This window comes from Rutidosis leptorrhynchoides, chromosome 1, assembly GCF_046630445.1.
Source record: "Rutidosis leptorrhynchoides isolate AG116_Rl617_1_P2 chromosome 1, CSIRO_AGI_Rlap_v1, whole genome shotgun sequence".
In the NCBI taxonomy this organism is placed as follows: domain Eukaryota; kingdom Viridiplantae; phylum Streptophyta; class Magnoliopsida; order Asterales; family Asteraceae; genus Rutidosis; species Rutidosis leptorrhynchoides.
In genome coordinates, this window is record NC_092333.1 from 30357227 (window position 1) to 30429315 (window position 72089).

General features: G+C 34.9%; 3 protein-coding genes across 3 annotated transcripts; 1 reads left to right on the forward strand and 2 right to left on the reverse strand.

Moving 5' to 3' along the window:
* Positions 1–34602: 34602 nt before the first annotated feature.
* Positions 34603–35310, reverse strand: LOC139854387 (uncharacterized). Its single transcript, XM_071843717.1, has 2 exons — positions 35151–35310; positions 34603–35015 (listed from the first exon to the last, which is right to left on the reverse strand). The coding sequence occupies exons 1-2, from the start codon at positions 35308–35310 to the stop codon at positions 34603–34605; spliced, it is 573 nt and encodes a 190-aa protein (XP_071699818.1).
* Positions 35311–37529: 2219 nt separating this feature from the next.
* Positions 37530–43930, forward strand: LOC139854442 (transcription factor E2FC-like). The gene is made up of 13 exons (XM_071843762.1): positions 37530–37643; positions 38336–38510; positions 38601–38651; positions 38778–38863; positions 41320–41408; positions 41490–41544; positions 41733–41785; positions 42113–42163; positions 42422–42470; positions 42564–42629; positions 42778–42854; positions 43224–43356; positions 43779–43930. The coding sequence occupies exons 1-13, from the start codon at positions 37530–37532 to the stop codon at positions 43851–43853; spliced, it is 1074 nt and encodes a 357-aa protein (XP_071699863.1). The 3' UTR covers positions 43854–43930.
* A 507-nt stretch (positions 43931–44437) lies between these two features.
* Positions 44438–48681, reverse strand: LOC139858323 (putative HVA22-like protein g). The gene is made up of 7 exons (XM_071847184.1): positions 48442–48681; positions 47209–47249; positions 47018–47116; positions 46884–46940; positions 46398–46461; positions 46056–46265; positions 44438–44930 (listed from the first exon to the last, which is right to left on the reverse strand). The coding sequence occupies exons 2-7, from the start codon at positions 47238–47240 to the stop codon at positions 44523–44525; spliced, it is 870 nt and encodes a 289-aa protein (XP_071703285.1). The 5' UTR covers positions 47241–47249; positions 48442–48681; the 3' UTR covers positions 44438–44522.
* Between the last annotated feature and the right edge of the window lie 23408 nt (positions 48682–72089).

Consider the following 72089-nt stretch of genomic DNA (forward strand, 5'->3'; position numbering starts at 1 on the left):
GGAAGGACTAAGGGTGAAAAGTTAAGATTAAGGACTTCCCTAACTAGAGTTGTGGTGGGGAGGGTAGAAAGTGTCAATAGGCCAAAGTTATTTTAATAAAAAGAATCAAAATGCTGGAATTTGTTATTAGTGCAAGAAAAATTACAGAAAACCTTCCTGGAGCCTTGAGAGTGTCGACTTTTGCAAGAGGGAAGAGGAGGATTCCTCAATTGTTGAAATTTAACCCATGCAAGCTTGAATTAGTGAAATCTAACACACCTTAATCACTCTAGCAAGCTTTAATCTTCCAATTTCACTCTCTTTGTGCACAATTAGGGTTCTTAAACTCTAAAAGACAAGGTATGGATTTTGTGTCTAATTATTGCTTGCATTGTATGTTAATGATGAGATTATGCTTAAGAAAGTTGCTATTTGTTGAGTTGTGCACAATTGTTTGAGTTAGAATGGATTTGTTGATGATTTTGGAAGTAATTACATGTATGAACTTGCATTATAGATGTATGGCATGATTATGGTGAGAATGATGATGTTCTAGTTAGATTTCTAGTCATGCACACCAAGTGTTTGTTAAAATGTCTCAAAGAGATGATTATGTGTTCTAGCTAGAAATTGTGATGAAGGATGTTCATGTATGAACTATGGTTATTGTTGTAGGTTATAGAAATTGATAATTTGACAAGTTAATGGTGTTAGTAATGAAATTGAATTACTATGCACATTTGATGTTTAATGAAAGGATTAAAGGAAAAGTTGCATGATAAAGCTAAAAGTGATGAGTTAGTAATGTACATGATTAAAAGGTGATGTTTGATTGGTAACATGCTTGTTTTAGAAAAGATGAGTTCAAGGTTAGAAAGTATGTGTGTATGTATGTATGTTGTGATTAGGGGGTTAAGTGTATGAGTAAGTATAAATGATGTAATGATCCAAGAAAGTTATGATTTTGATTTAGTTATGTGATTAATGAGATTAGCTCATATATAGGTGCTAATCAAGGAAAAGAGGTCACAAGTGATCAAGGAAATCCATTTAAACAAGGTGAGTTTATAGGGGGTAATATGGGCGGGTCAAGAGTGGCTTAGTGTTCTCGGATTGCATCCGTGCAAGAGAGTAACGACTAAGTGCACTAGTTATGTAGCTTAGATAGAACTATTGGGTTAGCTCAATAGTCGTATCTATGGTTGATGTTTAGCTTAGGCAAGGTTATCACATTGCTAGTAATCTTGCCTATGGTTCGTGTTAGCTTAGACACTTTGGGTGTCTACGTATGAGATGATGATAGCTTAGGCATATTTAGTATGTCTATGGTTAGCTTAGACATGATTACTAGGTTCGGCCTAGTAGGTCATGTCTATGGTATGAATGATCGGATCCGAAAGTATGCAAGCAACCTAAGGGTTGAAGGATAAGTGTTTCGATTATGCCCAAATGATTTATGTTTATGTTTTATGTTTATTGCTTTCCTATAACTCACTAAGTGTAAAAGCTTACCCCCATGATGTTTTATGTTTTAGGTGCTAAGGTTCATCGTGAAGGTAAGGAGCCCGTGTGAAGTGCTAGAGGAGCATTGGCATTAGCGTAAGTGGTATTGCAAGTCCCTTTTGTAATCACGCTCTATGGTTACCGCTTATCAAACGCCATGTATTTGAAGTGTCATGTTTGTCATTATTGAATTTGGGACCAAATGATGGTCTTGTTTCATGAAAACACGTTTGATGTCTAAATGTTGTTATTAGATGGTATACGATGTTAGAAACTGATTTCAGATGTTTGGGTATGAATAATGTTGTTTTATATGTGTTTGAGAATGATGGAATGTGCAAAAGTTGGTTTATATACAATGTTGCAGGTCAGGCACCCGGAACAGGGTTATGTCGCGCCGCGGCAAAGGGGTCCGCGCCGCGGCAATGCACTGATGTTCAAAACAGAACCAGGGTTAAGGAGTCTAAAATTTTATGTGTTGTGTCGCGCCGCGACAAGGCTTGCCGCGCCGCGGCATAAGCCTTGTCCGGCCAGTGACTTGAATTTAAAAAAAAAAAAAAAAAAAAAAAAAAAAAAATTTTACTCGATTCAAGGCGTTAAAAGTTGGTATCAGAGCTGTGGTTTAAGGGACTTGGATAATCCACGATAGGGATTATCTAGGCTTAAACCATTGTTGTGAAAGGATAAGCGGTTTAGGACTTGCATAAGTGTTATAGTCGTATAGTTGTGCCATGCTCCATAGGGTAGAGTCATCGACTAGACCCGTAGTATAATGATTGGTTTATGAAAGGAGTTTGATACTCGTTAGCCATGATGTTATAGTGGACTTAATGTGTAATGAATGGTGTAATAACAACAGGCCATTGTTATTACTTCATTTTAGTACACATGAACGCCTACTATAGTTATGGTGAAACGAGTTAGGAATTCTTTCGAATGGTTTGATTTTGTTGAATAATGGTGTTACCGGTATTTGAACTAATGGGTTGATTGTGATTTTCAGTATGGCTATTGTATCACCAAACCGAGGTCAAGATGAGGATGATGAGTACGTCCGCACCCCATCCACGGAGTCTATAGAAGACTCTCACAACGAATCGGAAGAAGTTAACATGCCAAATGACATTTCGGGGCAAATAGGGCAAGCCTTGATACGTTATACTCCAACTTTGTTAGAGAAGATTAAGACGTTGATCAATGATCAATTAGATGAGAAGTTAGAGACTTTTGTTGCTAATAACCCTACCTTAAGAGGTGAAGGGGGAAGTGGAGTAAGGCAAGAAGAGGTAGAAGCCCCTAAGAGAAAGGATGACCGTTTTGAATATAAGAACTTCGCAAATTGCCATCCTCCCGAGTTTCATGGTAAGGTTGACCCTATTGTTAGTCAAAGATGGATTGATGAGATTGAAGAAACTTTCATGTTGTGTGAATGCCCCGAACATTTGAAGGTAATTTATGCGGCTCATCAAATGAAGGGTAGTGGTTACGAGTGGTGGAATTTCATAGTTAAATCTCATGGGCGAGACGTGGCTACAAGTTTCTCATGGGACAAGTTCCGTGAAATGTTTATGACTCAATTTGCTCCACCCGCCGAGGTTAGTAGGTTGAAATCCGAGTTTATGAATATAGAGCATGGAAGTAAGTCGGTGACCGAGTTTAATGCCGAGTTTAATGACAAGTCTCGTTTTTGTCCGGACTTTGTGTCAAGTCCCAAGTTGATGATGGATCATTATCATGAAAAGTTGAATCCCGAAATAAGTGAGTTTATCGATAAGAGTACTTATAAGACTTTAGCCGAGATGATGAATCGAGCACTTGTTAGAGAACACGAACTTAGGAAGAAGGCGGCGTTTAAGCGAAAGTTAGATCAAGACTCTAAGGCGATGCAAAATGTTAGTCCGAAAAAGGGTAAGTTTGGTTCCGAATCCCCGCACAAGTCAAAAGGGGGTTTTGTGTCGGGTAAAAGCGGTGGGAAAGAAACCAAGTTGTGTGCTAGGTGTGGTAAGAATCATACGGGTGAATGTAAAGCGGGTACTACCGATTGTTACTCTTGCGGTAAGCCGGGACATAGGGCCGCCGAATGTCCTAAGAAAGGTAAGCAATGTTATTATTGTTTTGAGAAGGGTCATTTTCAAGCCGAATGTCCGGAATACAAGAAGGATTTGGCTAGTGGTAATGTTAAGAAGGAGGTTAAGACGGAACCGAAGACTAGTGATAGCCGACCAAGGGCCCGAGCTCATCAGATTACCGCACTCGAAGCGAAGGAGTCCCAAAATGTGGTGTCAGGTACCTTTATTGTAAACTCTTTACCTGCGCATGTTTTGTTTGATTCCGGTGCTACGCGGTCGTTTGTATCATATTCTTTTTGTAAGCATTTTAATATGACCCCAAGTATGTTAGAACACCCATTAGAGGTTGAAATAGCGGATAATAAGACTGTGATGGTGTATAGTATCATTAAGGGGTGTGAAATTATTTTGGATGATGAAAAGTTTGTCATTGATTTAATACCCATGCATATGGGGGAATTTCAAGTAATAGTGGGCATGGATTGGCTAGACGACAATGAAGGAATAATTTTGTGTCGTAAGAAAATTGTGTTAGTTCAATCACCTAGTGGGAAGGTTATATGGATTTATGGGGAAAGAGCTAGGCGTGCTATTCCTATATGCACGTATGCTAAGGCTAAAAGGTTTTTGTCTCACGGGTGTTGTGCGTTTTTGGCACATGTTGTGGATAATTCGAAAAAGATTGTTGATTTAGATGATGTACCGATAGTTAACGAGTTTCCGGATGTGTTTCCAAGTGAATTGCCCGGTGTACCTCCCGAGCGTGAGGTAGAGTTTAGAATAGATTTGATACCCGGGGCCACGCCAATTGCCAAAGCTCCATATCGATTAGCCCCATCGGAAATGAGAGAAATGATGACTCAATTGCAAGATTTGATAGATAAAGGTTTTATACGTCCTAGTAGCTCACCTTGGGGAGCTCCGGTTTTATTTGTGAAAAAGAAGGATGGAACTATGAGAATGTGTATTGATTATCGAGAATTGAATAAAGTCACGATTAAGAATAAGTATCCGTTGCCAAGGATAGACGACTTGTTTGATCAATTACAAGGTGCAAGTTTCTTTTCAAAGATAGATTTAAGGTCGGGTTACCATCAATTGAAAGTGAGGGAAGAAGACGTCCCTAAAACGGCTTTTCGAACGAGGTATGGTCATTATGAGTTTGTGGTTATGCCGTTTGGGTTAACGAATGCACCGGCCGCATTTATGGATTTGATGAATAGAGTTTGTCGACCGATGCTTGATAGGTTCGTAATTGTATTTATTGATGATATTTTGGTATATTCTAGGAGTGAAGAGGAACATGCGGTACATCTAAGACAAGTATTAGAGACTTTAAGAAGAGAAAGATTGTTTGCTAAGTTCTCTAAGTGTGAGTTTTGGCTTCGTGAAGTTCAATTTTTGGGTCATGTCATTAACAAGAAGGGTATTTGTGTTGATCCGGTTAAAATAGAGGCAATTATGAGATGGGAACCACCTACGAATCCTACCGAGGTTAGGAGTTTTCTAGGCTTAGCGGGGTATTATCGACGGTTTATACAAGATTTCTCAAGAATAGCCACCCCACTCACTAAGTTGACTCGGAAAAGTGTGCCATGGAAATGGGAAGAAAAGCAGGAACAAGCGTTTCAACTCCTTAAGGAGAAGCTTGTTCAAGCTCCTATATTGGTTTTACCGGAAGGAAATGAGAACATGACGGTTTATTGTGATGCTTCTAAGAAAGGCTTAGGGTGTGTATTGATGCAAAATGGGAAGGTCATAGCATACGCTTCCCGACAATTGAAGGAACACGAGAAACGTTATCCCACACATGATCTAGAATTGACGGCCGTAGTTTTTGCTTTAAAGATTTGGCGTCATTATCTTTATGGTGTTAAGTTTTCCATTTATACCGATCATAAGAACTTAAAGTATTTGTTTGATCAAAGGGATTTGAATGATAGGCAAAGGAGGGGTCTTGATTTAGTGAAAGATTATGATTGTGAGATCTTATATCACCCCGGAAAAGCGAACGTGGTGGCGGATGCTCTTAGTAGGAAGTCGAGTCATCAACCGATTAAGATAACAAGTTTGGCTATGGTAATAGCACCTCAAATATTTGATGATATTCGTGATGCACAAGGTGAAGCATTATCGCCCGAGAACGTGAGAAAGGAAAGGATCAAGGGGCAAGTTAATGATTTTATAGTGGATTCTCGTGGTGTAAGGCTTAGATATGGGAGAATTTGGGTACCTTTGCAAAGTGGTGTTAGAAGTGAGCTCCTTGACTTAGCTCACAAGTCTAAGTATTCGATTCACCCCGGTGCTACGAAGATGTATAGAGATTTAAGGAAAGACTATTGGTGGCCAGGAATGAAAAGGGATATAGTTAAGTATGTGCACAAGTGTCTTACTTGTCTTCAAGTGAAGGCCGATCATCAAATGCCTTACGGTAAGATGCAACCTTTAGAGGTACCGGTTTGGAAATGGGAGCATATTACGATGGATTTGGTGACTAAGTTACCTAAGACCCCTAGACAACACGATGCGATTTGGGTTATTGTTGATAGATTGACTAAGAGTGCATTGTTTTTGGCAATAAGAGAAGCTTCGTCCTCGGAAGCAATGTCTAAGTTATATATGAAAGAAGTTGTTGCAAGGCATGGAGTGCCGGTTTCCATAGTTTCGGATCGAGACACTCGATTCACATCTCGATATTGGAGGAGATTTCAAGAGGAAATGGGTACTAAGTTACACATAAGTACCGCGTTTCACCCGCAAACGGATGGTCAAAGTGAAAGGACTATACAAACTCTTGAAGATATGTTAAGAGCATGTATCATCGATTTTGGTGGGAGTTGGGATACTCATTTACCTTTAGTTGAATTTTCATATAACAATACTTATCACTCTACGATTGGAATGGCACCATATGAGATGTTGTATGGAAGGAGGTGTAGAACCCCGATTTGTTGGGGCGAGGTAGGTCAACGAGAATTGGGAAGCACGGAAATAGTGCAACAAACCACCGAGATGATTGATCAAATTCGTGAAAGAATGAAGGCGGCACAAGATCGACAAAAGTCATATGTTGATAAGAGGAGAAAGCCGATAGAATTTCAAGTAGGTGATAAAGTGATGCTAAAAGTTTCTCCATGGAAAGGCATTATCCGTTTTAGAAAGAGGGGAAAATTGGGTCCAAGGTTCGTGGGACCATTTGAGATAGTGGCGAGAGTTGGGAAGGTAGCCTACCGTTTGGCTTTACCCGATGAATTGAGTAATATACATAACACGTTTCACGTGTCGCAATTGAGAAAGTGTTTGGCGGATGATTCAACCTATGTTCCTTTGAATGAAATTGAGGTCGATAATAAGTTAAGATATGCGGAGAAGCCGATAAAGATTTTGGATCAAAAGGTTAAGCACTTGAGAAATAAATCGGTTATATTGTTGAAGGTATTATGGCAATTTAGAAAAGGTTCCGAATGTACATGGGAACCCGAAGAATGGCTCTTGAAGTATTATCCGTCGTTGCATCAAGAATGGTTCGCGAGGACGCGAACGATCCAAGAGGGGGAGAGTTGTAACATCCCAAATATTTAAGGTATTATTTTATGTAAATTTTTATTGCCAAGAAATTATATGGTAAAAGTCATTTTATGTTAATGGATGAAAGTTAAGTTTATTGGTTAAGTTAGGAAGGACTAAGGGTGAAAAGTTAAGATTAAGGACTTCCCTAACTAGAGTTGTGGTGGGGAGGGTAGAAAGTGTCAATAGGCCAAAGTTATTTTAATAAAAAGAATCAAAATGCTGGAATTTGTTATTAGTGCAAGAAAAATTACAGAAAACCTTCCTGGAGCCTTGAGAGTGTCGACTTTTGCAAGAGGGAAGAGGAGGATTCCTCAATTGTTGAAATTTAACCCATGCAAGCTTGAATTAGTGAAATCTAACACACCTTAATCACTCTAGCAAGCTTTAATCTTCCAATTTCACTCTCTTTGTGCACAATTAGGGTTCTTAAACTCTAAAAGACAAGGTATGGATTTTGTGTCTAATTATTGCTTGCATTGTATGTTAATGATGAGATTATGCTTAAGAAAGTTGCTATTTGTTGAGTTGTGCACAATTGTTTGAGTTAGAATGGATTTGTTGATGATTTTGGAAGTAATTACATGTATGAACTTGCATTATAGATGTATGGCATGATTATGGTGAGAATGATGATGTTCTAGTTAGATTTCTAGTCATGCACACCAAGTGTTTGTTAAAATGTCTCAAAGAGATGATTATGTGTTCTAGCTAGAAATTGTGATGAAGGATGTTCATGTATGAACTATGGTTATTGTTGTAGGTTATAGAAATTGATAATTTGACAAGTTAATGATGTTAGTAATGAAATTGAATTACTATGCACATTTGATGTTTAATGAAAGGATTAAAGGAAAAGTTGCATGATAAAGCTAAAAGTGATGAGTTAGTAATGTACATGATTAAAAGGTGATGTTTGATTGGTAACATGCTTGTTTTAGAAAAGATGAGTTCAAGGTTAGAAAGTATGTGTGTATGTATGTATGTTGTGATTAGGGGGTTAAGTGTATGAGTAAGTATAAATGATGTAATGATCCAAGAAAGTTATGATTTTGATTTAGTTATGTGATTAATGAGATTAGCTCATATATAGGTGCTAATCAAGGAAAAGAGGTCACAAGTGATCAAGGAAATCCATTTAAACAAGGTGAGTTTATAGGGGGTAATATGGGCGGGTCAAGAGTGGCTTAGTGTTCTCGGATTGCATCCGTGCAAGAGAGTAACGACTAAGTGCACTAGTTATGTAGCTTAGATAGAACTATTGGGTTAGCTCAATAGTCGTATCTATGGTTGATGTTTAGCTTAGGCAAGGTTATCACATTGCTAGTAATCTTGCCTATGGTTCGTGTTAGCTTAGACACTTTGGGTGTCTACGTATGAGATGATGATAGCTTAGGCATATTTAGTATGTCTATGGTTAGCTTAGACATGATTACTAGGTTCAGCCTAGTAGGTCATGTCTATGGTATGAATGATCGGATCCGAAAGTATGCAAGCAACCTAAGGGTTGAAGGATAAGTGTTTCGATTATGCCCAAATGATTTATGTTTATGTTTTATGTTTATTGCTTTCCTATAACTCACTAAGTGTAAAAGCTTACCCCCATGATGTTTTATGTTTTAGGTGCTAAGGTTCATCGTGAAGGTAAGGAGCCCGTGTGAAGTGCTAGAGGAGCATTGGCATTAGCGTAAGTGGTATTGCAAGTCCCTTTTGTAATCACGCTCTATGGTTACCGCTTATCAAACGCCATGTATTTGAAGTGTCATGTTTGTCATTATTGAATTTGGGACCAAATGATGGTCTTGTTTCATGAAAACACGTTTGATGTCTAAATGTTGTTATTAGATGGTATACGATGTTAGAAACTAATTTCAGATGTTTGGGTATGAATAATGTTGTTTTATATGTGTTTGAGAATGATGGAATGTGCAAAAGTTGGTTTATATACAATGTTGCAGGTCAGGCACCCGGAACAGGGTTATGTCGCGCCGCGGCAAAGGGGTCCGCGCCGCGGCAATGCACTGATGTTCAAAACAGAACCAGGGTTAAGGAGTCTAAAATTTTATGTGTTGTGTCGCGCCGCGACAAGGCTTGCCGCGCCGCGGCATAAGCCTTGTCCGGCCAGTGACTTGAATTTAAAAAAAAAAAAAAAAAAAAAAAAAAAATTTTACTCGATTCAAGGCGTTAAAAGATCTAGGACTTCGACACCTATCGTCCGCCAAATAGTTACTACTACCGTTGGTGATACGGACCAAGACCTAGAACCAATTAGGTCACCCTCACCCATCTCCGTATCACATTCAATAATAACAGTAAGCCCTACGCTAAATGAAGCGCAAGTTTCGGTAGGCAAGAGATCTAAACGCACGGATGGTAAAAAGGCCACTAAGCCCATCCAATCTAAACAGGACTTAATAATAAATCCTACAAAGCAAAGTGCTTCGGCATCTAAGGAAGTAAAGTCTTCCTCTGCAGTAAAGTCTGCGTTGACTCAATCGATTGAGAAAACTCAATCATTGAAGTCCAGAACGGCTGAAGGGGAGCCGAAAAGTCTTGAAAAGGCACCCTGCATATCGGCTAGAAATCCTCCTGTGCCTCAACGTACAACAGGGTCTCGAGGTCCGGCTTATCTTGATGAGGAAGATCTACCACGTCCCATGGAAACGAGTTAACATGACAATCCTTCGGGATGTTTATCAGACTTCCGGCAGACTGATCCCTTGATTCATGAAAGTGATTCATTGGATCAAACCACTTCTCTTCCGGATTCTGAATCTCAGGGTCTGGAGGAAAAGTCTTTAACTGAAAGAAATTTACCACCTCATGGTATATCAATGATTTCAGGAGTCGAAGATAGCAATATCTCTACGAGAGCTAAACCAACGGGTAGTTCTGCTACTTTGTCAGAGTCCCATGAGACCAAAGTCATAGAGGCGGATGCTTCGAAAGAAACTTCATCGGTGACAACTCCGGTTGTTACCCAACCTCCATCAGAAGGGGATATCACGAATCTGACTAGTAGTATGTACAGCCCTACATATAAGAATAATACCGCACAATCATCCTTACCTACCCTCATGGCAACTCATACACTTCCATCGACATCGCCTTCAACAGATGTTGTTGATGCTGCTTTTGTTCATGGTTACACTGTTGTTTCACCAACTGGGTCACCTTCTCGGATTTCAAATAGATATGGATTACAGTATCTCTCTGACAATGAAGTGGAGGAGCTCTATCTTGCTGAGTTCGCTAAATGGACTGATCTTGATGAAATTCGCGAGACTATGATGATTTATCTTGAGCAAGCAAGGATAGTGTATCCTTTCTCTCCATGCAAGTCACCTGGACCAATTCACATGCCTGATCATGATGATTTCGATCCCGACAATCTTCATGAGGGGGAGAATAGACAAAGTGGTCATCGGTCCAGTGGTTATGAAGCTGGTACATCTAGTCAACAGAAGAATAAAGATGTTGTTGATATATCTGATTCTGGTAGTGATGAAATTGAGAAAATCCAGTGTGAAAGTTTTCTAGATGAATCAGAAAGTCAGAGAGAGGGTGACTCAGGGATGTTAATTATTATGGATACAGCTGATCAATCAGAGAATAAGTCATCTCAAGAGAACAATCAAAACTTTGACAACATTGAAGATATTTTGAAGGGGTCATCAAGTGTCGCCAATGAATTTAATGATCATCAATTTGTTAACTTGATTTCTCCAACTGATGAATTTGGAATTCACTTCGAAAAGGAGATTTTCTCTAATGGCAAAGAAGATACTACAACTCCTCCTGATTTGAATGTTCCATTTCAAACTGCAGAGATTGTTCTTGAGCGTGATGCTGATTACCAACTAAGTGAGGATGAAGAGAAAAAGATTCTTCGTTCACCATTCATTGAACAACAAGCGTATAGAATCTATGGTGATTCTGATCTCATCCTTTCTGCATCAAATGAGTGTTCTGGGTGCATGGAAATATCATAAGAAGCCTGAATATGTAACGAGTGGAATTTCCAATGTTTATTTATTAATAATTATTATTATTAATACGTGTGATTAAACGAATGTATGTTATTACATTTACATGTTACTATGATTGCCCGTACTTGACTTTTAAGTGCCCGAAACGTCTTTGTGACACCCGGAACTTTCACGAATAATATTTTTAGATATTATTTACATTCATGATTAAATTTATTAATCATTTTAATTAACTAAGGCTATTAGTTAGTTACTTGGGCTTTAATTGGTTTAACTTGTGATTTATTTGAACTTGAGCTTTGTTAGTGTAATGGACTCATGTTATTGGACTTCCAAGCCCACCCTACATTTTAAGTGGACTTAGTTAGCCCACTAACACTTGTAAGTATCAATTAGAAGAAAACTAGTTAGTTAACTTAGTAAAGAATCAAGTTACTTGTTCATTCCCATGCAAACACCCATTTTATCCAACTTTTGTAAGCTTTTCATGCTAGTAACCATAGAACAACTTCCCCCTCCTCCTTTTGGGCTGCTGCAGCCGTGACCATTCATGGGCACAAAGGGGTTCAAATTTTTTTTTACATTACTTGTTAACTTGCTAAGACTTCTCTCATTCAAACACACATTCATTTGCTTTCATCTTTTCACTCTTTCTCTCTCACTTTTCTCTCTAAACCTTGTAAGTAACAAGCTTTTTTTTCTCTCTTCTTTCTTGGCCAAAACCGATTTCTAGCACCCTTAAATCATCATCATTCTTTGATTGTTATAATCTTTTGTTACTTGTGTTGATTACTAGTTGTTATTATCTTTATTTACTTGCATGTTTTCAAGAATCAAACTTCTTAGTTTAATTCTTCTTTTATCTTGAATCTTCAAGAACATACAAGACATAAACTCTCTAGTTTATGATCTCCACTAAATACTTGTTCAAAGTTTATAAAGTTCAAGGTTGAAAGACATACTTGAAGTTCATGAAGTAAACTTTAAAATTTACTTTCTAAAGATCAAACCTTGGTTTGAATCTTTAAAGTATGAACAACCATGAACCTTTTCTTGTTTATTTAAGTTTACTTCTTCAATTTATGCACTTTAATTTCATGTAGTTAGTTTATATGGTCAAGTACTACAAGTTAGTCTTGATCTCATATCTCTTGAACAAATTAAGTTAACTTTGAAAGTTCAAGAACACACAAATAAGTTTTCTTTAAATATAACTTTGGATCTAGACTTTTGAGTCTTGGATCTTCAAGATTAAACTAAGAACTATGTTCTACTACTTATGATCTTGATTAGTTAGTTTACTTTCAAGTTTTTAACTTGTTATTAGCTTTAAAGTCCATGTATGTGTTAGATCTAAGACTTTGATGCAACTTTGGTTCATCAAACTTCATACAACTCTTAAGTGAGTTGTGCTTCATGTCTTAGACTTGCACATGGGTTATGATGGCCAAGACTTGGTTAAGATGATGTAGATACATCAATGAGTTGTACACTTGAAGCTATATGCATCAAGGATGAGAACCATGATGAACATCAAGCACCAAGACCACCGGAACCCTTTTAAACTCACTGTTCTGTCCAAAAGCTACTGGTCTGGTGATTCTGTAACAGACCAGTAGACCTGGGCTGTTATAACCATGATTTTTAGATAGAACTTTTCGAGTAGATAACTTTTCATATAGGACTCGTCTTAATCCGAGTTACGGTTTAGGATTTATGGCCCTCCGATCGTTACTTTGTCCTTTAACGTTGTGCAGAAATTTCTGACCTACTCGCACTTAGACCGTCGCCACGGTCAAACCAAGACGAGTTTGCTTCTGTAAATTTTACCACACTTAAGGGACTCATATACGGAGCCATGGCCACTGGTCTCACCTTAATTCAGTAAGGTTAGAGGCCGTGGTGACTGACTGAAGTCAGACTTTGTTTTAAACTACTTTCATAAACGAAACCTACTTTACGCCTTTTGTTTAATGATGATTGAGGATGACCCTTAAGACCTTAATTACATACTTTTAAACCTATTAAGGCGATTTACTTACTTAGTAATATTTGACTTAGTTTGAGGACTTCGGACCATTTACTTGCACACCTTTCCCGACTACTACTTTACCGCTACATATCATTGTGAGTTATAGCATTCCCTTTTTACTTTAACTTATTTTGGGAACTGAGAATACATGTAGATTTTATGTTTTACATACTAGGCACGAGTACTTAAACTTATATATGTGTGGGTTATACAACGGCATAAACATTCCCTTTAGCTCGGTAACGTTTAATCATTGGTTTTTGAACCGTGAACGCGAATCTTAGATATGGATCCATAGGGTTTGACATCCCCACTCGGGCTAGTAGCGCTAGCATTTAACGAGTGTTTAATACTTCGTAAACATACGCACTTGCCAAGTGTACTTTCAGGGGGTATAAACGTTAAGTTAGTTACCAAGTGCCCACGGTTAACATATACTTTATCATACTGTTTTGAAACGCTCTTTGTAGCACTGAAATCTCGTGGCCTACCTTACATACTATTATACTTAAACTATAGCTCACCAACCTTTGTGTTGACATTTTTAAGCATGTATTTCTCAGGTGCTTGAGGTTACTTCCACTGTCTTACTTGTTGTGCTGTAGACACCCGCTGCTTAGAGTTGTCCACGCATGAACTACTTTACTTTGCATTCAAACATTCGTACTTTTGAACTATGACCTGTAACAACCATTGTGGTCACATACACTTATTATTTACTTCTACTTAGTGAAGCATGCTTTTGAAATGTAAAACATTTGATGTCGGTTATGACATCACTTTTTTATCGTGAATGCAACTTCTTTAATTACAGCATATAGTACTTAACCTTGTAATGATCCTGTTGTTGATGATTCGTACACGATGGTTTTGTACGAGGCATCACATTTGGTATCAGAGCATTGGTTGTAGGGAATTAGGTTGCATTAGTGAGTCTAAGACCGACCCGAGTAGGATTCACTAATAGGACTAATCTACAGCTTGCTAGTTTACTTGTTTCCGCTGAATTTACTGCATGCTACTGCTTACTTTTTTCCACTATATGCCGTATGCTACTACATGATTTCACTACTGCATGATGCTACTTGCTTTCGATTGCATGCTACTTTCATACGAATTACTATTATTGCCATGCTAGTTACCGTTATACATGATTTAAACTGTTGGCCTATTATTTGCTTGCTTTATGACATACTAACATGGAAAATTTATTTTTCCTTGTTCAGATGTCGGATGTTCCACCTGCTGGCATTTCGGGCAGTACAGACTCAGACCCCGTCGCCCTACCTACTACTACACCTGCTACTGCTACTGCCGATACACCGGCCCCGACACCCACTAGTGATCCCGGCGCTTCCACTTCCGGAGCTGGTACTAGTGCACCTGCCCCAGTGTCTGCTCCCGGACCCTCGAGGTCACAGCCCCGCATTGGTAGTATTGAGATCCCCGCGGAGTTCGGGGAAGGGCCGTTTCGTAACCACATACGCACGCCTTGCCGACGCACTCCCGACGGACGTTTAGTCGTGATTCCGCTAGGCAGACACAGACAGATTTTGGCCGCCTTCGGACGCTTCGGATTACCAGCTCAGCCACCAGTGTCACCACCACACGATTCGGATGACTCGTCATCCGCCGATTCTTCATCATCAGACGACTCCAGCGATGATGAGGATCCTGCTGATAGACCTATTCAGGCACCCTCCACCCCGCCGAAGAAGCGGTACCGTTTCGACGGCACCGTCATTCCAGGGGTGAATGGAGGTCGTGCTTTTACTAACGCTTTTGGCCATCGTCGTAGGGTTACTGCTCGTAAACGAGTTATGCCATACCCTGCCGACCCACAGATACGTAAGGTTCCCCGTTACGTATTGACTATTCCTGGAACCGTACCACCTAGGTTTAGATACGGACCACTTACATCTAGGGACGTACCGTCTACATCCGAAGCCGGACCATCTACATCAGCACCACCGGCACCACCCGCACCACCCGCCCCACCTGCACCGCCTGCCCCACCAGCTCCCTCTAACGAGGAACTGGTGAGGGAGATTGAGACTCTCCGTGCTCGAGTCACTGAGCTCGAGGAGCAGTTGGCTCGAGGAGCAGTTCACCCGCCTTCACTGTAGGACTTTGTATTTAGATTTCATGATGTAATCTAGTTATAGTTTCATGTATTTCATATGTATTATACGAACTTATTCAGATGTATGAAACTTATTATTATTAATGAATGGAACTTTGCGTTATTTAATTCTTGCACGATGTTCTATTTACATTGTTGTACGATGATTCTGTGGTATTTGTACCTAGATGCATTATTTAATAACATGTGATGTTTTGATTCCATGTTGGTCACTATATACTGTATTACTACTACTTGCATACTGGATTTTGACTTGAGTCAAAATTTTTGTTTAGAATACCATGGCTAACGGAAGATCCACACCTACCGCCGCCCAGATTGAGGACATGATCAACGAACTGGTCACTGCAGCCCTAGCAGAAAGAAATCTCGAAGCTCCACCGCCACCACCACCGGTTATTCCACCCGTTCGAAATGGGTGTACATACAAGGAATTCCAGAGCTGCAAACCGCATAACTTCAGCGGCACCGAGGGACCAGTTGGTCTCATCAGATGGTTCGAGAAACTTGAATCAGTATTCCGAGTTAGCAACTGTTCGGAGGATAATAAAACCAAGTTTGCTTCTTGCACGCTATCTGACGGCGCGCTGACGTAGTGGAACACGTTAGCTCAAGCGAAAGGTATCGATGAGGCGTATGCTATGCCATGGGAGGAATTCAAGGCGGCTATGATTGATGAGTATTGTCCAAGAACCAAAATTCAGAAGATGGAAAATGAATTCATGCAGTTGAACGCCATAGGGAACGACCTTAACAGTTACAATCGTAGGTTTTTGGAGTTGGCTCTTATGTGTCCAACCATGGTCACCCCCGAATTCAAGCGCATGGAGAAATACTTCTCGGGACTTCCTAAGTCCATCAAGGGTAATGTCACCTCATCCAAGCCACCGAATGTTCCCGAAGCAATGCGCATGGTGCATACTCTCATGAATCATATTCTTATTGATGAGCCGGAGAAGGCTAAGTTTGAAGCCGGTAGTAGTGAAAAGAGGAAATGGGACAACAACCACAACAACAATAACAGGGGGAGAAACTACGATCAGACCCCAGCCAAGAGACACAACAACGGTGGAAACCCTAATCCCAACAACAACACCAACACCAACCCGAACTACAAAGGTGTAAAGACCCGTCCTAATCCATCCGGACAAAGTCCACATCGATTACAAACGATTCACAATATTTGGTTACATCGTGAGGTACTTGACCTCTATATGATACATTTTACAAACATTGCATTCGTTTTGAAAAGACAAACTTCCTTACATCGAAAATTGACGATATTCATACCATTTCATAATATATCTAATTATAATTATCTTAATAATAATCTTGATGAACTTGACGACTCGAATGCAACGTCTTTTGAAATATGTCATGAATGACTCCAAGTAATATCTTTAAAGTGAGCAAACGCACAGCGGAAGATTTCTTTCATACCTGAGAATAAACATGCTTTAAAGTGTCAACCAAAAGGTTGGTGAGTTCATTGGTTTAACATAAATAATCATTTCCATCATTTTAATAGACCACAAGATTTTCATTTCTCATAAACATACGTCCCATACATAGAGACAAAAATATCATTCATATGGATTGAACACCTGGTAACCGACATTCACAATATACATATAAGAATATCCCCATCATTCCGGGATCCTCCTTCGGACATGATATAAATTTCGAAGTACTAAAGCATCCGGTACTTTGGATGGGGCTTGTTGGGCCCGATAGATCTATCTTTAGAGTTCGCGTCAATTAGGGTGTCTGTTCCCTAATTCTTAGATTACCAGACTTAATAAAAAGGGCGATATTCGGTTTAATAATCCAACCATAGAATGTAATTTTACGTACTTGTGTCTATTTCCGTAAAACAGTTATAAAAGCAGCGCATGTATTCTCAGTTCCAAAAATATATATTGCAAAAGCATTTAAAAAGGGAATAATGGAACTCACACATATAAATATTGTAAAACAGTTAATAAAGCATTTGCATGTATTCTCAGCCCAAAAATGTAGAGAGTAAAAAGGGCAAATGAAACTCACCTAATGTATTTTGTAGTAAAAATACATAGAACGATATTGAACAAATATAGGATTGGCCTCGGATTCACGAACCTATATCAATTGTATATCTATTAAAACATATAATCGTAACCGAACAAGCTTAGGTATTATTATTAATTGTTATTTTAGTAACTTGTATGTTTCATTAATAACCATTTTAACTATATTTATTTTATATACTTTAGATAAATAATTAGTATTTATGATGAAGATATTATTGTTGTTATGTGATATGTACCATTTATATTATTATATAGCTATTTATTTGATAAAATAATATAACTAATAATACATAACAATTTGTATCTTTTTATGATAATAATAATAATAATACTAAAAATAAGTAAATTTAGTAATGATACTGATATTAATAGTTTTTGATAATAATACTAATAGTAAAAATAATGTTAGTAATAATAATCTTAATATTAATATTAATGATGATAATAACTACAATAATAATACTTATGATAATAATATTATTGATAACCGTATTAATAATAATAATCATAATAGTACTACTAATATCAACCTTAATGATAATACTAATAATGATATAAATACTGAATAATAATTACTATAAAAATAACAATATTGCGGTTAATGATAGTTATGATATTGTCTTTAGTGATTACATAATAATATTACTCATAATAATATAAATAATGATACTTATAAATGTAACTATGAAAATAATAATAATAATAATAATAATAATCCTATTATTAATAGCATTCAATAATACTAATACTAATAATAACAATAATTGTAATACTTAATAATAACAATAATTGTAATACTAATGAATTTTAAAAAAAAATGAAACTACCTTGAAAACTAGCTCGCAAAAAGAATTGCCCAGTACGGGACTCGAACTCAAGACCTCTCGGTTAAACACATAACTCTCTAACCATTTCTCCATCTTAGCTTTTCTGTTTAACTTCATATCCTAAATCTATATAATCCTTTCTTTTTCTGCGACCAACATAATAATCATCTTCATCACAAACATCTCGGCCCAATCTGAATTCACCCAAGGTCGTTGGGTTTTATAACCCATCAAACAAGAATATAATTTGCAGGTTAACTGCATCGAACCAGGAACAAAAACCCTTAATCATCATTCGTAACATAAAATCACATCACCATCATCTTAAACTATAACCCTAATTATAATACCCTCATTATCATAATCATAATCATAATTATCCTTCATTATCGTAAATGGTTCAACTTCTAATATCATCATCATTTACTATCATTACTCCCGTCGCCACTATAATTTTCCCTCTCCATTACCATTCATCGAAAGAAAGAAAGAATTAACGATGGTGTTTGTTGACAGAATTCGATGGTTACTATGTTTGGTTTATGCTTGTGAGTCGACAGAAACATTTGAGGATGGGATCTTCGAATAGCAGCTCAACAAAAGCATTTGGACCTTAGCCCACTGCAGTTTCCCAAGTCCAATAACATATAATCGGCCCAAAATGGATTAGAATATGGTGGCCCAAGTGGTACCTCATAAAAGTAATCGACCTAATTGATTTTTGTGTCTAGTTTTACGATTGAATCAGGTCGACAGCAATCAAGTGGTGGGGCTCGTCTGGAAACAAAGCAACACAACTCATCATTCATTATCACTTTATCACCAACTCCACTTCCATAATATTGTTATAATCATGAACCTGTTTCCATTATCCTAATCTCAATCGTTATCATTTAAAAGAACAGAAAAGAGGGAACTTCCTGTTATAGCAGACTGCAGTCGATGGTGGTGTTTTAAATAGAAACAGAAAACAATATAGAGAGAGAGAATGAGAGAGAAAGTGGTTTTGATTGTCTTTCTGGTTTCATATTGACAGAGACGAAAACAAAGGTTTGATGATGACAGTCAATTGGAAAAAGAAAGGTGGCGATTTGGTGATAGAAGTGAGAGTGTTCTTGAAGGTGAGGGTTTGTGTCTTGAATTAGAAACAACAATTCAGTCCAGTTCCGGTTCATCTTCAGGTATTATCATCAAAGTATTATCGAATTAATCCGTCCTTCTTCATCATTATTGTTACTTTATCAATTGAAATAGGAAGAAACAATTGTTGCAGTTTGATGGTTGAAGGTGTGTTTCGTTTAATGAAGGTGATCGATGATGGTTCTGATGGGTGTCTCTAGTAGTAAATATAAGTGGTTTGATCGAAAACAAGAAGTGTACCAGTAATTAAGTGAGTCACGATGGTGTTGATATTGATAAGATAATGGTGGTGTTGATGAATGGCTCTCGGACAAAGCAAAAACGAAAGAAACTGAGGAAAAAAGAAGTCAAGGGTGTTGCTGAATTCCCCTCTCATTATTCATATTTGCATGTATATATATTTTAAGAGAATGAGATGGTTGATTGATTCATAGTAATTGAAGGATGTCGACAGCATATTCTTCATTCAATAAGAAGACAGAAGTAAAAGAAAATGAAATGAAAAGTAGATAGCGATTCGAAACTGAATTTGGATTACTCTTCTGTTTTTATGTTGTGGTTGGTACTTGATAGATTTAAAAGATCAATCACACACAGTAGCGGAGATATAAGAAATTGATTACGTTCTATTCTGTATTTGTAACTGTATATATATATATATATATATATATATATATATATATATATATATATATATATATGATTCAGTAATTATATATTATAATTAGTTCTTTTATATAATTGTATTAATATTACACTTAATATTATAAATGATATTAAAAGTAACAATGTAATAACAAAATTAGTAATAAAGATAGAAATAATAATAATAATAATAATAATAATAATAATAATAATAATAATAATAATAATAATAATAATAATAATAATACATAATAATAATAATAATCATATTATTAATGTTAATAATAATAAAATATATTATTTTCTAATGATATCAATAATAATAATAATAATAATAATAATAATAATAATAATAATAATAATAATAATTTATAACAATAATATTGATTTTTAATGATAATTATAATAATAATAATAATAATAATAATAATAATAATAATAATAATAATAATAATAATAATAATAATAATAATAATAATAATAATAATAATAATAATAATAATAATAATAATAATAATAATAATATCTATTAATAGTACTAATATTAATCATGTTACATGCTTAAATTTTTATATAAGAATATTAATAATACAAATATTAATATTAATGAAAGTAATAATAAAAAGTTTGATATAACAATTTTTACATATCAATCTCATATATATATATTTATTTACATATTTACTTATGCACACTTGTTCGTGAATCGTCGGGTATAGTCAAATGGTAATTGATTTCATGAATATAGATTTCAAAACTTTCGAGACTCAACATTACAGATTTTGCTTATCGTGTCGGAAACATATAAAGATTAAAGTTTAAATTTGGTCGAAAATTTCTGGGTCATCACAAAAGGAACCTTACCACAATGCAAATGGTGCTACAAACACCACACTGGGTATTGCAATGTTGTCTGCGAGAAGTGCCAACGGGCTGGGCATATCGGGAAAGACTGCAAGGTCACCACTTTGAATGGGAAGCCGAACACCAATGGACCGAAGAAGTGCTACGAATGTAGACAGACGGGCCATTTCAGAAATGCGTGCCCAAACAAGCGAAAAGATGGCGGGCCACCCCGTGGTAGAGCTTTTAATGTTAATGCAAGGGATGCACGCGATAACCCCGACTTGGTGACAGGTATATTCAAAATCAACAATCTTTTAGCTTCTGTCTTGTTTGATACTGGTGCGGATAGAAGTTATGTATGTAGACATTTTTGCGATAAGATTAATTGGTCATTAGTCCCGTTAAAAGAGAGTATGCTTGTCGAGGTCGCCAATGGAAAACTTGAGAAAGTTGACCATATTAGTCGTGGAGCTATTATCAACATAGCTGGTGCAGATTTCGAAATTGACTTGATACCAATCAAACTGGGAAGTTTTGACGTGATCGTTGGTATAGATTGGTTGAGTAAGATAAGGGCCGATATTATCTGTGGAGATAAAGCACTTCGCATACCACAAGGAGATGGCGAACCACTAGTTATCTATGGAGAGAGATGTACCTCGAAGTTGAACCTCATTAGTTACGTGAAAGCGCAAAAGATTATGAAGAAGGGACGTTTTGCTGTCCTAGCACATGTGAAAGCGGTAGAAACTGAGGTGAAGAGCGTGAACGACGTTAGAATTGTGAACGAATTTTTCGATGTCTTCCCAGAGGAATTGCCTGGATTGCCGCCGCAGAGAGAAGTAGAGTTTCAGATCGATTTAGTGCCAGGAGCTGCACCTATAGCTCGCGCACCTTATAGACTCGCACCTTTCGAGATGCAAGAATTACAGAGTTAACTACAAGAACTACTTAACCGTGGATTTATCCAACCAAGTTTCTCGCCTTGGGGCGCACCTGTTCTGTTTGTGAAGAAGAAGGATGGATCCTTCCGTATGTGTATCGACTATCGTGAACTCAACAAACTGACTATCAAGAATCGGTATCCTCTTCCATGAATTGACGATCTTTTTGATCAACTACAAGGATCGAGTGTCTACTCAAAGATCGATTTGCAATCCGGCTATCACCAGTTGAGGGTGAAGGAAAGTGACGTGATGAAGACTGCATTCAGAACCCGTTATGGTCATTATGAGTTTCTCGTGATGCCATTCGGTTTGACAAATGCACCTGCCGTGTTCATGGACCTCATGAATCGTGTCTGCAAGCCTTACTTGGACAAGTTTGTTATCGTCTTCATAGATGATATCCTCATCTACTCTAAGAGCGAAGAAGAACATGAGCAACACCTCCGATTAGTGCTTGAACTCTTAAGACAAGAGCAACTTTACGCCAAATTCTCCAAGTGCGAATTTTGGTTGAAGGAAGTACAGTTTCTGGGTCATGTTGTGAGCGACCAGGGTATCAAAGATGATCCCGCCAAGATTGAAGCCATCAGCAAGTGGGAGACCCCCACTACTCCAACGCATATTCGCCAATTCCTAGGTCTCGCCGGTTATTATCGAAGGTTTATCGAAGGTTTCTCTCTGATTGCGCGTCCTTTGACCGCGCTGACTCACAAGGGCAAGAAGTTCATTTGGGAACCCGCACACGAATCAGCATTTCAAACTTTGAAGAAGAAGTTAACCACCGCACCTATCCTATCACTTCCTGAGGGCAGTGATGACTTTGTTGTTTATTGTGATGCATCGAAGAGTGGTTTTGGTTGTGTACTGATGCAACGATTGAAGGTTATCGCTTATGCCTCCCGACAATTGAAGATTCACGAACGGAACTACACTACACATGATCTTGAACTTGGAGCCGTTGTCTTTGCGCTCAAATTGTGGAGACATTATTTGTATGGAACTAAGAGCACTATTTTCACCGATCACAAGAGTCTCCAACACATCTTTGATCAGAAGCAACTGAATATGAGACAGCATCGATGGATCGAGACGCTCAACGACTACGACTGTGAACTCCGTTATCACCCTGGCAAGGCCAATGTTGTAGCTGACGCTTTAAGCCGAAAGGAAAGGACGGCACCTCTTCGTGTTAGGGCTCTGAACATCACCATTCATTCGAACCTCAACAACCAGATCAGAGTAGCCCAAGTTGAGGCTCTCAAGGAGGAGAACATATCTCACGAACATTTGAACATACTTGTCTCTCGATTCGAGGTTAGGGAGTCTGGACTCCGATGTTATGCCGGAAGAATTTGGGTACCTTGTTATGGAGATCTACAAAACCTGATACTTGATGAAGCACACAAATCGAGATATTCGATTCATCCTGGAGCGGGAAAAATGTACCACGACCTTAAAGAACAGTATTGGTGGCCGAATCTTAAGAAGGACGTTGCGACTTATGTTGGTAAGTGTTTGACTTGCTCAAAGGTCAAAGCCAAGCATCAGAGACCTTCTGGTTTACTCCAACAGCCGGAAATCCCATAATGGAAGTGGGAAAGGATCACAATGGATTTCATTACTAAGCTGCTGAAGACGGTGGGCGGATACGATACTATTTGGGTTATTGTTGACCGCCTTACCAAATCTGCACACTTTTTAGCGATGAAGGAAACGGATACAATGGAAAGACTTGCTCAATTATACATCAAGGAGGTAGTGTCTCGTCATGGTGTACCTTTATCGATCATCTCAGATCGCGATCCCCGATTTGCTTCTAGATTTTAGCGTTCTTTGCAAGAAGCCATGGGAACTCGTCTCGACATGAGCACTGCATATCACCCTCAGACTGATGGGCAAAGTGAACGAACGATTCAGACCTTGGAGGACATGTTGCGTGCATGTGTTATTGATTTTGGAAAGGCCTGGGAAAGGCATTTGCCACTCGCCGAATTCTCGTACAACAACAGTTATCACTCAAGCATTAATGCTGCACCTTTTGAAGCATTGTATGGTCGTAAGTGCCGATCTCCTATTTGTTGGGCCGAAGTAGGCGAAAAGCAAATCACCGGACCCGAGGTAGTCCATGAAACCACAGAGAAGATTGCTCAGATTCAAGCTAGACTTAAGACTGCCCGTGATCGCCAAAAGAGTTATGCCGATCTTAAACGTAAGGACTTTGAATTCAACGTTGGTGATCGTGTAATGTTAAAGGTTGTACCTTGGAAAGGTGTGATCCGTTTTGGAAAACGTGGGAAGTTAAACCCACGATACATTGGTCCTTTTGAAATTTTGGAACGTGTTGGACCCGTTGCATACCGTTTGGATCTACCAGCACAATTGAGCTCAGTTCATCCTACCTTCCATGTTTCAAACTTGAAGAAGTGTCTTGCTGCACCTGAACTTATCATACCACTTGAGGAACTTACGATTGACGACAAACTCCACTTCGTGGAAGAGCATGTTGAGATTATGGATCGTGAGATCAAAACTTTGAAACGCAACAAGATTCCGATCGTCCGAGTGCAATGGAATGCCAAACGAGGACCTGAGTTTACTTGGGAGCGAGAGGATCAAATGATGCGGAAGTATCCTCACCTTTTCCCGACTCCTCCATCTACCTCAGCTTAAATTTCGGGACGAAATTTTCTTTAACATGTGGGTAATGTAACGACCCTGGAATTTCCATCGTTTATTTATTAATAATTATTATTATTAATACGTGTGATTAAACGAATGTATGTTATTACATTTACATGTTACTATGATTGCCCGTACTTGACTTTTAAGTGCCCGAAACGTCTTTGTGACACCCGGAACTTTCACGAATAATATTTTTAGATATTATTTACATTCATGATTAAATTTATTAATCATTTTAATTAACTAAGGCTATTAGTTAGTTACTTGGGCTTTAATTGGTTTAACTTGTGATTTATTTGAACTTGGGCTTTGTTAGTGTAATGGACTCATGTTATTGGACTTCCAAGCCCACCCTACATTTTAAGTGGACTTAGTTAGCCCACTAACACTTGTAAGTATCAATTAGAATCAAACTAGTTAGTTAACTTAGTAAAGAATCAAGTTACTTGTTCATTCCCATGCAAACACCCATTTTATCCAACTTTTGTAAGCTTTTCATGCTGGTAACCATAGAACAACTTCCCCCTCCTCCTTTTGGGCTACTGCAGCCGTGACCATTCATGGGCACAAAGGGGTTCAAATTTTTTTTACATTACTTGTTAACTTGCTAAGACTTCTCTCATTCAAACACACATTCATTTGCTTTCATCTTTTCACTCTTTCTCTCTAAACCTTGTAAGTAACAAGCTTTTTTTTCTCTCTTCTTTCTTGGCCAAAACCAATTTCTAGCACCCTTAAATCATCATCATTCTTTGATTGTTATAATCTTTTGTTACTTGTGTTGATTACTAGTTGTTATTATCTTTATTTACTTGCATGTTTTCAAGAATCAAACTTCTTAGTTTAATTCTTCTTTTATCTTGAATCTTCAAGAACATACAAGACATAAACTCTCTAGTTTATGATCTCCACTAAATACTTGTTCAAAGTTTATAAAGTTCATGGTTGAAAGACATACTTGAAGTTCATGAAGTAAACTTTAAAGTTTACTTTCTAAAGATCAAACCTTGGTTTGAATCTTTAAAGTATGAACAACCATGAACCTTTTCTTGTTTATTTAAGTTTACTTCTTCAATTTATGCACTTTAATTTCATATAGTTAGTTTATATGGTCAAGTACTACAAGTTAGTCTTGATCTCATATCTCTTGAACAAATTAAGTTAACTTTGAAAGTTCAAGAACACACAAATAAGTTTTCTTTAAATATAACTTTGGATCTAGACTTTTGAGTCTTGGATCTTCAAGATCAAACTAAGAACTATGTTCTACTACTTATGATCTTGATTAGTTAGTTTACTTTCAAGTTTGTAACTTGTTATTAGCTTTAAAGTCCATGTATGTGTTAGATCTAAGACTTTGATGCAACTTTGGTTCATCAAACTTCATACAACTCTTAAGTGAGTTGTGCTTCATGTCTTAGACTTGCACATGGGTTATGATGGCCAAGACTTGGTTAAGATGATGTAGATACATCAATGAGTTGTACACTTGAAGCTATATGCATCAAGGATGAGAACCATGATGAACATCAAGCACCAAGACCACCGGAACCCTTTTAAACTCACTGTTCTGTCCAAAAGCTACTGGTCTGGTGATTCTGTAACAGACCAGTAGACCTGGGCTGTTATAACCTTGATTTTTAGATAGAACTTTTCGAGTAGATAACTTTTCATATAGGACTCGTCTTAATCCGAGTTACGGTTTAGGATTTATGGCCCTCCGATCGTTACTATGTCCTTTAACGTTGTGCAGAAATTTCTGACCTACTCGCACTTAGACCGTCGCCACGGTCAAACCAAGATGAGTTTGCTTCTGTAAATTTTACCACACTTAAGGGACTCATAGACGGAGCCATGGCCACTGGTTTCACCTTAATTCAGTAAGGTTAGAGGCCGTGGTGACTGACTAAATTCAGACTTTGTTTTAAACTACTTTCATAAACGAAACCTACTTTACGCCTTTTGTTTAATGATGATTGATGATGACCCTTAAGACCTTAATTACATACTTTTAAAACTATTAAGACGATTTACTTACTTAGTACTATTTGACTTAGGTTGAGGAATTCGGACCATTTACTTGCACACCTTTCCCGACTACTACTTTACCGCTACATATCATTGTGAGTTATAGCATTCCCTTTTTACTTTAACTTATTTTGGGAACTGAGAATACATGCGGATTTTATGTTTTACATACTAGGCATGAGTACTTAAACTTATATATGTGTGGGTTATACAACGGCATAAACATTCCCTTTAGCTCGGTAACGTTTAATCATTGGTTTTTGAACCGTGAACGCGAATCTTAGATATGGATCCATAGGGTTTGACATCTCCACTCGGGCTAGTAGCGCTAGCATTTAACGAGTGTTTAATACTTCGTAAACATACGCACTTGCCAAGTGTACTTTCAGGGGGTATAAACGTTAAGTTAGTTACCAAGTGCCCACGGTTAACATATACTTTATCATACTGTTTTGAAACACTCTTTGTAGCACTGAAATCTCGTGGCCTACCTTACATACTGTTATACTTAAACTATAGCTCACCAACCTTTGTGTTGACGTTTTTAAGCATGTATTTCTCAGGTGCTTGAGGTTGCTTCCGCTGTCTTACTTGTTGTGCTGTAGACACCCGCTGCTTAGAGTTGTCCACGCATGAACTACTTTACTTTGCATTCAAACATTCGTACTTTTGAACTATGACCTGTAACGACCATTGTGGTCACATACACTTATTATTTGCTTCTACTTAGTGAAGCATGCTTTTGAAATGTAAAACATTTGATGTCGGTTATGACATCACCTTTTTATCGTGAATGCAACTTCTTTAATTACAGCATATAGTACTTAACCTTGTAATGATCCTGTTGTTGATGATTCGTACACGATGGTTTTGTACGAGGCATCACAGAATATCTCAAAGCTTATCTGAGTGTTCGCAATAAATTCAAATTGAAGAATGAAGAGAAACTTCAAATTCAGTGGAATTCAGAGATCAAAAGCATAAATAAGATTTTGATGATTAATAAGGATGAAGTGTAGATGCCATTGTTTCAAGTTACAAGAATGGATGATGAGGATTATCAGTTTTCAGAAGCTGATTTTGATAAACTGAAGATGGGCGACATTATTTTCATTTACAATTATTTGATTAACTTGAATGAATCTGCAACAATTTATCATGCTACTGCAATGAAGGCAGTCTACATGTTTATTCTTGATTCGATGAGATAGATGTCTGTTCATGATTTTCAAATGGGTTTGGAATCTGGACACAAAAAGCTCAGAATCAAACCGCCAAATCAAGTGATTGAAGAGCTTAGATATATGTCCTTACTTGAAGCGAGCGACTGTCCATATGGGTTTGTATTTGTCAATTCTCACTATACAAAAATCTTCATCAGAGTCTCAGATTTCAGAAGATACTCAGACGGAACGTTGATGTATGCTTTCAAATACATGAGATGGAGACTGATCAATAACTGCTATTCAACTGAAGATAATGAGATTGTCAAGTACATTCTCACAAGATTGAAAAGTCGTCTCAAAATAAGAGTGAATATACGAAGATATGAGAATCTCAAGGGATTCAAATCTAAAGTTCACTTCAGAGGAACAAAGTTCCTTTAGATGTTTTGGATAAGATTATATTGTAAAGTTCACATTTAACACTAAGGGGGAGATTGTTAGGACCCCGAAGTTGTATAGTGTTAATGTGAATTAAGCTTAAATGAAGGTTCCTTAGAAGAGGGCTATATAAGGAACCTATGTAGTCCTAATTAGATAGCCATTGTATTGTAACCGAGTTCTAGAAGCTGTGGAATTTAATTTGTACCGATTCTCTCTAGTACCGAGTCTCCTTCTTACATACCGAATCTTATTCTATCTTATCATTTCTCACAATCTCAACATGATCTGACCTATCACACAGTTACTAATTCAATAATTTATATATAGTTTATAATATTCAAATTAATTAATACATATCGTGACCCGTGTACATGTCTCAGACTCGATCACAACTCAAAGTATATATATTATTATAGAATCAACCTCAACCCTGTATAGAGAACTCGATCATTACTGCATATAGAGTGTCTATGATTATTCCAAATAATATATATATATATATATATATATATATATATATATATATATATATATATATATATATATATATGCGTCGATATGATATGTCAAAACCTTGTATACGTGTCCCGATATTTAAAGTGCGTAAAATAAATAACAGAAATTAAATGACGATAAATTAAATTGCGAGAATGTAAATTGCGATAATTAAATTGCGATAAATAAAATGTAACCAGTTAGCTAGGAACAATTAGCTAGGAACAGTTAGCGTGGATTCTTAACAAAATTTCTCATAGTTAATTTGATTGTTTCTAACAAATTTTATTTTGTCAAATGTTTTCTTCATTATGCCACTTGTTGGATTCTGATAAATCAAAATCCAAATATGAAATTGGATGAATATGGTTATTCTGTGGTGAACGGATTTGTATATCGGTGGATGTAAGTAGGATAGTAAACGACTGTTGAATCAGCTTCGAAGAATGTACAGTGTAACTTATTAATGTGAAATCTGAATATTCCTCGGGTATTACCTACACGTTAAAAATATTTTCACCATTAACAGTTTGTACGAAAGAATTTTTAATTACAATATTTATGAAAATATACTTACATATATATTTTCTTCAGATGTAACCATGGATTTAATGAGTCAATATGATATTAAACTCATTTGATTTACTGTTAGAACAAGAATATATAATCTCTAAAACATTAGAGATTACATAATCGCCATGTCGAATGAAGATAAATGATGTAGAACGATACGTAGAACGATAATTGTACTCAAGGTATAGAATGAGACGTCGAGGCATGGATTGTTGATGGTACTGGTGTGTTATTGATGGTACTGTTGGTGTCGGTGATGTTGTTGAAGCTGGTAATTTTTGCACCATATTCTCCAGATTGATTACTCGAGCGCGAAGTTCGTTGACTTCTTCTATTATTCCGGGATGATTGTCGGTCGGTACGAGTGGATGAATAAGGTTTAGAATTTTAGATAGAATACAATCGTGGTGAGATATTCAGGAAATAGGGGTGAAAATGGTGTTTCAGACTGGTTCGCCGGTAAGTGCTTCAGGTTCATTGCCAAGAGGTAAATTCGGTTGGTGGGTGGAAAGGATCGCCTTCCTCTCGTCTCCATCGGTTAAGTCGACTACAAATCCATCAGATGAATTGGGAATGATTGATTGGTTGATTCATTCTGGTGACGTTGCCTCCGGAGCTTAGGTGAACATCCATGTCGGAATAGCTGTCGGAATAACTATCGGAATAGCTATTGAAATCTGAGGGACTCGAACTGGTTGAGGGATTCATCTCGTACGATCAGATGAAGTATTTTCGATAAGAAACAGATTATAGGATGTAGATTAGTACCCTGCAATACATAATTCACATATGCATATATAATACTAAAATCCCATATGTTACGGAGGAATCTACGGAAGCTGTCAGGCAAAGGTAACAATAACAGATACGCTAAGATATGAATTTACCTATACACTGTCTATGCAATAGAGGCAGTAAGACATGTCTAGACTAAGAATGATAAGCAGATAATTTCCTAAGGATGATAAGCAGATGATTTTCGACTATAAATGATAAGCAAAACTTTTGACATGCAGACATGGTCGAAGTCCAGACTCAATAATGCATCTAAACAACTATCAGTTAGACACACTAATGCAAGACCTGGTTCACTAAGACCACCGCTCTGATACCAACTGAAGTGACCCGTCTTAATCCATCTGGATGAAGTCCATATCGATTATAAATGATTCACAATAGTTGATTACATCGCGAGGTTCATGACCTCTATATGATACATTTTACAAACATTGCATTCGTTTTTCGAAAGACAAACTTTCTTTACATCGAAAGTTGATGACATGCATACCATTTCATAATATATCCAACTATAATTGACTTAATAATAATCTTGATGAACTCAACGACTCGAATGCAACGTCTTTCGAAATATGTCATGAATGACTCCAAGTAATATCCTTAAAATGAGCTAATGCACAGCGGAAGATTTCGTTCATACCTGAGAATAAACATGCTTTAAAATATCAACCAAAAGGTTGGTGAGTTCATTAGTTTAACATAAATAATCATTTCCATCATTTTAATAGACCACAAGATTTTCATTTCTCATAAATATACGTCCTATGCATAGAGACAAAAAATAATTCATATGGATTGAACACCTGGTAACCGATGTTAACTTTAATGCATAGAATATCCCCAAACAGAACCTTTCGTCTGTTTAATAATAATCTCGAAGTACTAAAGCATTCGTACCCCGAATGGAACTTGTCAAGGTCCATAGATCTATCTTTAGGATTCGCGTCAATCAGGGGCCATTTCCCTAAATTCTTAGGTTACCAGACTTGAAGGGCGATATTCGGTTAATAATCCAACCATATAATGTAGTTTTGATTACTTGTGTCTATTCCGTAAAACATTTATAAAAGCAGCGCATGTATTCTCAGTCCCAAAAATATATATTGCAAAAGCATTTAAAAAGGGAGCAAATGAAACTCACTATACGATATTTTGTAGTAAAAATATGGATACGACGATACTGAACAATGTAGGGTTGGCCTCGGATTCACGAACCTATATCAATTGTATATATATATTAAAACGTATAATCGTAATCGAACAATTTATATATATATATATATATATATTTAGTTACGTATTAAAATTAATATTTATATACAATTTTATTAATACTTATAATATATTATAATACTTATTCAATATGTAATTTAGTTAACGTTATATCAATGTAAATAATATTATATCCTGATATTAAGCAATATTAGTATACGTATGTATTAATTATGTTTTTATATACATTTCTTTTGTTTGCAAAATAATATTTATAATAATATTAGAATAAGTATAATAATAATAGTTTTAATACTAATAATAATGATAATAATAATAATTTTTAATAAAAATGATAGTTTTAATAAACATGATAATTTTTGTAATAAGGATACTACTAGTAATAATAATAATAATTAAAATGTTTTTAATAATAATAATGATAATAAATATAACACTTAATAATATTAACGATTAAGTTTTATGATTCTAACTTATAACATTCCTTTTTGTCAAGTTTATATAATATTAACATCGTTCTTAATACTTAATATTTTAATTATATTATTAAGCGTAATCGTAATCATTTTACACTGTTATATATCATACACGTTTTCATGAGCGTATCACGTTTATATCTATACTTAACAATACTATATAATTATATCATTTTGTCATGTCATACCTAATTATAAACATAATCATACTTATTTTTATCCATAATACAGTAACTATAATAATGATAAACAATAATTTTAAAAAATAATGATAATATTAATAATAATAATAATAATAATAATAATAATAATAATAATAATAATAATAATAATAATAATAATAATAATACTTAATAATAACATAATAATAATAATAATAATAATAATAATAATAATAATAATAATAATAATAATAATAATAAAAGAGTTCAACCTTTAAAAGGCTTTCTAAAAGAAACTGCTCCAGTCGAGACTCGAACCCGTGACCTCCCGCTCACACCACAACACCCTTAACCATCTAACAATTTCCGTTTTTTTTAATTATAACCCTAAATAATATTTATAACATATAGCTCTCTGTTTCTCCTTAAATCTTCTTCTTCTTCACAAGACAAGTTGACCAGAGTACAACGAAATCATAACAGCGAATTTTTTTTATCACCTATCTTCATTAAATCAGTATCATCATCATCCTAATCACTTTCATAAGCATAATCATAATCTTAATCATATCATCACCGCTCGTTCTTCATTATCATATCATAACATCATCTCTCCGTCACCATCATCATTATAAAAAAAACTCACATCATCCTCATGCTTCATTATCATTGACATCCCCATAATATACTCGCCAACATCATTATTTGAACTTAATCAGGAAACATGAAACGTATACCTTATGATACATGATATATATTCGGCCCAATTGAATTAAACTCTCGGCCCACTTATCAATAGCCCAATATTAATTATTTTAACAGCCCAATTCGATTTAAGTTAACCTCAAGTGGATCAAAATAGTAGCTGAGTTTAAAAAGAAATCAAAAAAATAGAAAACGAACTCGTAGCTTTGTTCCAGTAGTATAACGTCGACCTTCTGGGTTCGATTCAACATTAACACCTTGTTAACATAATTATCGTTACATTACTATCATCATATACGTTATCTTCTCCGTATCTTCATCGCGATCACCACCTACTGTTTATTATCTTCTATTCATCGTTATCCTTTATCATCGTCTTCATCTCGTTTAGCTTAATTCGTTATACAGAAACATAAATGGGTACGTACAGCAGCAACAAACAGTAACCTTCATGATTTACGCGGAACTCGTAAACTAAACGCGAAACGTGAACTGTTACAACATATGTTGCAGGTAGCAATTGTGATGGTTTTCGAGCTGAGTAGCAGGTTTTCTTGCAAGTCAGTTTCGAATGGGGCTGTGGTGTTTAAAGGTGGTGAAGGGGATCATTAATGGTGGTGAAGGGTCACGAAGAAGATGGAAGAGAACGAGAGAGATAGATGGTGGTGATCGATTTACAATGGTCGAATAGATAAAGAAAAAGAGGATTAGTTAGTAATTTGGATATTAGTATTGGTGGGGTACTGGAAACGAATTAGAAACAGAAAAAGTAACGTGTTTTATCTATGATGGTGCTAACTTGTCGATGGTGGTTCACGGTGGTGTTTCAAGGTGTGTCGAGGGTGGTGGCAGGATGCTAAGGTGACCGATGGTTTGAATTGGGTTGTTGTAGAAGGTGCCGATGGGTTATGGTGGTGATAGAAGTTTGGAAGGTTGAAAATAATCTTGGTGATGGTTTTTAAATCTTGCAAGTATTAGGTGTATTTATATATATAAGTTACTTTTATAGATTCTGTAATATAATATAATGTAATATTAGTGGAAATTGAAAAGTGATATCACAATAATTCTAACAGTGAGCAGCCATAAATCTTAACTTATGTGCCGATAGTTTTTAACTCGAGGAGTATATCGTGTCTTTTGCTAAACAGTTAACATAATAAAGTGTTCCTAAAAATCCCAAATTTTTAGATTGAACATATTTAATTATTTCACTCATTACCTGTTTGAAACCTGATCAAAAAGGCTCGAAAATTATTTATTTTATGTTCCGATTTATATGTACGGAGTACTAATATTTAAACTTAAAAAGGTAAAAATACTTTTAACAAATCTAAAATCTTCGTAATCGATTTACAGTTCAACTTTTATTTTAATCCATCATAAACTTATATTAAATCTATATGAACGCTAACGAAATGTCAACCCGAGTATTACAGACGTTTACTAATTAAGCTCGAAATCATTTATATTCTCTTTCTATATATAAATAGTTTTAAAATAGCAAAGTTAATTACTAAATCAAATATATTATATATTTTAAATAAATAGATTTAATATAACTTTATATATTTACAAGTAATATTTATATACATATTTATATATCTATATATTCTATAGTTTCCATTAATCGCATTTTATTTTATTTATTTTTACAATATAAATCCTAATAATCATATTATATAATATTCTAAATTATATTTTAAATTATAAATACCTATTTAATTATATATGTTATCTATTTACAAATAGTTGTTCGTGAATCGTCGGGAATGGTCGAAAGTCAAACGAATATATGAAACAGTTCAAAATATTTGTGACTCAACATTACAGACTTTGATTATCGTGTCGAAATAATATAAAGTTCAAGTTTAAATTTGGTTGGAAATTTCCGGGTCATCACACTAAAGTTGCCCAATCGGGATATATACCATCCACAAGGTAATATCCTTTGCTATATTCATGCCCATTTACCTCAAATGGTGTGGATGGAAATGTTCCGTTCTTAAGCTTATCAAATATAGGTGATTGGTTCAAAACGTTCATATCATTGTTGGAACCCGCCATCTCAAAAAAAGCATGCCAAATTCACAAGTCATATGAAGCAACAGCTTCAAGCATAAGGGTCGGTTTCTTGTGATCACCCCGAGTGTATTTTCCTTTTAAAGTAACAGGACAATTCCTCCACTCCCAGTGCATACAATCTATACTCCCGAGCATACCCCTAAAATCATATCTCTCCTCGTGTGCACTACATAATCTAGCGACATCGTGTGCATTCGGAGATCGCATGTATTCCCTTTTGTACAAAGTAATAATACACATACAAAAGTAATCTAGACATAGTATTGATGTTTGCTCACTCATTTGCAAATATTCATCCCAAATATCGGGAACGGTGCCATACGCCAACTGGCGTATAGCCGACGTACATTTTTGTAAAGTAGTAAATGTAGGCCTACCGATAGCATCAACTCGTTGAGAAAAGTAACTAAAATATTCTGGCATATTATCACTTTAGAAAGTAGTTATACCTTGCACTATCCCGAGAAATAATTGTATTCGCATATGAAAACGCCGTTTAAATTTTCTTTGTGAATATTTTGGCGTCTCACAAAAATAATCATCCCACAAACGTTGTACAGTAACCTCCCGTTCCCTAGGAATGTAACCTCTAACTCTCTGAATAGATTGTGCCGATTCGACTTCAGAATCATCATCTTCTATTTCTTGAATTAATTGAACAATCCGCAAATCTTCGGAGTCGGAATTAGACCCCCGTAACCTCGAACCCATTTATAAACTAATAAACTTTTGTAAAAAAAAATATGGAAAGAAAAAGAGTAAGAATGAAATGTGTGAAAAATGATAGAATTGTTGGTGTTTAAATAGGGACAAAATCGTTGAAATGGTCATGTAGTTTGTATCAAAATGCTGATTTAATCCATGTGCTTTTTTTTTTACTGATTTCGTCCTCGTGGTATGTCAATGTTGCTGATTTAGTCCCTATTTCTGACGGACGTTTAATTTGGCCGTTAAGTGGACGCATGTGACAAACACGTGATGGGTAAAATCGGTATTTAACTTTTCCATGAGGGTGTTTTAGTCATTGTTTCCTTATTTTCCTTTTTAAAACTCTTTTCTTCCATCTTTAACCAACCCCAAACATATGCAGCACCATTTTCTTCCATCTTCAACCATTTTCTTCCATCTCCCCTAAATCCACCACCACCGCCAATCTTCAACCACCACCACCATCGCCAATCTCAATCTTCAATTAAAAACCATCAATTGAAATCATCGATTAAAAATGTCTGATCGAGCGATTAAAAACCCTTCACTTTCATCATCATCTATATAATTTATCTATAAATAACGATGAAGATGTCACTGGAAAGATCAAGCAGCAATATCGTTCGTCGTAGTAGTGCAAGAGAAAGAGAAAGACGAAGCCGTTCGTAGTAGCAGTATGGGTTTTGATTTCTACCTATACCGCCACCATTGATGATTTGATTAATGGTGTAATTCCGACGACGAAGGTGATGCCAACGAGTTGACTAATGTTTTTTTCTCAGATCGACTTTGTATTATACATTTAGGTGTATTATGCGATTTTTATTTTTCATCTTTGTAAACTTTGAACCTGATAAAAGATGGAATGAACTTTAAAAGAAGTATCAGTTTATACTTTAGTGGGTTTGTGAATTGAAATAGTGATATGAAATTATATTGAATTTTGTTTATTTTTTGGTGAAACCAGATCTAGAAATGAAAAATTGAATGGGTGCGCTTATGACTATAGTGCTGTTGTTGTGAATTTATACAAATCAGGTTAATACGGGTGATTTTAGAGCAATAAATCAGACCCTGATTTTATTAGTGTGTTATGATTTTAGTTGCTAAGATCTTTGATTTGGGAAGATGGATTTGGATTTTGGTTTAAGCTTAGATTTGAGAATGGAAATGAATTTAGTGTTAATTAGGGTTTGTGATTTGGGAATTTGAGAAAGATGAATGATGATAAAGAAGTTAAGGATAAGGATTAAGGGATTGTAATGACAAAAACACCCTCATGTGCTTGGCATGTGACTGGTTTTAACGGAGTCTTTTAACGTCCGTATGTGATAGGAACTAAATCAGCACGATATGCAAACCATGGGGATGAAACCCATCAAAAAAAAAACACAGGGACTAAACCAGCGTTTTGGTACAAACCACATGGACTATTTCAACAATTTTGTCTTAAATAGGAGTAAAAATGATTTTTCTTTTTTTTTTTTTTTTAAAAATACAAAAAACGGGTATATATCCGTTGGGTGACGGATATATTACCCAAACCAATCACATGCTGCCACATATCCCTTGAAGCCCCGTTTTTTTTAGTCAAAAAAGCAACTGACGCCCCTAGCGTCAGAATCTGACGCCGCGATAATGACGTCAGGGACGTTAGATGGCGCCAGCTCGCTCATCTGACGCGACCATCTCTAACGCTGCGTTAGTTCCGGTCTAACAACCACAACCAAACTTTCATCGGGTTGATGATAGGTGTTTAATATGTCATGGAGTACATAAGTTTTGTTTAAAAGAGGGAAAAAATATGTGATTGGGCCAGGTTAGGGCCTACTAACACAGGAAAACAAGTAGGCATTCGTACGGAAATATAGGTGGAGCGTTGTTCTAGGAACATACGGAATCAAATCCTTCCTCTATAAACATATTTATTATTATTTTTAATTATTTAATATATTCGAACTCTCTATCTTTCTGCATACCCCGCCCGCCTCCCTCCCTCCCTCCCTCCCTCCCTCCGTAAAATTTCTTCCCCTCATTGCCGTCTTTTATTCTACTGTATTTTTTATTGTTTAATTCTTATTCTTATAAATAATTATAATTATAATTATTATATAAATATAAATATATATAAACATACATACAATTTTTTCACTTTTTTATACGAGTATTATATTATACAATACATAACACACAGTAGATGCGGTGTTGAGCTCCGGCGAGCGATGTCAATGTCGGTTGCTAGCGGTAGTGATGACGTCAATAATTTTTCAGTTCAAACCCTAGCCAGAATGCACTTACAACGTCAGATTGCTTTATGCACGCCAATCTTTCCATTAGTGAGTTCAATTCTTTCCTCTTTATGTATAGTACTATTTAATAATAATAATAATTATTATTATTGCTATTTATGTTTATAATTATAATTAAATTATACATATAATATACTAATCATAATTATTTATAATTTTTGTTATTATTATATTATATACAGTATTATACAATATATAATACAAAATATGGATATGTCTATCGTTATGTGCATATGTGTTGTATGATGATTTCGTGTTGTTAATATTGAATGAATTTGTTGATACAGATTGTGCGTTTTTATCTGAACAGTAAATGCACATTCATTAATTGTTGTATGAATAGTTGAATATACATTGATTGTTTTTTAGATTGATTATTGAATGAGTTAGCGAGTCTGTTTATATTTTTCAAGTTCAACATCTTTTTATTTGTAAATGTTTATATGTTTTCAATATTATTAACAGTCATAGGCCTGTGCTGTGTATCTTCTATGTGAGGAATAAGAATGAATTTATGAGTAAAAGGAAAAAATATATGTTTGACTTTCAGGGTCAATGGCTGACTAGTTTTTTTCTAATTACAATATTTCCTGTGTATGTACACTTTTCTTAATATCTAATTACAATATTTCCTATTTAATGATTTTCCACAATCATTAAATCAATCTTATGATTCTCATCCATATATTAATTTCATTTTTTCATGTCTTCTGAAACAGCCAAATCAAACCATCCAAAATGAGGCGATTGATCCAACTCAATTATTACAAGGATGTGTCGAAACTGAAGTAGTAGATACTTCTTCGTTTGGACCACTTATTAGTGACGTTGGCGAAGGAAATAAGAAATCTAAAACCTGTAGGGTTGCAAATTCTGGAAATCAACCAAATGCTGGTGATACTATATAACGCTCATTGTATGCAATTAACATATGTTAAATTTGCTCCCATTTTAGTCTAAATCTTCTGCCTACTTTTATTGCAGCATCTGGCGATCTCAATTTACCTAGTACTTGTCGCTATGATAGTTCTCTTGGTGAGTTTAATAGAGTTAGTACTCCATATGTTTTGGTTACATTTCTTGATTATGTGCAAGTGTAACGTGGTTTGAAATTATTATGGTTATAATTTACTAATGAGAACTATGTTATATTGTTGACAGGACTCCTCACAAAGAAGTTCGTTAGATTGTTAGATGAGGATCAGGATGGTACTATTGATCTAAACAAGGCTGCAGTTATATTAGATGTATGATCTGCTACATGTTACTCATTTATAGTGGGTGATAACAAAATTACATGGGTCTTTTTATACTCTCTTGATCTGACATTTGAGACTCATACTCTCAAATTTGAGTCAATTGGGTCAAGCTTTTGGGTCAATTGGGTATTAAAAAGAAAGCCATGCAATGTAAACCCAAAACCTTAAAAAAATGGTCAAATGGGTTTCCTTCTAACCTATTGGGTCCTATAGAAAATATTAAGGAACATGTCCAATGGGTATCAATTCATAAAGCTTATTGAATAGAGATAGGTCTAATGGTTCTTGTGAATAGGTTAAATGGGTCGAACATAAAGATCATAACATGTTTCATCCGTCAAACATTTATGAAAGCATTTAATGGTTATACAGTTTATTATGTATTTTAGTATTTTATTACATATTTTATATATATATATATATATATATATATATATATATATATATATATATATATACAAGGTTGCAAAACTCGGCCAACTCGGCCGAGTAATCGGCTGAAGGCAGAAAACGAGAACTCGGTACAAGAATCGGCCAAAACTCGGTCAACGCCGGTCAAATGGTGGTCAACGGCGTCGGAAAACTCGTAACTTGCTGGAAACGGGAAAAGATGAAGAAGGAAAGAAGGAAAAACAAAGGAAAACAAATTATGAGATGTGTTTGATATACATACCTTATGATTAAAGAAGAAATCCAAAGCAAGTTCATCAAATTAAAGAGGCGGCTGTGAGTTTTTAACTTTTTAGGGTTTTATCTTTTAAGTTGATGTACAGAGTAATAAAGGAACCCGAAGAGTAATAAAGGAACCCGAAGTTAAAGCTATATACTCTATTTTTTTTATCAAAGTGACAATAATAGTCCTTAAACTTTTATTAAACTTTAATAACAAGACCAAAATTGATATACACTCTTAAATCTTTAATCAAATGGCAATAATAGCCCCTGTTATTTATATAATATCATATTATATATATTATTATATATATTTATAAATAAAAGTCAACAAAAGTCAACATCCGAGTACTCCTCCGAGTTCTCCCCGAGTAGCCGATTACTCCTCATAAACCTCCGGCCGAGTACTCCCCGAGTCGCGAGTTTTACAACCTTGTATATATATATATATATATATAGTGGTAGGATCAAGAGGGAAGTAACCAATCGGGGAAGCAAATTTTTTTTTTTTTTTCGTTTTTTGAAAAAACTTTGTTCACAAACATTATAGATTGGATGAAAATAAGAACATTTAGAAAAGACACTTCTTGATGAATGTTATTATTTTGGCGGGAAAACGCTCGAAGAAGTAATATATAACAATTATCGTGTTTTTCGAGCGTATGTTGAGGTTTTAGACATTAGGGTTTAGATATTAGGGTTTATAGGGTTTAGATATTAGGGTTTAGAAATTTAGGGTTTAGGGTTTAGATTTAGGATTTAGATTGAGTTTTTAACACGAACGGTTTAGAGTTTAGGGTTTAGGGTTTAGGGTTTGGTGTTTTGGGTTTATTCCATAAACCCAAAACACCAAACCCTAAACCCTAAACCCTAAACTCTAAATCGGGCTAAATTTTACTTCACAAAACATGAAAAAAAAACGTTAACATTCTTCACGAACAATATTATCTTGAATGTTATTTTTGTCGATCGTTTTCCCGCCAAAATAATAACATTCATCACGAAGTGTCTTTTCTAAATGTTCTTATTTTCATCCAATCTATAATGTTCATGAACAAAGTTTTTTCAAAAAACGAAAAAAAGAAAAAAAATTTGCTTCCCCCCGCTTCCCCCGATTGGTTACTTCCCCATTGATCCTGCCCCCCTATATATATATATATATATATATATATATATATATATATATATATATATATAACAAATAAAAATAACTAAAATAATATACTCCGTAATACATAAATAACAATTTTGGAAAAAAACTGACCCATTTGACCGATGGCCCGTTTCGACCCGTTACCCAACCCACCTGACCTATTTGGACCTGTTTAAAAATCTGACATGTTTGACCCATGACCTATTTTAACTCAAAACCTTTTTGACCCGTTACCTAAACAGACCCAAACTGACCCGTTTGCAGGTATAGCGCGCGCGTGCACACACACACTCCAATTATTACACTTTTTATGCTCACAAAGCTAGTTATTACGTGCACGTGACACATACGCACATCAATTATTACACTTTCTTTACATTTCTCCTCTTCTAGCTCATACTTACGCTTCCTACCAAACTAACAGAGCGTAATAAAATCACTACAGTATGATATCATGAGTATTTAAGATAGAAACCTAAATGCATATATAAGAAAGAAAGAAGGAAAGTACTGCTCAAACGCATCGACTCTTGCAATATATTTGGTTATATCTACTTCGTTTTAAACCAATGTTTTTTTAATGCATTATGGGATCTTTCTAATTTTAGTTATTGTGCAGGTCCGAAAGAGGAGAATTTATGATATTACTAACGTTCTTGAAGGAATAGGACTTGTAGAAAAGGCTTCAAAGAATCACATACGGTGGAAGTAAGTTATTGACCAAGCTGTTTCATGTTCACGTGCTTATGTTTATGCTTACTTACCAACACATGGACATTTTTTAAACAGGGGAGATGGGACATTATCACCACGAAACGTGGGTACTAACGCCAAAAGATTGAAGGTACGTATTGCAGGTGAACTCATCTTGTAACCGGGTGTGCTTTTATCGTAGTTATCAAATTATAGTTTAGTGATAGAATAGAATTATACATAAGATTCATGAGGTAACTGCGTTAGTAACAAGAATTAAGTATTATAATGCTTGTTGAAACATCCAAACACTAATTTCTCACTCTGTTTTCATGGCAGGCTGAGCTTGAACATCTGCATGCAGAAGAGGCCAGGCTTGACCAATGCATAAGGTTTGGTTTTCTGCAATTGATACATGGCAAAATGGTCGGGTCAAAATGGGTCCAGCTCGGGTTGATCCGTTGATAGTATTTCTTTTGTTTTGAATGTTGAAAGTAAGTTATGATATCAAATATGTTATAAATAGCTGTACGTACCATTTTTTCAATTAAATGATTTGGAATGTAACAAAAATTCCTTCTTTCATGAGCTACTTTCAACCCGTTCAACATGTTTCCATATGGTTACCTATATAATTTTACCACTTTAACCTTTTTGCATATATTAAAGCCGAAAACACTATGTTTTTTCATATCAGTGACGTTTAATTATTCATTCAGGGAAACACAAGAGCGCCTGAACTTTCTGGAATCTGATCATAATACTCAAAAGTATGTTCTACTTTATCTTAATGTTCGTCACATATAACAAGGCTTACAATACAATGTGACAGTTTTTGTGTGATTAATTCTTCAGAGTTCAGACTATTGTACTTGGTCATTTGTCGCAAGAATTTTTTATAATTGAGTGATTTCCGACAAGTAGTGAATCATAATGTATTTGGTTTGAATCATAACCCACTGTTCGACGGTTTTACAAGCTTATTACTACATATTATTGTCACTGACATTTTGATTGGTTTCTTTCAGGCACTTGTACGTGACAGGAGAAGACTTTAATAATATTTCATGTTTCAAGGTTTAGTTTTACTCGTTCCAGTGACTTCAAACTATTTTCGGTTTGATCGTTATATTTTTATTTACTTTTTTTATCATGTTGTTGTTTATTTAGAATCAGACTCTAATCGCAGTAAGAGCACCTCATGGTAGTTCCATTGAAGTTCCTGACCCTGATCAAGTGAGTAGTTAATATTAAACATAGATTTCGTTTTCTTTCTTTGTTATAATTGTTTTTTATCTGAAAATAAATAATAATGATAATGATAATGATAATGATAATGATAATGATAATGATAATGATAATGATAATGATAATGACTTTGCAGGATAGTGATTACTTTCAGAAGAATTATAGTCTTATTTTTAGAAGCCATACAGGTCCAGTTGATCTGTATCTTGTAAGGTATTGTGTTTCTTATGGAACGTCTCTTATACTACTGTGAGTTATATCTGTCACATTCAAATAGAAGGTTATAAAAGGATTTGAATAGTGTTATACCCTCGGTTAATTAAGTACAACAAACCAGATTTTACGGCTCATGCAATCTTAAAGAAGCTGTCACATTCTTGTTTGTTGTTCCACCCTCAATGAATTTTGATTTAGTAATTTAGTAATATCTTATTAGTCTTTCATATAATATTAGAGATATGACATTACAGACAGAGATAAAGTTGATTCTTATTTTGACATATACTAAAACTATATAGCAATTTATGTTTGATTTCCATCTCCCCTGTTCATCACAACATCTGCATGTGTGCTTTAATTTAGTGGATCGGGGGAGCTGACAAACTCGTTGAATGAGATGTCTCGAGAAGATGGTAACTCGGTCGACTCTTTAGACCAACAGACAAATTCAAATTCACTATTTGGGATTCAGAGAATAATTCCACAGCAGAATGATGTAAGTTCACTTGCACTCTATAAGAGACGGTAAGAAGAACAGCTGGGTAACGGGAAACAGGTCATTTTTTAAAAACGGGTCAAAACAAGGCGGGCAAGATAGATTTGGCCTTTAAACACTTTCCAGTATTGTTTCTGTTAGAAATTTTGTGTGTCTGCGTGTATGTAATGGGTTAGTGATATGATTAAAAACAATTTTACAATAATGATCTGACTAAGACTGATTTAATTAGTTATACGCATTAAAATGGGACCTGGCAACTTTCATTCTGTTTGACCGGCTCGCATTTTAGCTAAAGTATTCAACAATCGAGCTGTTTTCGATCACGTGCAACCAACCAACCCATTCATAAGTATATGGGTCTTTACTACAAGAAATTCCTACAGATTTGCATAATTCTTACTATATGTTTTCGGTTGCAGGTTGCTTATGATTATTGGTTCGGGTCAAGTCCAGAGGTCAGCGCTACTGAATTATGGGATTTGAACGTACCTTAATATGCATATAACTGTTCTGACTCAAAATTTTAGAACTAGCTTTATAGCAGGTTTTACGGGTTCTAAAAAGGAAATACGACAAGTAGATGACATTTTTGGTTTATACTAATAATAAGGCTTGTTGAAACAGATTCGAGCAGTAAAGAAAGGCGGTGAGCCCGTGTCTGTTTGGCAACAATATTTTGTTTTTTGTATCAAAAGATGATTGATTGATATATGGTTAGATTACTAGAAAAGTAAAATGATCTAGTTAAGGGACCATTTAGTTTTGAAGGATCAAATTATTAATTCGCATAACTAATGGCAAGTTTACTTTATACATCCCAACAATATCCGACAAAATAATCGAGTTCAAATCAATGTTTGTAAATTGTTTTCTAATCATGTCTTTAAACAGTATTACATGTTCAATGTTGCCTACCACTGGGGGCGAAAATTAGAAAGGATAGCATCAGTGGATTTGTAATTTTTCGATTTTCTGTGGATTTGTTTTTGCCCCAAAAGGAGGCTGTACCTGATTGCTATTTGATGTCCTGCAATTTTAACATGTATTCTCCATTAAAAAGAATTGTGAAAGCAAGAGATACTAAAACACAAACATGTTCACTGATCAATCCAGTATCCTACATACTCACAACTTTGCATACTACTAAACTGTGAACAGCAATATTATTGAACTGATGCAGACGAGGCACTACTTTTCCTAGACCTAGCACGTGTGTAAACCCGAAACGCTTCTTCCATTATAATATCCTTCACAGAAGGATTAGAGTTTGATGAACCAGATGGCTCAGATTCTATCATTTCTACTTCATTCGAGGTTTCAGGTTTTGCAGTCGCGTCTAGGCTTTGTGACGAGATTGACTTTTGCGCTTTCAGATCATTAGCAGATGTTGTAGGTTGCACTTGTTGGCCGTCAAGTTGGCGAGGGGTTGAGTCTGATGATGATGCTGAGGTGGAGGTGGTGGTGGTAGCGGTGGTGGTAGCAGGTGGCACTGGCTCCTTGGTTTCCGGTGGAGTAGCAGGTGGTCCTCGGCGGTTTGGTACAGGAGGGCGAGGTCTACCAGTCTGAGGTGGCTGAAATTTCAAGTCATTAATCAGTATCACGCTCAATAAGTAGAAAATAAAACAATTAAAGTAAACAAAATGACAAACCAAACCAGGAACATTCTCAAAAGAGTTTAGACTTTCAAAAAAATATAAAAGGTAACAAGATCTAGATGTGACAATTTCGGCCCGGCTCACTTACTCAAAAAAATGTCATTTTGGGATTATGTTTTATCTTTGATGGATCAGAAATCAGTAAATGACTCGGTAGGTCAAATGCCAACGAAGCATTGCTTCAACGGCATCCCCTTCACCTTGTGTGTTGGGGGGGGGGGGGGGGGGGGGGGGGGTGGGGGGGGGGTTAGGTCATGGGTTCGAGCCTCGCTATGTCGATCCTATTAATTAATCTGCCTAAAATATGGATATCCAGATTGACCCCGAGGGGGTTTCTCCTAGATCCATTCAGGATTCAAACCCGGTCCGCCTACCCCTCGGGATGGTTAAAGGATCGGGTTCCTGTAATGCGATTCGGGTTTCCTCTCGAACGCGTTTGTGTGTGCAAATGATGAGTGTCGTTGAAATAAATGATACACTGATGCAAAGCTTTCAGTTCAAAAAAAAAATATATTACCCTTTACTACCACAATCACTATAAAAAGAGTAAAATTAAATCGACCAAACCCGCACATTTTGCCAATTCTAGTTCAATAAATCAGTAGTGTAAAACATACTTAAAGCAGGAAAGAATATATAAACAAAGAATATTTAAAGATAAGTCATAATCCTTATGTCTGATGATCTAGCATAAGAAAATGCATTATGGCATTCGTAATGAATTACCATACCGAAGATAAAGCAAGCCCAATTATGTGTAGAATATAGTAATATAAAAATAAAGTTTCGTATCAGTCAGAATATGATATTAACAAAAAGGGATGATGCTCTATTTATACAAAATCGTGAATTGAGGTGATTTGGTAATATACATCTTGGTTCGCAAATAATGAATCAGCCACGTATGCTAAGTACTACGCACTTGAAAAGAAAAGCTTCTTCAAGGCAGACCAAACACTAGAAAGATTTATGAACATGATGCTCTAATAATCAAAATTTAATTCAAGAAACATTAAACTCACATATACCAACAACCCATACCTGAGGTGGCCGAGGTCTGGGTGTTGATTGTGAAGCAACATACTGAAGAATATCAAATATCCTTGTTTGACCGTACATCGCAGCTCTTTGCCAGTACAAAACAAACATATCTCCAATCCTGGTCCTCAGTTCCATCAAATTACGATCAATGTCGGGTTCATGCTTTGATATGTATGGTCTGAAGAAAGAATCATATACGTAAGTCGTTCCCTGAAATGATTCAAGTAACACAGATAAGATAACAATGTCGGAGAACTCAAAAACAAAATTATATTCACAACAACAACATCAAAGTTACATTTGTAACCCACAATTTTCATTTAATAGCAAAATAGGAGTTACCTGTGTTTTGGGATACCACAAGTATATGTAAAATGCCAACTTTGCTTCACTGTACATTGGGACCCTTCACGAGTAAATTAACACAGTAACTAATAATGAATAAAGAAAATATCATATTATCTCAAAAGTGTAAATTTTCAACAGAGGTGGCAAAATGGTCAGGTCAGATTACGCGTCTAGATGAGTAATTTATAGTGGGTCAACATTGTGACAAACTGACCCACAACGTTTATTTCAAAAGCTTTTAATATAACTAGGGTGCCAAATAAGATTGAAAACGTTCTACAGTTTTAAATTAAATCTAACTTCTTGACGGTTTTATGCATTAACAATACACTTTGGGTACTTTCAACCTATTCGGCCCATTTGACTAGTTAACGTTTAACAATAAATTTTTAAATGAAAAAAATGTATCTACTCATACACATGTTAATAGGTAAAAGATGCCACCTCTAGTACTTTCAAATATCTAGGTTAAGGTCTAACCATGAAACAAATGTGTCACCAATCCGCTCACAAACAGTCAGTACAGCAACTAAGATCCTGAAACCATCAATTATAGAGTTTGAGATCTAAACCTTTGAATTGGTTATATGGAAACAACGTTAAATGAATAGTACCAATATTGACACCAAAAGCGAAGTTGGTCAATATCAGGCTTATTCTTTTCCACTGACTTGAAGCACTCATAGGCTGGATATGCATATCCAAACACCATCCTGCATGCGATTAAATAGTTCCATAGTTAGAAAAATTCAGTTATGATTATCCATTAGTTAAGAAAAACGAAGTATGAGATCAACAAACATACACGAGCCCTCTAGTAAGAAAGGATCCAATCATCTTGTAGCCCTGTCATTAACACTAACCGCATTAGCAAACTACCAAAATCCACAAGCATATAAAATACGCTATAAAAATAATAGTGAAAACAACAAAGATAATATATACATCCAGAAACATCAATGTGGTCGACAGATGTACAACCAATGCAATATCATACATGTGATAATAATAAAAAGATGGTAAATACAGTCAAAAACATCATATAGGCAGATATTCAGCCAATGCAACGCTACAGCACATTACGGCTCAATGCATGACCTATAACTATTATGATATCACATTAGAAACCCTTAATAAGCTTATGCTTTCAGCAGTTACAATGCTTAGTGAATGTATCCAGAATGCATTTAATAACCAATAAATTACCGTTATGTTGCATACAATTTAAAGGGTGACAAGATATATAGTGTTCTTTTCCTCTACTTCTTACTAAAGTTGAAAGTCGTTATATATCTAAAAAAATGTAACTTCGGAAATATGTATAAATATACGCATCATAATTCAAGTATGTTGTCCCAATGTCCCATGAAACAACACCAAGCAACAGATAACGCTTTGTCGTGTATGCTTTAAACTATTAGATGGAAAATAATCATGATAAATACAATACTAACATATTTCAGTTCTAAAAAAGTTACATATCCACTAAGCTATTATAGCAAAACCAACACTCATATCCTAAAAAGGAGACACCAAACTTAAAACACACACACAAAAAAAGAAAATTTATTAATCGTTTGAAATAAGCACATGTCATGCATACCATCATCCAGGCATGAAACTGCTAATTTCATAAATCATTAGCACCATTAACGAACACTATACCAACTAATCAGCAGCAGAACACTAACTTTTCATATACATATATGACGAGAATTTGGTACACTATTAATTTAATCTTGTATTTATATAAATTTATATAAAACTTCTAAACAACAGAAGGAATCACATTTTCTGACAAGTTTACGAAGCTATACTTACAAGCTTAGAATCATATTTTCAAAACGTATGCAATACAGTAAACAATATAATTGATAAAATTCACTTGAACATTAAAACAAAATACATAATTAAACCTAGAAAATAGCTTAACGCAGCCATTTTAACCTAAAACCGTGACAACTCAAATTTTGCATCAATTACTGCATAAATAAATTGATCATGGAATATAATAGATACAAAATAAAGTAAAGTTTACCTAATGTTCAACTGATTATTCTTGTAGCTGAAGGAACTGAAATACTTTTGCAGAAATTGAAGCGATGTTATTATTAATACACAACTTGTATGTAAGAGTTTTGATGCAGAATCCAATTATGTCGTTGAGTGGCGCCGCCGTGGTGCGACGGCGAACGGCAGTGACGGTGGACGGAGATGGAGAGAGAAAAGGGGAAAGGATTTTGAAACGTTTTGTTTTTGTTATGTTTCTTTATTTCTCTCTCTGTGACCTCATCTATATCTATATCTAAATACGTTTTTGGAATAATATATTTTCTTTTTTTATAAACGTATTCTCACACACCACTTTTTGATCCATATACACTTTTATCTCATCAAATCACAATTATATTCTCAGGAAGTTGAACTTATATTATTAAAGTAAGTATAATTAAGGATAAAATAGGTAATTAGGTGTACATGAATCAAAAAACGGTATGTGAGAATCACCTCCCGTAACTTATAACTTATATATATGGGGGCAGGATAAATGGGGAAGTAACCAATCGGGGGAAGCGGGGGGAAGCAATTTTTTTTTTTCGTTTTATTTGAATTTTTTTTTCCGGCATCAAGATCACACGAAAATATGAACATTTAGAAGAGACACTTCGTGATGAATGTTATTATTTAGGCGGGAAAACGATCGACAAAAATAACATTCAAGATAATATTGTTCGTGAAGAATATGAACGTTTTTTTCTTCATGTTTTGTGAAGTAAAATTTAGCCCGATTTAGAGTTTGGGGTTTAGGGTTTGGTGTTTTGGGTTTATTCCATAAACTCAAAACACCAAACCCTAAACCCTAAACCCTAAACTCTAAACCGTTCGTGTTAAAAATTCAATCTAAATCCTAAATCTAAACCCTAAACCCTAAATTTCTAAACCCTAATATCTAAACCCTATAAATCCTAATATCTAAACCCTAATATCTAAACCCCAATAGCTAAAACTTCAAAATACGCTCGAAAAACACAATAATTGTTATATATTACTTTTTATAGCGTTTTTCCGCCAAAATAAAAACATTTATCACAAAGTGTCTCTACTAAATGTTCATATTTTCATCTCATCTATAATGTTCGTGAACAAAGTTTTTTCAAAAAACGAAAAAAAAAAGTTTTTGCTTCCCCCCGCTTCCCCCCGAATGGTTACTTCCCTCTTGATCCTACCACTATATATATATATATATATATATATATATATATATATATATATATATATATATATATATATATATATATATATATTAAAAAAACTAGTTAGAAGTTAGCATATACGGCGAGAACAAATGACCATCAATACGTTAACTCTGGCAACTAACAAATATAACGGAAAATATCACGAGAAACTACACCACAACTAGATTAACGTGAGAACAACAAAACAAAAATTATAACACGAGGGGGTACAATCTATCAACGAAATTGAGAATCTGAACATTGCTTTCTAAGCTTCCGAATCCGAGGATGATAAATCTTTGTGAGACCCGTCTTCATCCACATTTTGCGAGTTATCCATCGTATCAACGAACCGAAGACACCACTTAAATCTTTTATGATATTTGTTTCGTTTCATATGTTTTTTATCTCGAATATAATTAAGGAAATGGTGTATATTTAACGCTCTCTTAAACTTTCTTGTGTCGAAAACGAGTCGATAAGCGTTTTTTCGAATAAGTCCCTACTTCTGGCCCATATTTATATTCCTTTAAATGGCCCAACATCGCTGGCGACAAATGAATATACAGGCCCATCCATTGAAGTCATATTATTATTATTTAAATTCAAAGCCTCATTATCATGGACTAGATTTTCAATTTGTAGTAATACTCCATAATAAATAAATAAAAAATACACTAACTCATATAGAAACAAAAACGTTTAAAAAACATGAATAACTAGGAAATACAAACATGGAACGGGGCGAGACTCGAACCTAGAAAACTACAAAGAAACTAACAGAGCAAACTATTTATAACCGAGTCTCACCCGTCAAACCATAAAATCACAACAACTGACCGGGCATAACAAAGATGCAACCACAAAAGCTAAACACGAAATCCAAATTACTAAGGAAACGAACGCACAAAACCTAGTCGACAACAACCTGTGGAGCTACCTTTTTTAGATTGCCGTTGACCGTCTCCCGTTTAATTCTCTTGCCCGGGCGGTTGTCAAACTTGAAAGAAATCAATTTAGAGGATCTGTCACCTAATAATGTTGTCGAAGAAGGAGATACCACGTCACGATCTTCAAGACCACTCAATCGACCTTCATTAGCCACACAAAATTCAAAAAACTACTGCCGAAATTCCCTCGAGCATCATCGAACAAACCTTGGATCGTGTCACCAAAATCAATGTCCTCACCATTATCGTGCAAGGACATCGAACCCGATTTTCCCTTCGTGATAGCCTTCATGCTCGAACGTGATTTCTTATCACTAAGAACTTCCGTTTCTCCTTAGTTTAAGAGGTACCACGCACGACAAAATCCTTCACACGAATTATCAAAGAAAGCGAAATAACTTCCACTACTACAAATGTTGAAAACAAGAGTGGTATTTCTTTGACCCAATTAGGGATAACTTCGACCATTGCGTTTCGAATAGCTGAAGCAAGTAGCTTTAGGACCTTTTTGATCGCCAATTTCAAGATTAACCAAATACAGGTGTGTATCCTTTTCCCAATCGATTCCAATCTTAGATATTAACAAACCCTAAGTTCGATTTGAATGTCTGGAGACATGGATATGGAAGAAAACGGAGAAATAAAAATGAGGAAGAGTCTTGATGAATCAATTGTGCCAAAACATGTAAAACTATGCTTTGGTTAAATGGAATAATCAGTTGAGAAACCCTAGAAGAAGAAACGTGCCTGTAATTTTGTGAGTCTCAAAAAATTTGTCTGTATTTTAATTAATCACGCGTGGTTTTTTTAGTATTAATTAAAGTAACCACATGTGTAATTAGTTTTTTTAATTGTAAATTAATAATGTTTAAATTTAATTGTAAAATAATTATCTTTATGACGTCACTTAGAGGCCCTTACAATTTTATTTTATTTTATGATTTTTGTATTGAAGGGAAAAGACTTTTTATGACATCATTCAAGTTGTCATTTATAAGAATTTAATAAAATAGATAGTAGATAGATATATATCAAATTAAATGTAAATGTTAATGCTTAAAATAACACAAGACAAAATTGTCAAAATTGTCCATGTGTTTATTCATTTTTTGCTCTTTTCATTCCTGTGTTTTAAAAATTGCAACTTTCATCCTTAATAGCGTACATGTATCCTAATATAGTCCCTGCGATAACGGATGGTTAAATTGTCCGTTAGTGTGGGCTCGTGCATATCACGTGATTATAATCCGTTTCATATTCTCATGTATAATGTATAATAAACATATACCTTATACGCCGTTATATTCATGTTCCTTTTATTACTCTACGATTAATCTAAGACATAAACGATTTCAATGAACGAGCATTATGGTTGGATTAAGAGACCGGAGTTATGCAATTACGATCACCAGTACGCTTATGGTTAGCAGGGTTACGATAAGCGTCATGGTGATCGTAATCGCATAACTCTGGTCTCTTAAGCCAACCATGATTCTTGGCCATTGAAATCGTTTGTGTCTTAGATTAATCGCAAAGTAATAAAAAGAACATAAAATTAACGGTGTATCAGGTTTAGGTTTATTATGAAGAATACATCATACATTAGAATGAAACGTCTTATAATCACGTGATATGCACGAGCTTCCACTAACATGCATTTAACCATCCGTTAACACATGGGCTAAATTGAGACACATTTACGCTGTTAAGGATGAAAATTGCAATTTTTAAAATACTTGGATGAAAACAGGCTCAACCCAATTGGTGTGCAAGGTGAACATATGCTCAGGGCCCATGGGCTCAAATAAATTTGATCTTAAGAAGAAGCCCGTTAAAGTATATATTTTTCTGTTTCCTGGTTGCAGCTTTTATAGCCAGTCTAGTCATCTTTCTAATTTATTTCAACCGATGCGGGATCATGAGTTATTTTTTCCATTTTCTTGAATCATAAAACTAGTCTTCTAATTAGGGATGACAATGGAAACCCGATCCAGTGGATATCCACCGGATCCACCCGATTATTCGTGAATATGGACGATTGATGTGTAATTCCGTACTCTAAATTATTAGCTAAATACCTATCACTTATCACACAATACAGGCAACTATAACCAGTTCGTGTAGTAATTAAACAAGTATTCGACCAATTCGTTCCACAGAGAGCAGGCAATTAAAAACTTGAACTATTAATTATTTTAGGATTTAAAAGGGAGTTTTGTTGTTAAACTAAGCAAAAGCGAAAATTAATTAAACTTAATTCAATAAGAGACAAAGGTATCCACTTAGATTCAATTCCCTAGGCTAGGATTGCTCGTTCAAACCATTAATTAAACAATTATGATATTGTGACACTGTATTTATCTGTCGATTCCTACAGTTTAAGACTAGCCACCTAGGTATAACTGTCGTTAACCTAGAGTTACTAACCAATTCACAATGATATTACTCAAGATTATAGTCTAACTTAGGTTGGTTTGGTGTCCCTTACAACCTCACAATTATTGCAACTAATTTTAAGCTCAACCACTATACGATTAATTTTATTATCGGTGTCCCTCATAAAATCTCACGTATTCCTAAATTATTCACGTTCAACAATCTAGTAAAAGCTATTAATCAATTTAACTATCGTTAGTTAATCAATAACTTCCGTGATCTAACAATCAATAAGCTTTAATAACGATGGATCTTAGTTAGACATAAAATTGTGTAATTAAAATTAATTGCATTTAACCAAAAGATGCAATCCATCACCTAGGTTCATGCATCTAAGTGAATACTAAAGATTTAGCTACTCATGACAAAGTAAATAACAAATAAATAAGAAAAACAATCAAACATGAACATTGTATTAATTGAAATTGAAAGCAAATAAAGTAAATTCAAGATCAAAACTAACCAAGAATGATACTGTAGCTTAAACCCTTGTAAAATAATGAAGAAAGACAAAGAAATTCGTAACTAATGTTGCTGTAGGCTAAAATTCGGAATAAAAACTGCATAACCCTAAATTGGGATAAAAATCGTCTATTTATAGGAGCTGGAAAAGTCTGCTGACCGACCTAAAAATCGCGGCCGCAATTCAGGCAATTACGGCCATAACTTTTAAAAAACCAGAAATCACGGCCGTAATATTGGATATTACGGCCATAACTTTTAATGTTGCACAAATTGTGTCGTTCTGTCCAAATATTACGGCCATAATGTATAATGTTGCGGCCGTAAGTACATGCAGTAACAGCAGGTCTTCATTTTTCTTCGTTGAATGCTTTAACCTTCTCTTGAACAATCTTCTTTAACTGAAATCTTCACAAAAATTCATCAAATATTAACTCTAAACCTTGTCTTCACCTTTTTCTCCATTAATCATTGAACGAACCAATAAAGGCTTCAAAATCTTCAAAATACGAATAATTGGAACAAGAAAACGCCCAAAATATATGTATAAAAATGGCGTTATCAAAATGCCCCACACTTAATACTTGCTTGTCCTCAAGCAAGTCAATCTCAAACCAATAACCATATGTACAGTCTTCAACAAAATCCCGCAAGGTTCAAGCCTTCAAGCCTAAAATTCATCAATAATCTCGAAACAAGTACAATCATCCACAACCTCTCGTACTCTTCATCTTTTCACAATTAAACTTATTCCCTCACAGCACAATTTCTCACATTCCTGTCACTTATAACACAAACATACAAACCATCAAACGCACCCCCATTTTCCCCCCATTTTCATTTAATTCTTTCATTAAATGCACATTCAAAAACACATTTTAAAATTATTCTCCTAAGTGATCATTAATGCAAACAACTTTTTACAAAACATTTTAGGTCATGAATTGAGATGTAAAGACAATGGGTTAAAAACTCAAACCTCAAAAGTTTTAGCAACCTCTAATTCTTACTACAAACCTTTCATCTCAAAGCCTAAATTCTTTTCACTTAGCTTTCCTTAAAAATAACATCACTAGGCTTCCAACATCCTTCTTTTCTTTGCATCAATCAACCCTTAAGACTTAACTGTGACAAACCGGAAATTTTCGACCAAATTTAAACTTTAATCTTTATATGATTCCGACACGATAAGCAAAGTTTGTAATGTTGAGTCTCGAAAATTTTGGAACTATGTTCATACATTCAATTACCCTTTTGACTATGCTCGACGATTCATGAATGAATATATATATATATATATATATATATATATATATATATATATATATATATATATATATATATATATATATATTATAACTTGAAAACGTTAACAAAGTATTAAATGTATAATATTTTAGATTAAACGTATTTGTCTCAATATATGCTTAATATATTCATCTACGGAATTAGAAGATAATACCAACGATTGGATTAGCAGATATTTCAACAATTATAAATCCCGTAAGTATTGTGATAAGTCTTTGTTGAGAGGTCCACCTTGATTTAAGAAATCTTTCCTTTTTAACTGTATTTGATATATAAATAACCTGCAACGTGTATAGAAAAAGTATTTATATATATTGTGTATATATATATATATATATATATATATATATATATATATATATATATATATATATATATATATATTAAGGTTCGAAATTATTTTTGTAAACAATAGTAACACCCATTTATTGTTCCGTTTGATAAATAAATATTATATACAAATTTATATTTTTCTAAACGAAAATATATATTTTACAATGTGATAATGCATAGAATTGAATTAGATATAAAACGTTTCGATATTATTAAATATATTTTAATAAACAACGAGGAGTTGATTTATAGAAGCAAATGACCAAATTACTAAAATGTATAAGTTATACTTTGAGTAATATAGTTTATTGATAATTTAAGATTATATTTTGAAAAAGGTACAAATCACGAAACGTAAAGTACAAGTTTTCTAAGCATACGAAAATGCATTCGAGAAACCGGAACTGAGACATTAGTCGAGCGTAAACGTACGAGTCATCGGACCAAAAATTAAAAGTCAACTATGCACGTGAATATAATATAATATATAATTAATTAATATAAATTATATATATTATATATATATTATAAAAATATGTCGACAAACAAAACAACAAAAAATTGTGAGCTGGATTTTGGGGCCATGCAATCGCATGAGAAATAGGCATAAAACCCATGCGATCGCATGGAAGTCAGGATTTAAAATAATTCTATAAATTGGCCAGTTTGCTCGACGTACACACACACCCATATTCTATTTCTTACTCCCTCTGTTATATATTATTATTATTATTATTATTATTATTATTATTATTATTATTATTATTATTAAGATTAATATTATTATTAATATTATTATTAGTAGTATAATAATTATTAGTATTATACATAAAATACTACGACGAGGTTATGTCCAAATGATTTCAAAATGGTTTTCGAGCAAATAAGAGCTAAGGAAACTATGGGTTATAACTATGGAGGTTATGGGTAATGTTCGTGGGTATTGTTCGCAAGCCAAACCTAGTGTTTATCATCTTCGTTGCGTCTACGTACTTTCCTGCAATATTGAATCACAATATTGATACGTGAGCATTCATATCTTATCTTTTATATATTAAAAGTGTATCCATGTCTAGTGCTCGAGTATATATGTTTATGCATGCTTGTATGCTAAATTTTGTTGTTAAACAGTTTATGATGAATCACAAATTAAATACATAAATTACTGATAAAAGGTATATGATATGCATGTTTTTGGAAAGCTGGCGAAAAATCAATAACTTCATTTAGAAATCGTGTAATTTCGATGAACGAATTTAAAGATATGGTCAACTGAATTATGATTGACATTAATTGAATTGCTTTTGAATCTGCAATTGATATTTAAACAACTTGTTTATAAGATTGATAAATTGGTTTTTCAAATATTACTAATCGAGTAAATGAATTTCTATATAAGTCACGTCTCGTCTTGTTGAGCAATTGTCAAAATTGATTGTTTTATCATATTTTAAAGCCTTATAAAAACTATAGTTTAATTTTACAAGAATTGAGAAACTATGTGAAATGTTAGAATGTTTCAATTGCCATGATCATTCAACTATAGTATTGAGTCAGATTGACTTTTTGAAATGACTTTTGATAACTTTTGTATGTCGGTCTCGAGCATTAGGATTGTGATACACTATGACCTGACCTAGCTTGATAGACATTTATTGACCAACATATGTTCTCTAGGTTGAGATCTACGGTTATTTGGTATTCCGAGTTTCGGTCACATTTCGGTGAACGACTTTATGTGCTGCTAAGGTGAGTTTCATTTGCTCCCTTTTTAAATGCTTTTGCAATATATATTTTTGGGCTGAGAATACATGCACTTTATTTTAAACACAATGGATACAAGTACATACTAAATTCTACATCGAGTTTGAACCGAAAATCCCTTAGCTTTGGTAACTAGTAACTGCCAGTTATAAGAACTGGTGGGCGCGAGTAGTTATATATAGATCCACAGGGCTTGACATCCCCGTCTGTTCCAGGTATAGAAACCCTAGCCTGAACCATAAAATAGACGTATGCTATTTGAGTTTAGTACACGTTGGTTTACGTGTATTGTACATGTTGGTTGCATGTATGTTAATACAGGGGTACTTATTATATATACGTTAAAGTTTAGTTACCAGGGTGCTCAATCTTGTAGAATATTTTGATAAACGTTTCTGGATGAAACAACTGAAATCTTGTGATCCACCTTTATATACAGATTATACGAAACATTAAAACTATGAACTCACCAACCTTTGTGTTGACACTTGTTAGCATGTTTATTCTCAGGTTCCCTAGAAGTCTTCCACTGTTTGCTTATATGTTATACAAGATATGTGCATGGAGTCATACATGCTTTATTCGAGAAAACGTTGCATTCACAAATCATCACCATCTATCTTATTTTGACTGCATTGTCAATAGAAGTATTATTGTAAACTATTATATTACGGTGATTGTCTATATATAGAAATCATCAGATGTCGAAAACCTTTTATTTAAATATTCATTTATGGTGTGCCTTTTCAAAAGAATGCAATGTTTACAAAACGTATCATATAGAGGTCAAATACCTCGCAATGAAATCGATGAATGACGTGTTCGTCCAAGTGGATTTGGAGTGATTGTCACAATTGGTATCAGAGTTTGAGGTCATAGGGAACCAGAATTTGCATTAGTGTGTTTAACTGGTAATTGTTAGGATGCATTAGTGAGTCTGGACTATGACCGTATCTGTTTTTACCGAGTTTTGCTTATCATTTCTTGTTAGAAATTACATGCTTATCATTCTTAAGTCTAGACACGTTTTCTTGTAGTTATTTCATGAATAGTGCATAGACTAAATTCATATCTTAGCGTATCTGTTACTATAAACTTTTCCTGACATCTTCCGAAAATTCCTCCGTGATTTATGGAATTTTGGTATTATATATACATATGTAAATTATGTATTGAAGAGTACCAATCTAAATTCTATAATCTATTTCATATCAAAAATCATCTCTCTAATTATACAAGATGGATCCCGTATCTAGTTCAAATTCCTTAAACTCCGACAGCTATTCCGATATGAATATTCACCTGAACTCCGAAGACAGTGTAACCGGAATGGATCAACTAATCAGCCATCACCTATTCTGGATGAATTAGGGATGGGTTCGTAGCCTGCTTAGTCATTGGAGACAAGAAGAAGGTGATCCCTTCCATCCACCGCATTTCCCTCTTGGTGAAGAACCTGAAGCACTTACCGGCGAACCTGTTCGAGACACCATTTTCTCTCTCATTTCTAGAGTATCTTGTCACGATAATATACTATCTCAAATTCTGAATCTTATTCATCCACTCGTCCGAACCAACAATCATCCCGGTGTAATAGAAGAAGTCAACGAGCTTCGCGCTCGGGTAGTGGCTTTGGAGAATATGGTGCAAAGGTTACAAGCACCAGCAGCATCACCGGCATCAACAGTACCACCGACAACAACACCAACAGTACCATTACCACCACCAACAACAACCGCATCGCAAACCTCGACTTCACAATCTGTTCCACGAGCATCAACGTCATATCACCATAGATACCAAGGAATACCAACAACAACAAACGATGAAGTATTGATTCATAACTTCATCGAAGAAATATTCTGCAGAGAATATGTAGTTTCTAAAAGTTTTAGAGATTATATATTCTAGTCCTAGTCGAAAACCAGATGAGATTAATATTATGTTAACTCATTAAATCCATGATTGCACCTAAAGAAAATATATATGTAGGTATATTTTCATAAAGATTGTAATTAAGAAAATTCTTTTGTACAAACTGTTAATGGTGAGAATATTTTAACGGGTAGGTAATACCCGATAGATATATAAATTCATAATTAATATGTTACATTCTCCGATTCTGATTCAACAAATCATCAACTATACTCACTACTTTCATAACAATATATATATTCTTTTATAAAAATCAAAACAACCATCCTCATCCAAATTTGATTACATATTTTGATTTTGACAAATCAAAATCCAAGTCAAGATTTAACAAAAGACATCATTCTTAGATTCTTACATCTTTCGAAGCTATACTTTGACTTCAAAATTGTGCTAGAACATCATTTCCATTCATAGAACCCAGAAAAGTATTTGTATCATTCAAAATCCTAGAACATCATATGAATATGAACGATTACAATCTATGTTCAAATCCCTCAAAATTCCTGAAGACACTTCAAATAATGAACAATCGAGATGATGATCCAACCACATGTTAACCGCAGTCTTGTACCTGAAAAACCCTCGAAACCAAAGTCATAGTTTAACACGTATTCGTGTCATACCCTTTGGCATTTATTAGCTAAAATAACTTTTCAATCCCTTTTCAAAATAGACAGTTTTGTCACAGCTCCAGCAAGTCAACTTCGATTCTTCAGTCGAAACAGCCTTATTATAACCTTGATATATACGTTGCCCCTTTCGCCATCGTTACTGGGGAACCGTTTATGTTCCATCACATTAGCAATAAACTTACCAACAACTTCACTGATCTTTGACTTTCCAAAAATTCATTATATTTATTGAAACCCCATCATTTACTCATCTGAATCTTGTAACAAGAACTGTCTTGCTAATTACTGGGAATCAGCAATCCGTATTTTGAAATCTCGCAGCATGTATATACCAACAGTTATATTTGTATATATAACATCTATCTCCTATACTTACGTACTTTGAATGTAAAGTTTCTGAAAAACACCCTAAACTGCGAACTAATTCTTGAAATTTTGAAAGATGCTGATGAAGCAGCAAAAACTGTAAACGACCTTAACAGTCAAAAGTTTGATGATAAAGAATAGTGTGTTGGCAAAGCTCAGAAAAAGAGAAGGTTTGAAACTGGAAAACGAATTGAGCAAAGTATGAAGGAAGCTGTGGACAAATCACAAATACTAAACCTGCCTTCAAAGAATCTAAATGATTCAGTGTCTGCTAAAATCCTTAGCAAATACCTTGTTCCTTACTCTAAAACCCTTGCGGACAATATTCTTCATCATCCTCTGATCTTAAATGTTCTAAGATATCATCATATCTTTCATTATAAATATCTTCGATGTTTCTGAAGATATCTTCACAACTATTGTTATTCGAAATCATTTACTTCTTCGCGCTATCTGTGTAAAATCATAAAAGAAACTACTTTAGTTTCTAAATTCTGAAACCTTCGAGTTTAAAATATGAATGTGTTTGAAGTAGTGTTGGGAACTGAAGCATGAGTTAGTATAATATAATGACACTTGATCAACATGATTATATTACAGTAAGTCATGCTGAGTTTCTAATGGAACGTGATAAAGGTTCACAGATCATACCCTCATCATGAACCATGTTACATAACTCTTTCATTATATTTAACCTCTAAACATATCAAGAAAATGTTTTCTTGATGATTCGGTCTTTTTCTGATATTCTGGTAATTTGACAAATCAAGACCGTGCCATTACAATTTCCTTCTTAGAACATTAACTATGTTCATTCCAAAATTCATATCTACAAATTCTGGACCATTATCCGCTTGACTTAAGGTCGAGAAGAGAAAATGAAAGCATGAAGCTCCGAAATATAATGGAGAATATAAAGCTCGATAGCAACACCGAAATTACAAACCATGTATATCAATGCGTATAGCAATATAAAGACACGGGATAATGAAAAACACTATAACACCAAGGTAATAGTAGAAGAAAATAAATTCCTCCGGTGGCAGATGAAACAGAAGAATGAAGGATACGATAGCTAAGAAAATATCAAGAATTAGAACTAGATTTAGCATTTTCACAACCTTTTGGAAATAAGAATTAAGGAAGAGATTATAGGAATGGTGAAAATAATGGAACGGAAGAGGACAATTTATAACGAAATATCAGACATAGCAATCGAGGCAGATTACGCATTTAATCAAAGAAAATCTTAATCTCCTTAATTTCCGGAGAATCAAATCTTATATAGATTATGAAAGTTTCTTTGAATTTCGGAAATCAACCGTGGCTACGTCAAGAGTTAAGACGAACCTTAATTTCATCATTTCACTCTTTTACGATAACTTCTTTCATACGCCTCGAGTAATCGAATTGTTTATCCATATTACCTAATGGTAATAAAATTCTACTTATCAACTCGTATTCGGCATGAAAAATGTTCTAACTGTCAACCATGAAAACCCCACTCAAATTTCGGGACAAAATTTCTTTAACGGGTAGGTACTGTGACAAACCAGAAATTTTCGACCAAATTTAAACTTTAATCTTTATATGATTCCGACACGATAAGCAAAGTTTGTGTAGTGACCCGAACTTTTCCATGTTTATATATATTAATTGAGATTGATATTTACATGACTAAATGTTTCCAACGTGTTAAGCAATCAAACTTGTTAAGACCTGATTAAATGAAATAAGTTTCATATAGACAATTGATCACCCAAGTTGACCGGCGATTCACGAACGTTACAAAATTGTAAAAACTACATATTGTGGTATATATAGACATATATATATGGTTTACATGAGATTATGATGAGTAAGTATCTCACTAAGTATATTAACAATGTGTGATATACATAAGAAATGAGATTACTAAGTTAAGAAACTCGAAATGATATATATAACGATTATCGTTATGATAACGTCTACTAAATATATATGTATCATATTAAGATATTAATACACTATATTTAACATGATAAAATGATATTTAAATATATCATTAAGTGTGCTAACAATGAACTACATATGTAAAAACAAGACTACTAACTCAAGAATTACGAAACGAGACTTATATGTAACGATTATCGTTGTAACGATATTTTAATGTATATATCATATTAAGAGATATTCATACATCATAATATCATGATAATATAATAATTTAACATCTCATTTGATATAATAAACATTGGGTTAACAACATTAATTGAGATCGTTAACTTATAGGTTTCAAAACAACACTTACATGTAACGACTAACGAAGACTTAACGACTCCATTAGAATGTATATACATGTTGTGTTTTGATATGTATTCTTACACTTTTGAAAGACTTCAAGACACATATCAAAGTACTTCTACTTAACAAAAATGCTTACAATTACATCCTCGTTCAGTTTCATCAACAATTCTACTCGTATGCACCTGTATTCGTACTCGTACAATACACAGCTTTTAGATGTATGTACTATTGGTATATACACTCCAATGATCAGCTCTTAGCAGCTCATGTGAGTCACCTAACACATGTGGAAACCATCATTTGGCAACTAGCATGAAATATCTCATAAAATTACAAAAATATTAGTAATCATTCATGGATTATTTACATGAAAACAAAATTACATATCCTTTATATCTAATCCATATACCAACGACCAAAAACACCTACAAACACTTTCATTCTTCAATTTTCTTCATCTAATTGATCTCTCTCAAGTTCCTTCTTCAAGTTCTAAGTGTTCTTCATAAATTCCATAAGTATAGTTTTATAAAAATCAAGAATACTTTTAAGTTTGCAAGTCTACTTCCAAGCTTTCTAATTCATTCCAAGTAATCATCTAAGATCAAGGAACCTTTGTTATTTACAGTAGGTTATCTTTCTAATTCAAACTTTGATTCAATTTCTACAACTATAACAATCTTATTTCGAGTAAAAATCTTACTTGAACTGTTTTCGTGTCATGATTCTGTTTCAAGAACTTTCAAGCCATCCAAGGATTCTTTGAAGCTAGATCCATTTTTTTCATTTCCAGTAGTTTTATCCAGAAAACTTGAGGTAGTAATGATGTTCATAACATCATTCGATTCATACATATAAAGCTATCTTATTCGAAGGTTTAAACTTGTAATCACTAGAACATAGTTTAGTTAATTCTAAACTTGTTCGCAAACAAAAGTTAATCCTTATAACTTGACTTTTAAAATCAACTAAACACATGTTCTATATCTATATGATATGCTAACTTAATGATTTAAAACCTGGAAACACGATGAACACCATAAAATCGGATATACGCCGTCGTAGTGAAACCGGGGGCTGTTTTGGTTTGGATAATTAAAAACTATGATAAACTTTGATTTAAAAGTTGTTCTTCTGGGAAAATGTTTTTTCATATGAACATGAAACTATATCCAAAAATCTTGGTTAAACTCAAAGTGAAAGTATGTTTTTCAAAATGGTCATCAAGATGTCGTTCTTTCGACGGAAATGACTACCTCTTTAGTAATTGACATGTAACTTAAATTTCCAACTATAAACCTATACTTTTTCTGTTTGGATTCTTAAATTAGAGTTCAATATGAAACCATAGCAATTTGATTCACTCAAAACGGATTTAAATTGAAGAAGTTATGGGTAAAACAAGATTGGATATTTTTGATCTTTTTAGCTACGGGAAATGTTTAACAAATCTATACAAATCATATCCTAGCTAACTTATATTGTATTGTACATGTATTCTAATATATTATGTAATCTTGGGATATCATAGACACGTATGCAAATGTTTTGACATATCATATCGACCCATGTATATATATTATTTGGAACAACCATAGACACTCTATATGCAGTAATGTTAGAGTTAGCTATACAAGGTTGAGGTTGATTCCAAAAATATATATACTTTGAGTTGTGATCTAGCCTGAGACGTGTATACACTGGGTCGTGGATTGATTCAAGATAATATATATCGATTTATTTCTGTACATCTAACTGTGGACAACTAGTTGTAGGTTATTAACGAGGACAGCTGACTTAATACACTCAAATCTTTAAAACATAATAAAAATGGTTGTAATTATATTTTGATCATACTTTGATATATATGTACATATTTGTATAGGTTCATGAATCGATCCGTGGCCAAGTCTTATTTCCGAGGAAGGAAATATCTGTGAAAGTGAGTTATAGTCCCACTTTTAAAATCTAATATTTTTGGAATGAGAATACATGCAGGTTTTATAAATGATTTACCAAATAGACACAAGTACGTGAAACTACATTCTATGGTTGAATTATCGAAATCGAATATGCCCCTTTTTATTAAGTCTGGTAATCTAAGAATTAGGGAACAGACACCCTAATTGACGCGAATCCTAAAGATAGATCTATTGGGCCTAACCAACCCTATTCAAAGTACCGGATGCTTTAGTACTTCGAAATTTATATCATATCCGAAGGGTGTCCCGGAATGATGGGGATATTCTTATATATGCATCTTGTTAATGTCGGTTACCAGGTGTTCACCATATGAATGATTTTTATCTCTATGTATGGGATGTGTATTGAAATATTAAATCTTGTGGTCTATTGTTACGATTTGATATATATAGGTTAAACCTATAACTCACCAACATTTTTGTCGACGTTTAAAGCATGTTTATTCTCAGGTGAATACTAGGAGCTTCCGCTGTTGCATACTAAAATAAGTACAAGATTTGGAGTCCATGTTTGTATGATATTGTGTAAAAACTGCATTCAAGAAACATATGTCGATGTAATATATTTCTATTGTAAAACATTATGTAATGGTCGTGTGTAATCAGTATATTTTAGATTATCATTATTTGATCATCTACGTAATGTTTTTAAAACCTTTATTGATAAAATAAAGGTTATGGTTGTTTTAAAAATGAATGCAATCTTTGAAAAACGTCTCATATAGAGGTCAAAATCTCGCAACCAAATCAAGTAATATGGAACGTTTATAATCAATATGAACGGGACATTTCAGTTGGTATCCGAGCGTTGGTCTTAGAGAACCAGAAAATTTGCATTAGTGTGTCTTATCGAGTTTGTTAGGATGCATTAGTGAGTCTGGACTTCGACCGTGTTTTCTTTAAAAATGATTGCTTAACATTTTTGTTGGAAAATATATATTATTAACATGTAAATATTATGTGATATATTAATCTCTTAACATGTTTAATATTGTGTGATAGATGTCTACCTCTATCACAAATCCCATTGACTCACTTAATAATAACGAAGAGTCGAATATATATTGGCAAGATTTACAAGTTCCCGAAGAACCGGAAGAAGAGGAAACGGAACCGGAAGAAGAGGAACCGGAAGAAGAAGAACCATAAGAAGAGGAACCGGAAGAAGAAGAGGTTCCGGAGGGGGGGAATAGTAGGAACCACAGAAAACCGGTCAAATAAAAGAAAATCTTCAACCAATGGACCAAAGTTAATAATGGTCAATGGTGTTTCTGCTAAGGAAGCAAAATATTGGAAAAATTACCAATTTTTCGATGAATCGGATCCTGATGAGGATTCCGATGATGTTATAGAAATTACCCCGACCCAATTTAATGAGGCAAAAGAAAATAATAAGGGAAAAGGCATCAAAATAGAGAAATCTGATTCCGACCCCGATGAACTTTATATGTACCGTCAACACCCGTATTTCAATATCGTGACAATAACCCGGGAACCTCTAAACCACCAGGTTTTTCTAAACCAATGTGGAAAACAATGACTCGTATTAGAGGAACATCATATATCCCTAGAAGATTAGGAAAAAGAACCAAGTCCAAAGAAGAAGAAACCAGTGATTCAGATTAGAGGGATGTGAGCATGCTGTGTAATAAATGTATTGTAGTGTGCTTGTACTTTTATGTTCTATGTAAAAATTGCTTGTATTGTTTGTTTTTACGAATCTAATCCTTGTCTATTTTACAGTATAAAAACAAAATGGACGTTAAAGGTAGACAACCGAATATTTTAGAAGACCTACCAGAGGATATGATTGAGGAAATCTTGTCTAGAGTCGGTCAGAATTCATCAGCACATTTAGTTATGGCGAAATTAACTTGTCAAACATTTGAAAGACTTTCCAGAAATGCCTTAGTTTATAAAAGGCTTTCCTTTGATAGGTGGGGTATATCACATTGGGGAGACTTTAAGTTACGCCGTGTTTTCTTTAAAGCGTTAAATGCGGGGAACCCAAATGCAATTTTACGCTACGGGTTAAGAACCTATTTTGACTCAACATATCCCAACATAGGATTTCGTGAATTAGAAAGAGCTTCTAACATGAAACATAAAGAAGCATGTTATGCTTACGGGTTAGTGATGTTCGCTTCTTATCAAAGTGAGAAAAAGAACATCAGATTGCAGCTTTTAAATAAAACTTTCCCACAAGTGACGGATTCAGTAGTTGGGGTGAGAAACAAGGTTTTTAGATTATTGCGGGGCTGTTGGACATTACGAAACCCTAGTCCTTTTGACGACATTACAACATGCTGCCTAGCCAATGGTCATAACGGTTATTTTCCACAAGACCAAGGATGGGAAGTCGTCTTAGTAAAACCAGAATGCATGATTTGTTTTTGGACTTATGAATTACGTGTCTTTATTTCCTTTGCTGAACAACTTGCGTATTAACTAGATTTATCTTCAAAACTGTTCTGTATCATAGTGTACTATATTTCATGTTATATGTAATATAGCAAAGTTGTAAGTTTGAAGAATATTTGTATGTGATATATTATTATAATCAGTTTTTCATATGGAATTGTAGTAGTTGAATTGTATATTAGCTACTAAGTATGAACTTAACGGGTAGGTAGTACCTGAATTTAAACTTATAAAACGCTAATATGAAGAAAAAGCTTTTATAAATGAGTTCATATTATGCTACGAGATACTATTGACTACTCTTAATATTCTGTATGATTAACTTGTTTCATTTGACTATTTTGAAGGAAATGACACCGACTACTCGACACACCTTGAATATGAGCGAAGAGGAATTTCGTGCCTTTCTTGCTTCAAACATAGCCGCAGTACAGGCCGCGCTACATACCAACAATAACTCTGAATCTAGCAATACAGCTAACGGTGCAAGAAATCGTGTAGGATGCTCCTACAAGGAATTCACTGCCTGCAAACCTTCAGAATTTGATGGGACCGAAGGACCAATCGGATTGAAACGGTGGACCGAGAAAGTTGAATCGGTGTTTGCCATAAGTAAGTGTGCTGAAGGAGACAAAGTGAAGTACGCTACGCATACCTTCACAGGTATTGCGTTAACATGGTGGAATACCTATCTAGAGCAAGTGGGACAAGATGCTGCTTACGCGCTACCGTGGTCAGCATTCAAGCACTTGATGAACGAGAAGTACCGTCCCAGAACCGAGGTCAATAAGCTCAAGTCAGAACTTAGAGGGTTACGAACACAGGGATTCGATATTACTTCGTACGAAAGACGATTCACAGAATTGTGCCTATTGTGTCCAAGAGCGTTCGAATATGAGGAAGAGAAGATCGACGCGTTTGTGAAAGGGTTACCGGAGAGAATCCAAGAAGATATAAGTTCACACGAGCCTGCCTCCATACAAAAGGCATGTAGAATGGCTCACAAACTAATGAACCAGATTGAGGGAAGAATTAAAGAACAGGCGGCCGAAGAGGCCAACGTGAAGCTAGTCAAAAGAAAGTGGGAGGAAAACGGTGATAAGAGTCACCAAAACAACAACAACTATCCCAACAATCGCAACTACAACAAACGGCACAACAACAACAACAACAACAACAACAACTACAACAATCATCCCAACAACAATAACAACCGCAACAACAACAACAATCAGAAGCAGCTATGCCAAATGTGTGAAAAGTATCACTCGGGGTTCTACACCAAATTTTGCAATAAGTGTAAAAGAAATGGTCATAGCGCGGTGAAGTGTGAGGTCTACGGACCAGGGGTTAACAGAACGAAAGGAATAAATGGTGTCGGAACGAGTAATGGCGGAGCAAGTAGTGTCGGAGCAAGTTATGCCAATGTAGTTTGTTATAAATGTAGAAAACCGGGCCACATTATTAGAAATTGCCCGAACCAAGAGAACACGAATGGACAAGGCCGCGGAAGAGTTTTCAATATTAATGTGGCAGAGGCACAGGAAGATCCGGAGCTTGTTACGGGTACGTTTCTTATTGACAATAAATCTGCTTACATTTTATTTGATTCGGGTGTGGATAGAAGCTATATGACTAGAGATTTTTGTGCTAAATTAAGTTGTCCATTGACGCCGTTGGATAGTAAATTTTTACTCGAATTAGCAAACGGTAAATTAATTTCAGCAGATTATATATGCCGGAATCGAGAAATTAAACTGGGTAGCGAAATATTTAAGATTGATTTGATACCAGTAGAGTTAGGGAGTTTTGATGTAATAGTTGGCATGAACTGGCTGAAGGAGATGAAATCAGAGATCGTATGTTACAAAAATGTAATTCGCATTGTACGAGAAGAAGGAGAACCCTTAATGGTGTACGGAGAAAAGGGCAACACGAAGCTACATCTTATTAGTAATTTGAAGGCACAAAAACTAATAAGAAAAGGTTGCTATACTATTCTAGCACACGTCGAGAAAGTACAAACTGAAGAAAAGAGCATCAATGATATTCCCGTCGCAAAAGAATTTCCCGATGTATTTCCGAAAGAATTACCGGGACTACCTCCACATCGAACCGTTGAATTTCAAATAGATCTTGTACCAGGAGCTGCACCAATAGCTCGTGCTCCTTACTGACTCGCACCCAGCGAGATGAAAGAACTACAAAGCCAACTGCAAGAACTATTAGAACGTGGTTTCATTCGACCAAGCACATCACCATGGGGAGCTCCTGTTTTGTTTGTCAAGAAGAAGGATGGTATATTTAGGTTGTGTATTGACTACAGAGAGTTGAATAAACTTACCATCAAAAACCGTTATCCACTGCCAAGAATTGACGACTTATTTGATCAACTACAAGGCTCGTCGGTTTATTCGAAAATCGATTTACGTTCTGAATATCATCAAATGCGAGTAAAGGAGGATGATATTCCAAAAACTGCTTTTAGGACGCGTTATGGTCATTAAGAGTTTATGGTTATGCCGTTTGGATTGACTAACGCACCAGCTGTGTTCATAGACCTTATGAACTGAGTGTGTGGGCCATATCTTGACAAGTTTGTCATTGTTTTGATCGATGACATACTTATTTACTCAAAGAATGATCAAGAGCACGAAGAACATTTGAGAAAAGTGCTAGAAGTATTGAGGAAAGAAAAACTGTACGCTAAGTTTTCAAAGTATGCATTTTGGTTGAAAGAAATTCAATTCCTCGGTCACATAGTGAACAAATAAGGTATCCAGGTGGACCCGGCAAAGATCGAAACTGTTAAAAAGTGGAAAACCCCAAAAACTCCGAAGCATATACGTCAATTTTTAGGATTGGCTGGTTACTACAGAAGATTCATCCAAGATTTCTCCAAAATAGCAAAACCCTTGACTGCATTAACGCATAAAGGGAAGAAATTTGAATGGAAGGATGAACAGGAGAAGGCGTTTCAGTTATTGAAGAAAAAGCTAACTACGGCACCTATATTGTCATTGCCTGAAGGGAATGATGATTTTGTGATTTATTGTGACGCATCAAAGCAAGGTCTCGGTTGTGTATTAATGCAACGAACGAAGGTGATTGCTTATGCGTCTAGACAATTGAAGATTCACGAGCAAAATTATACAACTCACGATTTGGAATTGGGTGCTGTTGTTTTTGCATTAAAGACTTGGAGGCATTATTTATATGGGGTCAAAAGTATTATATATACCGACCACAAAAGTCTCCAACATATATTTAATCAGAAGCAACTGAATATGAGACAACGCAGGTGGATTGAACTGTTGAATGATTATGATTTTGAGATTCGATACCACCCAGGGAAGGCGAATGTGGTAGCTGACGCTTTGAGTAGAAAGGACAGAGAACCTATACGGGTAAAAGCTATGAATATAATTATTCGTACTAACCTTACTACTCAAATAAAGGAGGCGCAACAGGGGGTTGTAAAAGAAGGAAAGTTGAAGAATGAGATACCCAAAGGATCAGAGAAACATATTAATATTCGGGAAGACGGAACCCGATATAGGGCTGATAGAATTTGGGTACCAAGGTTTGGAGATGTGAGAGAAATGGTACTTAAGGAAGCACATAAAACCAGATATTCAATACATCCCGGAGCGGGGAAGATGTATAAAGATCTCAAGAAACACTTTTGGTGGCCGGGTATGAAAGCCGATATTGCTAAATATGTAGAAGAATGTTTGACGTGTTCTAAGGTCAAAGCTGAACATCAGAAACCATCAGGTCTACTACAACAACCTGAAATCCCGAAATGGAAATGGGAAAACATTACCATGGATTTCATTACTAAATTGCCAAGGACTGCAAGTGGTTATGATACTATTTGGGTAATAGTTGATCGTCTCACCAAGTCAGCACACTTCCTGCCAATGAGAGAAGATGACAAAATGGAGAAGTTGGCGCGATTGTATTTGAAGGAGGTTGTCTCCAGACATGGAATACCCGTCTCTATTATCTCTGATAGGGATGGTAGATTTGTTTCAAAGTTCTGGCAGACGTTGCAACAAGCATTGGGGACTCGTCTAGACATGAGTACTGCCTATCATCCACAAACTGATGGGCAGAGCGAAAGGACGATACAAACGCTTGAAGACATGCTACGAGCATGTGTTATTGATTTCAAAAACAGTTGGGATCGACACCTACCGTTAGCAAAATTTTCCTACAACAATAGTTATCATTCTAGTATTGAGATGGCGCCGTTTGAGGCACTTTATAGTAGAAAGTGCAGGTCTCCAATTTGTTGGAATGAAGTGGGGGATAGATAGATTACGGGTCCGGAGATAATACAAGAAACTACCGAGAAAATCATCCAAATTCAACAATGATTGAAAACTGCCCAGAGTCGACAAAAGAGCTACGCGAACAGTAAAAGAAAAGATATAGAGTTTGAAATTGGAGAAATGGTCATGCTTAAGGTTTCACCTTGGAAAGGCGTTGTTAGATTTGGTAAACGGGGGAAACTAAATCTAAGGTACATTGGACCATTCAAGATTATAGATCGTGTCGAACCAGTAGCATACCAACTGGAGCTACCTCAACAACTCGCGGCTGTACATAACACTTTCCACGTCTCGAATTTGAAGAAATGTTTTGCTAAAGAAGATCTCACTATCCCGTTGGACGAAATCCAAATCAATGAAAAACTTCAATTCATTGAAGAACCCATCGAAATAATGGATCGTGAGGTTAAGAGACTTAAGCAAAACAAGATACCGATTGTTAAGGTTTGATGGAATGCTCATAGAGGACCCGAGTTCACCTGGGAGCGTAATATTTACATGACTAAATGTTTCCAATGTGTTAAGCAATCAAACTTGTTAAGACTTAATTAAATGAAATAAGTTTCATATAGACAATTGATCACCCAAGTTGACCGGCGATTCACGAACGTTACAAAATTGTAAAAACTACATATTGTGGTATATATAGACATATATATATGGTTGACATGAGATTATGATGAGTAATTATCTCACTAAGTATATTAACAATGTGTGATATACATAAGAAATGAGATTACTAAGTTAAGAAACTCGAAATGATATATATAACGATTATCGTTATGATAACGTCTACTAAATATATATGTATCATATTAAGATATTGATACACCATATTTAACATGATAAAATGATATTTAAATATATCATTAAGTGTGTTAACAATGAACTACATATGTAAAAACAAGACTACTAACTCAAGAATTACGAAACGAGACTTATATGTAACGATTATCGTTGTAACGATATTTTAATGTATATATCATATTAAGAGATATTCATACATCATAATATCATGATAATATAATAATTTAACATCTCATTTGATATAATAAACATTGGGTTAACAACATTAATTGAGATCGTTAACTTAAAGGTTTCAAAACAACACTTACATGTAACGACTAACGAAGACTTAACGACTCCATTAGAATGTATATACATGTTGTGTTTTGATATGTATTCTTACACTTTTGAAATACTTCAAGACACGTATTAAAGTACTTCTACTTAACAAA

What these genes read in the sequence shown, in the direction of transcription:
- LOC139854387 (XM_071843717.1), bottom strand. Translation starts at nt 35,310, where the DNA reads ATGGGTTCGAGGTTACGGGGGTCTAATTCCGACTCCGAAGATTTGCGG. An exon ending in ACGGGAGGTTACTGTACAAC is followed by an intron (nt 35,016 to 35,150) that starts GTTTGTGGGATG and finishes ATAATATGCCAG; the next exon opens with AATATTTTAGTTACTTTTCT.
- LOC139854442 (XM_071843762.1), top strand. Translation starts at nt 37,530, where the DNA reads ATGTCAATGTCGGTTGCTAGCGGTAGTGATGACGTCAATAATTTTTCA. An exon ending in AAGAATCACATACGGTGGAA is followed by an intron (nt 41,409 to 41,489) that starts GTAAGTTATTGA and finishes TTTTTTAAACAG; the next exon opens with GGGAGATGGGACATTATCAC. An exon ending in AGGCTTGACCAATGCATAAG is followed by an intron (nt 41,786 to 42,112) that starts GTTTGGTTTTCT and finishes TTATTCATTCAG; the next exon opens with GGAAACACAAGAGCGCCTGA.
- LOC139858323 (XM_071847184.1), bottom strand. Translation starts at nt 47,240, where the DNA reads ATGATTGGATCCTTTCTTACTAGAGGGCTCGT. An exon ending in GGTGACACATTTGTTTCATG is followed by an intron (nt 46,462 to 46,883) that starts GTTAGACCTTAA and finishes TTACTCGTGAAG; the next exon opens with GGTCCCAATGTACAGTGAAG. An exon ending in CCAGACCTCGGCCACCTCAG is followed by an intron (nt 44,931 to 46,055) that starts GTATGGGTTGTT and finishes TTGAAATTTCAG; the next exon opens with CCACCTCAGACTGGTAGACC.